Source organism: Talpa europaea, assembly GCF_964194135.1.
Source record: "Talpa europaea genome assembly, chromosome: 12".
In the NCBI taxonomy this organism is placed as follows: Eukaryota; Metazoa; Chordata; class Mammalia; order Eulipotyphla; family Talpidae; genus Talpa; species Talpa europaea.
In genome coordinates this window covers 70,820,982-70,891,643 of record NC_140079.1, presented here as the reverse complement: position 1 = coordinate 70,891,643, position 70,662 = coordinate 70,820,982, and the positions used below count along the sequence as shown (strand labels likewise).

Below are 70,662 nucleotides of genomic sequence, written 5' to 3'. Positions count from 1 at the left end.
TCCACACCCCTCCCTCAGTTTCCCTGAAATCCTTCTCAAGGAAAAGTGTTGGGGCTTGGGGGTAGAGAAGATTGAGATGCATTTCCTGCTTGGACAGACCACTGTGGATGGCCATTTCTTCTTAGCCCCCTCTATCTGTGCCCCACACTCCCTGACCTGTGCCCTCCCAGACCTGGGCCTGACAACTCCAACCCATTGATCCACCTCCATGAGCTTGGTGGGTGCCACCTCATGGAAGCCTGTCCTTGTGATGTACTGGGGAGCAGAAATGAAGGGACCCTATATCCACCCCCACAAGCTCCCAGACTGGGAGAAGACAGCAGTGGCCACATGGCTCGGCCTTTGTACACACCTACCATGTCCACCACTCCCCTCTTCCCTTGTAGGCCACTAGTAGCAATGGCTAATTTTGGGGAGGGACCATTGTTTATAGCCCTGCTGTAAACCCACACCTGTGTCCATCCCTTCAACCTCCCAGGCCACCTAGAGGTAGAGTCTGCTATGAGCCCCACAGTGCAGACCAAGACCCCAACACAGAGAAGCCACTTGGTTCAAGGTTTCACAGAAACAAGAAGCCTGACTAGAGCTGAAGCTCTGACTCCTGCCTGTTGCTATCACAAACCTGTGCCACCCTCCACCGCCCAGCCTGGACCTGCGTCTGCCCTCTGGCTCCCAAAGCTCTTGCCACACCGATTGTAATGACTGGGTCACATCCATCTGCTCAGCTAAGTGGGGCTTTGCCTTTCATGTCTGTGTCCCCAGCGCCTGGCACACAAGTAGATGCTCAATAAACATATGAGGCATGAGTGGTAGAATGGACAGGGGACTCATCAAAGGTCCTTTCCTTGGGCCTCTCCCAGAAACTAAGTGGCTTCTAAATTCCACAGGGCTCCCCTTCAGCCCTTCTCTCCTCTCTAGAGAGCCCATTCACACTTCAGTCAGGCCTACCATGAAGCCGGCCCCAGACTCCCTGCCTCTTTCTCTCCCAACCTGCCCTGTATGCCACCCACCCTCAAGGAGTCATGCCTGCTCAAAATGGGCAAGCAGAGATTCTTGAAGGTTCCCTCCAGCAGTCAGCAAAGTTGTGAGGTCCCTGGTATCCAGAGTAAGTCTAATACTTCCGCAGTATTGAAGGCGTCCATAGCCTGACAGCCCCTGCCCGCCACAACTTCCCTTTCCATTCTGCTCAAGGGCCAGTCTCTGGCCCTCTCCTTTTTCTATCTAAATCATGTCCATCTTCAAGGTGAAGCCCAAGTTCCACCACTTAAGGAAGCACCCCAGCCCACATCCGCTGGAACCCCCTTCCCCAGGCCTTCCTGCAGCAGGGACAGCCTTCGTGCCCGTGACCCACAGCAGCCCTGCCTTTAGGAGCCTGTACTTCACAGTTGTGTCTTATTCTACAGCTTGGTCAGAATGCGGGGTGGGCAGGAATCCCACCCCAGACCCTGCTCATTTCCAGCATCTCTGCTTCTCCGGGGCCTGGTCCAAGGAAGTGTCCCCTCTGACTGGTGAGATGCTCTGCAGGACTAGACACTTCAAGTCACATCTGGACGCTCTGAATCTTCCTGTCTTCTCACACCTTCCCTCACCCAAGGAACCAAGTAACACTAAGAAGAGACAGAATGAGAAGAGAAGACTAGGACACATACCACATGCCAAAGGTCAAGCCCAGTCCCAGCCCAGCAGCCCTGAGACCTCTGCAAGGCCCTAGCCCGCTCCGTCTCCAGGTTCCCTGGTCCCAGACAGGGGGACAGTAAGATCTTCCTGGAGAAGAATTTAGGGCTTCCACCCACCTCAGCAAAACACACGACCATATCTGGAATATACACACTTGCTGGGGTCACGGAGATGGATACAAGACCTCGCCGATGATGATCTGTGCATGAGAAACTTCCAACACAGAGACTCAGAGGATGAGGGAGAAGGAGCAGGCCCAGGGGAGGAGGGGAGGCCCCACTCTGCCTGAGGCCTGGAAGGCTCCAAGAGGAAGCTTCAGTTGCAAGGCGGGCCAGGTCAGGTGGGGAGGGGCCAATGAATGGTTCAGCATGGCTGGCAGAGGGACAAGCATATGGAAGTGGGAAGTGGTAGATCTGAGGGGGAGTCTGGCTTGATGTGTGTAAAGATCCCAGGATGGGGATGGTGGAGCAGCGGGGAACAGCAGGCTGGAGTTGCTCCCGAGAGCCTGTGTGCTCTATCCTCAGGGCTGCAGGAGCCACCGGGGGATTTTAGCCAAGAAGTAACTTCAGAGTGCAGTTTGGAGGATGCTCTGGCTACAGAGGAAGGGCAGGGAGTGGGCAGGGTAAGTGAGGAGGATGTGGTCTCCCGCAGAGACCTATGGTCACACCGGCCAACCATCAGCACGAGAAAGAAGCTGACTTACAAGAATCAGCTCCTGAAAGCCAGCCAGGCCCGCGACCAACTTCCACTTTGCTCTGGATGTTTTCACTTTTGGGGCATCTTGTTCTGAGTCAAGATTCCGCCTTCCAAATGTGGGGCTTTCCGGAAGCCCCAGTTCCTTCTAAGCATCCCCTTGCCCTGGGATGTCTAGATTGGGAAGAGAGTGTGCCTGCCTCTCGAGAAGGATGGCTGTGTGGCCGCTGTGGAGTCTGCTTCTCTGGGAGGGTAAGTGAGGAGAGTGGGTGGTCTATGCCCAGAGAGCCAAGAGTCTCTCCCCAGCCTTCCCCACCAGATATCAGAGCAGGGATCCCTACCCCAGGTGAGAACCCAGGAGCTAGGGAGGGAAGTGAGGCAAGTCCTTGGGCATCTTTAAAGATAGGCAGATGCAGAAAGATACAGGTCCTGGGGGAGGGGCAGCCCCAGGAGCACCCATGTCCTAAGGACAGAAGCTGTGTTGGGGCCCCAGCAGTTAAAACTGAGTCCGGTGGCATCAGTGATTTGGAAAGAAGTGATTGTGAGAATGGCCGGGACCTGGCAGTGTTGACAGGTAGAAATTCTAAATACAACCTGAAGAGAGAGAGGTGGAGTGGGGTAGCCTGGGCTCCTACAATAGGAAATGTCTTTCCAACCTTTTGTGGGATCATTGAGGTCCCCCCTGCAGGCCTGTGTAAGGGAAGGGATCCTGAGTGGGGGTGATAGACAAAAGCAGGTTAAATGTAATACATACGGACTTGGGGTTGCCACTGTGATGCTGGAAAGGCTGGCAGTCAGGTACCTCAGCTCTGGGAGATCCCTCCATCCTTCCTGACTCCTGGCTTTCCTTCCTTGGTTACCAAGGGATCCTAAGACCAAGATCCTAAGATCTACTTTCCAGTGTCCCCCGATCAGGCCCGCGGTCCTAGCCTTGAGGGTCCCTGCAGATTTCAACATTTATAGATGTGGAGGAAATCCCTCAAAAAAGGCTTCAATCTGTTTGATTCACAAGTCTTTCAACTCATTGGACATGGGAGGCTCAAATAACTTGTTAAAAAGGTTCTTCATGGTAGAGCTGGGTGCACCCCTCATTTAACCAACAAGAGGAGGGACCTGATGATGGCTACACAGCTTATCTGGGCCAGAGCCATGACCAGGCAGGACCTGGGGGTCCTGACTGACATGCAGGGCAGATCTGTCTGTGTCACCCCTATTCTGCTTGAACCCTGAAGTCAGCACAGTCAGGCCTGAGATGACTGAGGTCAGAGAGGGCAATGAGGTGGACAAGGTGGCGTGCCAGCGGGCGGCTGAGTGACCCTCCAGAACAACCCCAGCACCTGCATACATTAAACATCGGCCCTTGCCTCAAGTCCACCCCGTGCCAGGAGGAGGTCAGGGCTCAGCAAATCCATCTTTCATGCAGGGGTGTGTGCCTGCTTCTGCCGCCTGCTGCTACATAGGTGTGGGCCCGGGGAGAGGAGATGGAAGAGCATTTAGAGGGCAAGCGAGCTACTGACTCATAAATAAGGGAACTGAAGGGGGATGAAGCAATGGTGGTGGGGAGCCCAGGCCACTGGGGAGCACAGAGTGGAAACTGTGGTGGCAGGTGGAGAAGTCAGGGGCATTGTGGCTTCAAGGGTGAGCAGATATGATCTGGAGAAGGAGTTGGGATCTGGAAGGGAGTGTCACCTACACCCGTCAGCTCAATTTGTTCCCAGCAAAGCTCAGCCTGGTTCTGCTTCTCCTGTTCCGGACCGCAGGGAATGGACCCAGTGGGTCTCACTGACCTGGCAGCCTTCCTCGTGTCTTTGTCTCCTTCACTGCCAGATCCCATCCACACCCAGCTCCACCGTGACCCTTCTCCCCACGCAGGGCGCCCCTCCACAATATGTGTTTCTACCATTTGCCTTTAGACAAAAACAGCAGCTCCAAGCTGTTCAGGGCATTCTCTACTCCTTGCAGGAGCTTCCAGCACCTCCTCACGTACCTGCTTCAAACATAGCCCAGGTCCCCATGGCTGGAATGCTAAACCCCAGGTTCCAGCTTTGCTTTCAGTGGTCTGAAGGCTGTGAATCTGCACCGCTGGGCAGGGCAGTGTCTCATGCCACAGAGAACTGCCTTCAGTTTCCTGTGCACAGCTTCTTCACCCTCCGGGCCTTGCACCTGCTCCCTTTACCTGCTATACACCCCATCCCTCTGCCTACACTACTTCCCCACACGGCTACCCCCCACCCCTGCCACTTGGTGGCCTTCTTCCTTTCCTCCTTCCATCTCAGCTTAACCAATTCTCTGGGAACCCCAGACTTGGGGAGCTTACTCTACCTGTGTTCTCCCAGACCTCCTTCCCATGGTAATACCTCATATATTTTTATTGTTTGCTTAAAGTCTGGCTGCTTCTCTGAGCTCCATGGACCCAGGAACAAGATTCTCCTTACTGTTGTGTTTATTCCCAGACCCTGACTCTGTGCATCCTCAACTCACATGCCTCTGCCCGGCACCTGCTGGCAGAAACTAACTCTGTTCTTTCAGCACTGCTTGCAGGGGCAGTGGCTGGGGCCCGCGTGCACGCCCGGGTGGGGGGTTCAGCGCTGCTAGTGGCAGAGCCACCCCCAGGTTTCCAAGTCCGAGAGGTCATCTGGAGATCGCTCTGGCCTTCAGAAGAGCTGCTGGCTACATTTTTCCGGGGTTCGCCAGAGATGCTGTACCACTCCCGCTTCCAGGGCAGAGCCCGGCTGCACAGCAACCTCAGCCTAGAGCTCTGGCCGCTACAGTCTGGAGACAGCGGCAACTTCTCTGTGCTGCTGGTGGACACGGGAGGCCAGGCCCTGACCCAGATGCTGCAGCTCCAGGTGTATGGTGAGTGTCCCCTGAGCCCACTCCCACAGAGTTGGAAGGGTCTCCTGCCAGAAAGAGCTCGGAAGACGAGGTTCCAGAAACCTCTGGCCTCTGATCTCAGTTCTGATTCAGGCAACAGTTGCACCCACAGCCACATCTAAGAGAACACCTCAGGCTCCCCAGGGGAGCGCCTGCCAGGGCTGGCCACCCTGCCTTCCTTATCTGAATCCCAACTCAACCTTTTCTTGACTCAGCGACCTCGAACACCTGCTTAGTTTCCCTGAGATTTCCCTTTCTCATTTGTAAATGGGCATCAAAATGTTGCCATATTGTTGCCCATGAAGGTGAAATTCAGAGGCTACAGGTGCTTCATCATTTCAAGCCATCAGCTACTTTATGCACCACTAAAAAGAAAGATAAATATTGCCAATAAAACTATGACACGGTGTTTCATTTTAAAAGTTAAATTATTATTGAAGAATAAAAATTTTATTTTATTTCTTTTTTTTTTTTAACTTTTTTTTTTTAAACCTCTTTTTTTTTTTTTTTTATAGAGGCATGTTTTATTTATTTGTTTGTTTGTTTGGTTTTTTTTGTTTATACATGCACTGGGTACAGTCAGAAGCGCGGGAGGGTGAGAGAATTCACCAGAGCCAGAGCGGGGAGCAGAGCAGGCAGAAAGACCGAAGCACACTGCTGAGGGGAGCAGCGGGCGGCAGGAGAGGTCTGCGCGCCATGTGGGACCCTCCTCAGGTGGCCGGGGAGCAGCCGGGGATCGAACCGGCGCCGCAGAGGTCGCCGGCAGCTTCGCAACCCAGCACTCAACCGCTGCGCCACCGGGGAGGCCCTTATTTCTTTTTAATTTTCTTTTATTGGTTGGGCTTTCTTTTTAAGAATCAATTTATATTTTTGTATTGAGGCCACACTGGTTTGCAATACTGCGTGTGTTTTAGGAGCACGGATCCACATTTTGTTTTATCTTTCTTTCTGGATGTCATTTAGAGATTTTTAATTTCATGTTATTCATTGATTCTCTCAGTTATTCATTACTGCAAAACAAGCCATCGCATAACCTACAGATTAAGTGTGGTGTTGGTGGAATAATGGTGAGCAGAGCCACTTTCCATAAACCTAGAGGTTAAAAACTATTTTTCATTTCTCACAATTCTATGGGCTGGCAGGGCTCAGCCTGGAGGATCTTCTGCTCCATGTAAGGCTCACTCACGCATCTGCTCTAAGCACCTCAACAGATGGCTGGTTCACAGGGGTCTACTCAGGCCTTTCTCTGCAGTAACTCTACCCCCCACCATCACCACCACCTCCACACACACCACCATCACTACCTCCACCATGTCACCTCCACCTCCAATACTACCTCCACCACCATCCCTGCCGCTACTCACCCCACCTCACCTGCCCATATTACCTCCACCATATTTCTGCTGGTCAAGGAAGGGTGACTTTTGGCTCTTGTTTATCTACCTAAAGGCTTGGAAAAGATCTGAGCAACCCCCAAACCACTATTTTATTAAAATCTCAAAATTTGGTTAGAGTATAGGAGAGAAAAAGCTTCACTATTAAGAATGGTTGGGTGATAGCCGAGAAGAAGGAAACAGTGATGGACAGAAAGACAGTAAGCAAATTGGGGAGGATGAAAAACCCCAGAGACAGCTAACTGTTGTGTCTGGGTGAGAGGCTCAGAGTGTAATTAGAGGGTGCAGAGGAGAGGTGTGCAGCCCAGAACAGGGCCACCGCTTGGTGAGCAGAGAGCTGATTCTATATCATGACCTCCACTTTCACCTCTCACCCCTTAGCCAGCGCCCTTATGTCATGTGAAACCTGCACAGCCGCACAGGCAGCCCTGGATCCTGGGTCTCAGCCGCGGCACATGTGAAATGAGGACATTGATGTGGTAATGCATGCAGCACCCACACCACTAAGCTCTAAAATGCCTGTTCTCAGCATCTGAATTACAGATTTTAAGGAAATTGCTGTTTTATTGCTTCCAAATACATAGCGTGATTAGAACTAATTGCACAAAGCTGCCAAGCAGCGGCCTTAGGAGCTCTGCTTTGACAATAGATAAGAATGATTTGAATTAGCAGATCCGTCACTAGCAATGTCAATGGGTGTTTCTACTGTGCAGATCGTGTTTGGAAGCAGCATGTCCTTTTAAGTGGTGTAAATATCCCCCCTGTAATCTTTGTTTATACTATTAGTGTGCCCAGCAAATCTTTCCTTTTTTCATATCACAAATCCCACCAGATTGAGCTGGCATTAATGAGGTTTTACTCTGCTTGACTTTGAAATGCTGTCAGAGACTGAGGCCTCCTGTTGTCACTAGAATGCTCTCCCGCTGGCCCCCACTGCCACAGAGACAAGCTTTCCTCATCAACCTGGATAGCAAAGGGGAGCCACAGCCTAGGACAACAGGACTCTAGTTCACTGAACAGCCCTAGTATCTCTGCACCTGGGGAGCTAGAGACCAGAGACAGCAAGCCCCTGCTCCTCTCTAGCAATCTGCACTCTTGCAATTATTGTCTTAATTCTTCATAACCACTTGTCAGTATCTGTCTTACTCACCAAGCTATCAGCTCCAAAAACCCAGGAATCGTTTTTCTTGCCAGTCTCCATAAATGTTCACTGTCCTTTTGAATGAAGTTTCATGAGGGAATTATTGTGACAAGGAACAGACAGAGTGCTAGAGGGCTGAGAGCCATTCCTGAAACATCAGGAAAAACTGTACCTTCAGAGCAGTGTGTCTCAGCGGGGCCTTGAAGGGTGGATAGGAGTGTTCTAGGAGGAAGAGAAGAAAGGCATGTGGTTTGTGAAGGCATGAACCAAATGGAAAAGCACGACATATTTGGCAGACTCGTACATTAGTCAGGGCAGGCAGGAAGACCAGCAGGAGGCACAGCTGGAGAGGTTGATCTCAGCTATTTCATGAGGGGTTTTGAACATCAAGCTAAGTATTTAGGCTCTGTCTCATGGGCAGTGGGAAGTCAGACATGGCTTTGGAACAAGAGTCACCCAGTCAGAGGTGGCGTGAAACCTCTGAGGATCCTGGGACAGCACCAAGCCCCTTCCCCCCATGCCTCCCTGTAAACTGCTTCACTGTTCTTGCCCAGATGCTGTACCCAGGCCCGTGGTGCAAGTGTTCATTGCTGTACCAGGGGATACACAGCCTCCCAAGACATGCCAAGTGTTCCTGTTCTGTTGGGCCCCTAACATCACTGACATCACCTACAGCTGGCGAAGGGAGGGGGCCATTGATTTTGGTGTCGAAACTCCTGGCCTCTTGGAAGATGGACAGGTGCTCAGGGCTTCTCTGGGACCAGGAGACCAGAGCGTGGCCTATTCCTGCATCATTTCCAACCCCGTCAGCTGGGACTCAGCCACAATCACCCCTTGGGAGAGGTGCCATCGCAAGACAGGTATGCCAAGGGCCAGGGTCAGGGCTGAAGGATTGCAAAGCATCTGGCCCACCTTGACTCTGGCCCCTTCATGTCCAACTCCAGGGGGAGCCTCCTACAAAGATGTGCTACTGGTGGTGGTGCCCATCTCACTGTTCATGGTCTTGGCCGCTATCTTCTCTGTGTGGCACTGCAGGCCCTGCTCAGGTAGGCTCCTGCAGGTGCTTCAGGCGGGGGAGGAGCTTACCTATTAGGAAGGAGCCCAGAGGGTGGGCCTCCCTTTCTTTGGGCTTCAGATAGTTTGCCTGCCAGCTTCTGCCAACCCTTTCCATGACCCTCCAGCTTACATGCTGGTCCCCAGTCAGACTGGGCCGCCTTCAGACCTTGCACCTTCTATTCTCTGTCTGGAACACACACCAGACACACCCTTCTCCTTCACCATTCGTCTAGCTCCTACGTGATAGTTAAGGTAAGCCAGCTCCAGGAAGCCTTCCTGGCCTCCACCAGCCCAAACTTAGATGGTTTCCTCTCCAGAGCTTACCCCAATCACAGATGACCAGCACTTTCTCTCCCACTGAATCTCAGCCTGTTAAAGGCAAAGCCTGGTCACTACCAGCCACATTGCAGAGGTTCCTGGGACAGCTGGAATGAATAAAGGTTATAGAGTGAAAGTCTAGGGGAATCCACTCCCTCTTATCCCCATGCCTAGGAAAAGGCTCCTTTAGAGAGCCCCTCCAGCAGGGCTGATTGTGCCTCCCTCTGAGGAGAAGAAGGAAGGGAACACTGGGGATCCGCCAGTTCCAAGTTCTCTACCTGGCTCAGCCCTGCTCTGCCCCCGGCCATTTAGCCCTGAAAGAACTCCAATTGCTGGGGGACACACCCATCCCAGCTCTCCGGGCATCATGGACCATTAGTGGTCAGAGACCTCAGGCCAGGGCAAATGTGCCAAGAGTCCCAACACTGTAGGGTAACCATCTTTCTAATCTCCTTGCCAGGGAAAAGGAAGGAAGTATGTGCTGACAGAGCAGCTTCAGAGACAGAGGCACCCCTGGTGTAGAGTTTGCCTGAGGGAGGGACCCCACTGCCAGGTATGTGATTGGGTACAGCTGTGCCTGGAAACACCATGGTCTTTGTGCCTCCTGAGATGCCCACCTGGCCTCCTGTCACACTGCGGGCCATGACACAGAGGACACTGGCCCAGCCTTGTACATGCTCCCTCTTCTTTCTGCATGCCCTAACTCTGCTGTGGGCAAGATGGACCCAACAGGACATGCCCCCAAGGACACTGGAAGTTCTCCAGGATCCAGGAACTGAGTGTCCAAGTCAGTCACTGAACACACTGTTCAGTGTCAACTGAATTTGTCCCCTCAAAGTTCATATGCAGGAGTCCAACCCTATGTCCCAGATTATGACTGTAATTTGTATGGACCTGTCCCACCACCCGGAAGAGCTGTGTAACACTTGAAAAGTGCCAATGTGAATGATGGTTTCCTGAGTGGCTAAAGCAGAAATCCTCTTAGCATGGCAGATGAGACTCTTCCTATTGGGCAGGAGCTGCCTCAGATCAGGAATGACGAGTGTGTGGCATATCCATCAGGACTCTTGCCTTCTGGGACATGCGGGATGTGGCTAACCAACGATTTCAACATACTTTCCCACTGAGTCCACATGTGGCTCAGAGATTGGAGCTAGAGCTAGGGTGAAGCCTATTTGTATTCCTGCCTGAGACAACTCATTAAATCCTTCCAACATTAAGAATGAATCATAAATTAAAGCAATGGATGAATAAATAAAGGAACAAAGAGATCCATGTAGGATGGGGGAGGGTGTCAGAAACTAGGTCTCACATCCATAAGGAAGAACTGTTCAAGCTCCTTCCTCCACCACTTTTCTCAGGAAGTTGCTCAGGGATTATGTCAGAACTGAAAAAGGAGAAATTGATGGAAGCTAGTATTTCTATGGCCAGAAAAAGACGTGAGCACGTGCACACACACACACACATAGAGAGAGAGAGAGAGAGAGAGAGAGAGAGAGAGTGTGTGAGAGAGAGAGAGAGAGAGAGAGAGAGAGAGAAAGAATTCAATGCCTAGCCATTTAAAAAAATCATGTTCTGGGGTCTCCCTGGTGGTGCAAAGGGTTAAAATGCAACCTATGAAGCTATCCGCAGGCACTGCAGCATGAGTTCGATCCCCAGCCAGGGAGGTGACCCACATGGCACAGTAGACCTCTCCTGACTCACCCGCTGCTCCCCTCAGCAGTTTATTTTGGTCAATCTGCCTGTTCTGTTCCCCACTGTCTCTGGTGATTCTTCTCACCACCCGCACCTCTGGCCTGTGCCCCAGTTCTGGTATGCATAAATAAATAAATCTTTAAAAATAAATAAATAAATAAATAAATCATGTTCTATAGAATATTTAAGGATAGTGGAAAACATTGTATCAGTTAAGATTCTTTGGATTCAAGCAACAGAAACAAATTTGGTTTTAATTAAGGCAAAAAAAAAGGAATTTATTAGAAAATCATACACAGCTCAGCAAACCAAAGAAAACATTGACCACCAAATAGGCCCGAGAAAGGGCAAAACCAGGCAGCCTTGGGTGAATTCACCAGGGCACCCTGGAATCCATCTGCCCTTCTTTCTCTTTGCATGTTGTTCACCAGATATTCAAATTCCAGACAAGCACGGCTGAACTGGCCTAGCTCTGGACTCCTTTGCAAGGATGGGAAGAAATTGCAGGACATCTTGTTGGAAGCGGTATTTGGTTTGACAAAATCAAGTATAAAACCAAGTTGGACCAGGACTCTGTAAACAGGAAATACCTCCTGTGCTCACTGGCCAGCATTTCCAAGCACTGGTGCACGGCACCCCTGGGAAGCAGACGTCACCAGACGTGGCATGCAGCCCACAGAGAGCTTTTGACCTAGCAGGGAAGCTACAGGTCAATAGACTCCTGGCCTATGACACCTCTGTCCCCACGGGCCGCAGTCCCTGGGGAGTGACGAGAGGGATGGTCTGGCTGTACAGGAGTAAGCTTTGGTTGACAGGACTGAAGCAGTGTGGCATGAGCTTCCTGAGCACGGCTCCCCAGAAGGCTGGGGGTTCATTTCTCTGTGTTCCAAAATTCCAGGATATCCCAGGTCAGTGTGTTGCCTTTGGGTTGCCCTCTGGGCACAGGAAAGGGGTAGATGGCTCTCAGGTAGGGCTGGTGCCACTCCACTGGGGAAGGGATCTTGATGGGGTGCCTGGAAAGATGATAATACTCTCAATCCTGTACCCTCAGGGACCTTCACACACAGCCTGGCTGGAGAGAAGACAAGGAGTCCTGCTGCCCCCCCCCCCAGTCCTCTCCTATCTGTCACACAGAGAACACGAGGGTCACAGATGGCCGAGGACTCGCCATAGGACTGTCCTCCCCTCCAGGAAGAGGGCCAAAGAGAGCAGATATAGGGCTCAGGCCAGTTCACCTGGTGTCCTGGGGCCTGAACAGTCAGAGGAAACTGCAGTTCTCTCACCCTCCACGCCCCTGACAGGACACTCTACACTAAAGGCCAGGCTGAGACGAGATCCTCAGTCAGTCCATGAAGAGCACATACGTTTGGAGGCTGTGTCCAGAAAGGACAGGCACCAGGCCACCATCTTAGGCCATGGTGCAGCCTGTGCTAGCTCTCCTCCTTGGCCACGGTACCAAGGAGCTCACTCTCCCACGTCTAAAATCCTCTTCTCCTAGAAACTCAGGATCCTAGAATTCCTGCCCAAATGGGAAACCTGGCACTTGTACAAGCCTCTCTCCTGGGTTTATCCTCCTACAGATGGCCCAACCTGCCTATAATGCACCCGCAGTTCTGAGGGGTCTTGGGGGCACTGGGCATCAGTTTGGTGCTGAGACATGGAGCCAACATGGGTATATGTACACTATGTGAGGGAGTGTCAGAGAGAAGAGATGGGGTCTGGCCTCAGTCCTGGGGCAAAGACCCTGCCCTTCCTGTGCTGCCAATTTCTGGTAGGAAACCCCAAAAAGCTCAAGATATGTGAACCTGAATCTCTCCTTGAAGTTTGTTTTGAAAGCATGTCATCAAAGCAGGAGGACAGGGCCTACTACATATAACCATTTGTTGGCTTGATTTATCATTTCCAATGTTAAGGGCAGGTCTGGGTATGGGGTACCCCCTAAATATTTTTTCTCATGACCGCCCCCTTCCTGAACCTGACACTTCCCCAAGACTGAGAGTAAGCCCCCAGTCCTCACTGCAGCCAGAAACAGCCAATAACAACCCCCCATTCCCTAGGGAACTGAACTGTGTCCCCAGTGGTCCTGCCTCCTGACACAGCTCATGAGCAGCCACTGCCTGAGAGGCTGAGAACACCTCTGTGAGCAAGCAGCCTTCCTGGAAGCCAGGAAGCTTGCAGTCCAGTCAGAAGAGACAGATATTAAACAAAACACACAAATGTTTAATTAAAATTGTGCTAAACTCTACAGAGGAATAGAACAGAAAACTGTGAGCAAGAATAATGAGGGAGCAAAATACAGCTGGCACAGGGCAGCCTTTGTACGAGGCCTGAGGGAAGGCAGGCAGAATGAACAAGATGGGGGTAGTGTGCAGAAGCCCTTCTGGAAGGATCCAGGTGCATGTGAATCTGAAGGAAGCCCCTGGGCAAAGGGTAATGAGCAGGGGCTTCTGGGTGAAGAGGGTGGCAGAGGTCAGATCGTGCTGCTCTGGTAGGACACAGTAAGATTTAAAATTTAATTCTAAATGTAAAAAGAGGTCACCAAAGAGTTATAAGAAGGAAATGACATGATCAGATGCATTTTAAGTTCTTGCTGGTGTCTGTGTGGAGAACGCCTGATTCCAGCTAGAGAAGTGGGTGGATTCAAGAAAGATGTAGGTGCTAGAAGGAGGGGTCAAGTAAAGGCTTTGGGATGGGGGGGGCAATTGTGGGAAAGAGGGTTTTGACCAACTTAGAAAGATGGAGTTCCCCAAACTGGAAATACAGAAAGAGGAGCAGGCCAGTCTTAGGATGACGTGGAGTTAATTCACCCTTAATTACCAAAGAATGGACTTTCAAAGGAACCAAACATCTGGAGACAGAACCCTGAATTGCATTAGGTTGAGTCATATGAAAATGACCATTTTTATGCTTAAAAAGCTAGTTAAATATAGGTAATTTCATATATTGCAACATTTACTAACCTAAGTGGAAATCAGTTTGGGAAGGAGAGCCGTGCCACCTCTGTCCCTCATTCTTCCACCCAGGACAGCTAATGCACACTGAGCTGGGTGGGTTTTTACATTCCAGAAGCAGAAGTGTCAACACAAACCTGAACCCAGAGAGCTACAGACGTCTTGCGAGGTGGGGACGAGACTGGGGTGGGGTTGAGACTGTCCACGGCAAATCAGCCCAAACTGCTCAGGGCGCATAAGTCCCGGCCGTCAGCTGCCCTGCCACCTGGTCTGAGCTCTGCCTCCCAGCTCCCAAAAACCCTGAAACATATAGAGTCTGTGGGAAATAATGGTGGGGAGCCATCTTGGGACCATGAGGTGCTGTCCTTGACATCAATACCTATTGAACACCTACTACGTCCCAGCTTTTATTTTGGAGCTGAGTGAATAAACAAAGAATAAAACATAGATGCCTGCTCTTGTGTTTTGTGGAGCTGACAGTGCAGTGTGTGTGTGTGTGTAGGGTGGGGGTGGGGGGAACGGATAATTGTGACAAATCAATGACACAGTCTTTTAGTGCTCTGGAGGGGACAATGAGGGCTGCAGGGGGCCCTGCAGTCTTAAAGGCCTTAGAGAGGCAGGAGCTGAGCAACCTTCGAAGAGGTCAAGATTCTGTCCCTGGGAGGCCCACAGGAGAGATCAATCAGCAAGGGCCTCAGACCCAAGGTGCTCAGGAATCAGGGGCCAGAGTGCTTGCTGGAGGGAGGCAGGGAGAAGGAGGCAGGCTGGTCCTCCCCACTCCCAGGCTCTGAGTACAAGGGCAGTCACTTCAGGGTTATATGACTCCGGCTTCTTGTTAACAAAGGCAGTTGGCAAAGGAGGAGGCAGGGAAACGGGGTGGGGACACTGTTGCTGTAGCCCAGGCAGGAGGGCAGGACAAGGGAGGAGGGGAGATGTGGGTCTTCTCTGAAGCAGAGCCCACAGGGGAGAGCAGATAGAAGATGCAGGAGGTGGAGTGTCCATATCCTGGGATAGGAAGATGGTGGGCCAGGCCCGGGAGCGTCCTGAGTCATCTGTTGATACCTAGCAGATCAGCAACTGTAAATATGGGGGAGGCCTGCCAGGTACCTTTTATGGGCATATTTCTCTCTATATTAGATGGAGGGACGGGGAGACAGAAGGGGGACTACCAGCATTCCCCATGTTCTCAGACAGTTCTCTTCATTCCTGGAAAGCCTGGTGGGTCTTAAACAAGGAGTCCAATTTCCCCTCAGGAGCAATGTTATAACAGCGGGTGAGGCACCGATCAGTAACCCGCAGCTCCATTTTTAACAGCGGTGATCTCAAACCTGGTATCTCAAGTCTTTATCAACTGTACATGTTGCACAGGGAAGAGCTTCCTTGGGTCCTGTTAGTCCAGACAGGACACTGAGACCTGCCCAGTGGACCTGCCCTCTGCCCTGAATGGGAGGTGCCCAACGGCTTCTGGTCTCTGGGCAACTCTGTGACCCCGCCCAGCTTGTGTCAGATGCTTCCTGTCATTGTTAGTATCACTATTACTAATGATCTCCTGTCAATATTAACACATGTGAATTCCAAGACTCGAGGCAAGGCCAGGCTCTCAATGAAGTCTCTACCTTGCTGTTTCCAAGGCTCCTGGCCTCCTCCCCCAGCTGATGGGCCTCCTCCAAATTCAATCCCCAGACTTCACCCGTCTAAATCCACTCCTCCCAATGGACCCCACCTCTGTAGGGTTGGACCTACACCTCCGGGTCTCTGCTCTTGTAGGAGACAAAATTACATATTACAACTGGGGGCTTGGGATCAACCCTTTGCTGACCCCCACTGTGCACCAGATTCCACAACAAACATTTGACACAAAACACCCCTAGTTCCATTTCACTTTGCAAAAGGAGAAACTGAAAATTTGGGAACTATTAAAGCAACTAAACCCAGCCTGTCTAGCTCCAAATCTGAGGCCTTTTGAACCCTCTTACACTTCTGGTGGGAATGTAAACTGGTCCAGCCCCTATGGAAAGCTGTGAGGAAGGTCCTCAGAACACTAAAAATAGATCTACCATATGACCCAGCTATTCCACTCCTAGGAATCCACCCAAAGGACACAAAAACATTAATTCAAAAGGAAACCTAAACCCCTATGTTTATTGCAGCACTATACAATAGCCAAGATATGAAAACAACCCAAATGCCCCAAAGTAGACGAATGGATCAAGAAGTTGTGGTATATTTATGCAATGGAATATTACTCAGCGATCAAAAAAGATAACCTTACGCCATTTGAGGCATCATGGCTGGAGCTGGATGCTAGCCAAATAAGTCAAAAGGAAAAAGATAAATATCGGATGGTCTCACTTATTTGTGGAATATAGAGAAACCAAACAAAAGGTCAAGAAGAAGTCAAAACCAGCAAGCTGACCATAGATCTGAGGCATACAGCAAACGAGGGGTAAGGAGGTAGGTCAAAACAGGAGAGGGAAGAGCACAAGGGAATACGGTGATTGTTCACGAGTGATGTGGTGGCAGGAGAACTAAGGGGACTACAACCATGTAAGAAAAAAATTGATTAATTAAAAATAATAATGATAATTGTTTAAGTATTTAAAAATAAATTAAAAATAAATTATTTTTGTATTGCTGCTGTGAGAAAAAAGAGAGAGAACTGTATTTTTTTTTTTAATGAGGCCGTTTCCTTTGCATATGAACACGACCAACTCACTGGTATCTATTATAAGTCATCTTTGTCCTTCTGTAACAGGGTGGTCCCCAGGAAAGGGGGAGGTTCCCTGCCCCACCCAAGGGAGGGTGGAGCTGAGCAGGTAGAGAAGAAGCTGCAGAAGAGACTGAGGAAGGAAGCAGGATGGAGCCAGGAGACCTGAAGGAGGCGCATGGAGCCTAGAGACACGTGAAGAAACTGCGCTTGTCTTTTGGTCGTGGACTGGGTGACACAGATGTGGGTGAGACCCGTGGGGAGGTGACAATGGCAGCTTTATCTTGATGCTGATTTTGCTTTTTTCCTTCCGGGCTTGTCTGGTAGTTTCTGACCCTTTTCTGTGGGTCCCCACTGGAAGATGCTTTAGACTTGTGGCAGGCTTTGGGGCCTTGCTCTGGGCCAATCCCATATGGAGTTTTACCCACGAGGGGACGGGTAACTCTGGGTGCTTGATTTAGAAACTAGACTCTTTGCCTTTCCTGTATTGTTTCCTAATTGTATTAAAGTTCCTTCCCATTAAAGTCTCCTATGTTTTGTGTTGATGCGGCGGATGGCAGAACCCATTTAGAATAGGCGGGTTTGCGGGGTTTAGGCTGCCCCTCTCCCTGTCCTGTAACACTTCCTCCCCTTTTTTCTCCCTAGAATGCCCACACAAGGGTCCACCATGACTTAAATTCAGTCTCTAGAAAGATGAGCTCAGCAGCTGCACCCATCCTGCTCTGCTCTTTTCCTGCCTCTGTCATACTTTGGTCTCCTAACAGCATCCAGGGAGGCTGCAGTGACTGCCACAGAGATACATGCCAGTGGGCAGGTGACCACCACCCCTCCCCCAGGCCTTCCAGAGTCCCTAAACTTTGTCCCTCATCTGTGGAGGCACTTTCCCTTCCACTCTGACCACTGGACTAAATAGAGTGGTTTTGCTCCATTCTAGGAATCTAGGCCTCAGCTACTCCCAGAGCTGGGTGGACATAGAGCAGAAGCTCTAGGAAACTTAAGGATGGCGAAGAAGACCCATCTAGTGCCTGCCTCAGAGAGGCTGCTGCCTCAACCCCAGAAGCCCAACAGTTTTACAACTCTGGAAGGGCAATCATGGGTCATCCCCAACATTGCATTGTTTCCAGTGAGGCAGGGAAAAAAGTCAATCCCTACCACAGTCACCAACTCTTTGACCTCTGACCTGGGCCAGAGGAACTAAAGCACCAAGCAGCATGCTTGCCAATAGAAGTTAATCTAACAGAAACACATGGAAGGAGATTCTCCTGGATTCTGAACCACCACGATCTTAAGAATTTGTGGCTTATCAGAAGACTCAAGGCTGACTTCCAAAACCCAGAGAGACAATCAGAGAAATGGAATCAGGAAGGACTTAGACATCTCTTGCATAGGTTTCCCAGGCTGCGTGTCTTGGAGAACAAACACACAGAAATTCTGCAGATGCCAAGTGAGATCTTCATGATTACCTGGGACATATAAATTATCTAAGAAATTGTTCAGTGACCAGAGGAAGTTGAATTCCATTCCAGCAAGGGGGTGCCCCCCACCTCCCACAGGAGGCAGAACTAGAAGTGGAATGAAGACAGCTGACCATGTGATGTTTGTGTCTCTGTGGAAAACAGGAAATCAGGAAAACAGGAATCAGGACTGTCCTGAGATACCCCGTGGAGGAGCCTGTTCGCCTGCAGCCTTGTGCCCGCTGACATACTCTGCTCAAATTTTGCTCACCAGTGATTAAAAGCAGCCGTTACTAAACATTACATACGAATTTACAGTTAAGTAAATGATATTAAACAAATAAGTACCCAGACTCATCACTTTCTAATTGTTCTACCGCTGCTCACTGCTACCCATAGCCAAAGCCCATGCCTCCCAGTCCACCCGGGTCATCACGTGGTAGCTTGAATTCAGCCACCCACCTTGGGGGTATTTATGTCACAGAAATGGCCAAGTTTACAAATCAGGGCTTCCCTGCCCCCTACCCCTGACCCTACTGGCCAAGCGACTGCTAAACCTTAACCACCACTGCTGCTGTCAGACACTGACAAGCTTTCCTGTGGGAGAAATGGAAAATGACCAAGGTGTTCCTGCCTCAAAATCTCTGGAGCAGAAATTTCCCTCCCTTCTCACCTTGGGTGTGAGTACAGTGACAGTGACTTAGGATTTAGCAACTTCTCTGGCTTCCCTGCTGAGTCACCCCAAAAGGAAGTAGCTTCCACAGCCACTCTAAAATCTCTAGCAGCTTTTTAATAAGTTTCTCTTGCCTCACCTGGTTGTTCTCACCCTCCATGGAGGCTGCCTCCAGCGGGCTCCCTGGTCCTGGAAGGGGAAGATAATGTCATCGACACACCCTCTGTAGCTGGCTGCCTCTGACCCTCTCCACCTCACAGGAGGCGCCTCAGACTGGCAGAGGCTTCCCGAGAACCCTATCCCCACCCTGTCTGAGGGCAAAAGTGAGCCGAGCCCAGCACTTCCACTGATGCTCATCACCTGTGCAAAGGAAGAAAGGAATGCTCCTCCACTTCTCTGCTCCCTCACCACTCAATCCCTTCACCCCTTCATTGCCACCATCTCCCTAAAAGCCCCATCTCCCCACCCCAACTCCAGGTATTTACCCTGTCTGCCACCATCTCCCTAAAAGCCCCATCTCCCCATCCCAACTCCAGGTATTTACCCTGTCCCCCCCCCCCATCACTGCCTCTCCAAACACTATCAAGGCAGAGCCAGCAATACTGACATGCTTTGCAAATACCCAGACAGGCAGAAGGGCCCCTCGTTAGCATAATCAGGTTTCCTAAGTTAAGAAACTGGTAACTCAGACACTTTGAGGTGCACCCAAACCCCACACCTCATGAAGCCCTAGGGTAGAAACAAGAGAATGAAAGCCCTGCTTCCCCTCGGAGAAAAGGAAGTACTTGGGCTGTCAAGAGCCTGTGGCAGGTCAGGGAGCCTGAAAGCTCAAGGATCCCTCCGCTCTTCACATGTCCCACAAGCCCAGACCAACATACGTGCAGTGTTTGCCCGTGACTGAACCCCCAGATCAGCACACGTGCCCTTGTGCCGGGCTGCCAGCCTGTGTGGGTACAGCCACCTGGTGCACAGAGGCAGCCGAATTAGAATGAATGCTTAAGCTCCTAAGAATATAGTAAGAACAGAACTTGAACCAAGGGATAAAAGCTGTTGGGGGAGAAAACTGGCTTCAATAGAACCCAGGCAGAGACCAAGTGCCTTAGTCAGTAGTGAGATGCCCCTGGAGGCATTCGGGAAGAGACTAAAATATCCTGGAATACCCCAGGTATGATATGAAAGGATTTCAAGTACCTGAGACATATCTTAATTTTCTAATTTCCTAGTCAAACATGCCTGAATAAAAATCTGAATTATTACCTTTGTGACCTTGATAGAGAACCTAACCTCTCTTCAGTTTTCATCTGTATTAGAGAGTAGTGCAGGACCCCACAGGACTAAAGTAAGGATTAATTAAGACAGAATATTGGCCCTTAGTGGGTGCCCAATCAATTTCAATCTCCTTTCCCTTAAAAGGGGGACTGGGTTAGGGGACCTTCAAGGTCTCATTATATTAAAGATGATTGTGAACCCCATCACATAGAGGAGAGACAAGGATGTCCAGACAGGGGAGAGGGAGGGAAGTGGAGGGCTGGTGGGGAGACAGGGGGGTGCTGACAATGGTCCAGAGGGGCCAGTCTGATAGGCCATCCCTCCGGCCCCTAGTTCCTCCGTTTCGACTTTCTGAAATGAAAGAGAAAAGGCGATTCTGAACTCAAATCCAGGCCAAGGGGTCTGTACAGTGAACGGGTCCATTAGACAACCTCGTCTAGATCTCTGCTCCCGCCTCCGGAGCTGAAAGGGCGGAAGAGGTGGAACAAAACCCAAGGAGCGCACGCCCGCAGCCCCCACCGACCCACACCCAACCCTCAGCGCAACCACAGCCACCATAGATTCGTCTTACAGTTTCTTTATTGTGCTAAACGCTGCCGCCTCGGAGCTCGAATCTCACACACAAAACAATTCAGTCCAGACCCCGCCCGCCCGGCCCGGGACCCCAGGCCTCGCTGGAGCCTCGCGCTCTCGGACATTCTCCTCCCATCCCTCTCCACGAGCCTCGCGCCCGGGCGCGGAGAGGGCGCTGCCGGCCTTGCTTTGCCCTCGCGCCCCCTTCCACTCCAGGGAGGGTCTCCGCTCGCCCACTCGGCTCCCGAGGGCGCTGCCTCCAGCCCCCGCCGGCGCGCGCGTCCCAACCAGAGCGAGAGTCCCAGGCGGCGCGCAAGTCCCGGCCGGCGCGCGCGTGTGCCCAGCCGGAGCGCGCGTCCCGCGCCGGGGCTCCGAGGGCGCTCACACCAGGAGCCCGTCCTTGTGGGGCAGCGGCGCCTGGGCGCAGTCGGGCTCGGCACTCTGGACCTTGACGTAGACCGGGGCGGGGCCCGCTTCGCAGGCGGCGTTGCGGGGCGCCAGCGCCACGTCCTCGGGGCCCGCACAGGGCGTGGGCGCATACTGGCGGCGCAGGGAGCGGCGGACGTTCTGCGTCGGGTACCCCAGGAGCTGGGTGACGCGGCTGCCGCGCCCGCTGGCCTTACACCCGGGCGCCAGGGCGTCCTCTCTGTGGAAACAACAGGCGCGGGTGAGCGGGCTCCCGCGGCGCGCGTGGCACGGCCTGGGCAGAGCGAGTTCTGAAAGCCTGTCCCCGCGTCCCCACCGGCCCTGCCTCTCTGGCTGCACCTACGCTCCTGCAACTACCCCTCCTGCGCCCTGTACCCCGCAACTCTGCGGGCCGCCAGCCCCGTTCTCAGACAGCACAGCCCGCGCGGCTGCTGCCAGCGCCACAGCCCCGGCCCCCGCCGGCGGTTACGCAGAACCACAGCCTTCCCAGGAGGGAAGCTCGGAGAGGCGGGCGGAGCCGCTTCCCTGCCCGCTTTCCTTAGCTACCCCTGACCCTGCTCTCACTTCTCTCTCTCCCTCCTCACCTCCTGCGCCTCACTCTCACCCCTTGCGTCCCCAGGGCATTGCAGTCAATAGCACTACTATTTATTCTATTTTTATTTCTAGTTTTTTTTTCTAATATAAGTATAGAAGTTACTAGTTCTACCCTTATTATTAACTCTTCTTAAATAACATGTCCAAAGTTCTGACCGGCGCGGACAAGAAACGGGGGGGGGGGGTTAGGGGGGGTGGGGGACAGGGCCCTGCCCTCCAGGAGCGTACAGTCTACACCGACAGAGGCTGGACCCGAGGGAGTGGAGGGCGGGAGCAGAGGTGGGAGGGGAGAAAGCCATGCGACGAGTGGCAGGTCGGCATGCTGCGGTCCCGCTCTCCGTGGCGCTGGCGGGCAGGGTTGGGGTGGCGGGCGGGGGTGAGGAGGGCAGGGCGCCGGCCCCCGCCGCTCCGCATGCAGCATGCATCAGGTTTTACCTGATCTCGCTAGCCAGGTCGCCGCAGGGCCCGCCGCCGACCCCGCCGCCGTTGCCGTTGCCGTAACCGAAGGCCCCGCGGTTGCCGGCAGCCCCGAGGCTGCTACCCGCCCAGCAGCAGCAGATGATCCCCCAGACGCCCACCATCAGGCAGGCCAGCATGAGCAGGGAGCCCAGCACCGCGCCAATGATCATGCCGATGCGCTTCGAGTCTGCAGAGAGAGGAGAAGGGTCAGCCCTCTGCACCCCAGGGTGGCCTGGCTAACGGGGTGCCAGGGCAGGGCATCTGTGGCAGAAGGCCCTGGGTGCAGGTCTCCCAGCCCTGGGACATCCATAAGGAGTCGGTGGGCAGAGGCAAATGAGCCTCTATGTTTGTTTGTTGCACCCAGGGAAACCTGAGGCAGCCTGCACCAGAGCCAGCCTGGGCTCCTCCCACCCCGCCCTCCCAACCTTCCCCCACCCCCAGGACCAGTGCACCTACCTGAGACCTTCACTTCCACCACGCACACACTGTAGCCCACGTGGTTGGCCACGGTGCACTGATACAGCCCATCATCGTCTTTGGAGATGCTTTTCAACACCAGGTCGCCGTTGTTCGTACCTGAAACACAGCAGTGCCATCAAGGAGGCGGAAGGGCCTGCTGTCTGAGAGCCCCAGCCCAGCCCAGCCACTGTGGGGTGAGGTGGAAAGAAGACAAATGTGTAAGCACACAGGTCCACCTCAGTGTCCAGGTGAGTCACCTCCTGCTGGAGCCAAGAGGGGGAAAGAATCCCAGGCCCAGGCCCAGTGGGTCTACTCTGTGACCCCAGGGAAACATGCTCCCTCCCTGATGGGAATGCCCTCAATCATACAGTGAGGACGGGTTTAGGCTAGAGCCACTCTGGGTCTCCAGCTCTGCTATTCTTTGTGAGTATTGCTGCAGTTTTACACACCTCTTGCCATTTAATCCTCGCATGCCCCTGCAAGGCAAACCTCATTTTCCCCTCTCAATATGAAGAAACAAAAGAACAGAGAGGTTATGCCACAGACCCAGGTCTTGCAGCCAGAAGGGTTCAGCAGGAACTCAAGCCCAGATCTGGCTGCCGAGACTGCACTTTCCAGACTCACCACACTGTTTTGACTGACTTCCCCCCTCTGCCTCTCTTCTTTCCTCAATAGCAGCTTCTGGAACAGGCCCAGGAAAGCATCTCCCCAGGGTTTCTAGGTTTGACTCAGTGCCTCCGGGGGCCCCAGGGAGCCCCAGCAAGTCCCCAAGTCCGACAGGTCCCCTGTCGCTTAATGCAGCTCCCTCACCTGGGTTCATGGAGCTTTGGAAGCTCTCCTGGTACGAGAGGTCGGAGTGGAAGCTATGCTGGGAGTGGTAGGAGCCTGCTCGGTAGGGGTGGGTGTGCCCGCTGATCTTGGCCCATTTGTAGGAAAGAGGTTGGGTGCCCCCGTTGGCAAAGCACTTCAGGACCACATCATTTCCTTTTGCCATGTGGCCCTCGGTCCAGCACATGGGCACCTCAGGCCGAGCTGTGGGGAAGCAGCAATGGTGAGCCAGGCCGATCAAGAGGAAAAGCCATCCCAGGGCCCCCCTCGCTCTGAGAGCTGGGGAAGGGGAGCCCGGAGGAGTGCAGCTATACCTTGTACAGTGACGATGACCTTCCGAGAGGCCATGGTGGTCTTCTTCACCCGACACTCATAAGTGGCTGTGTCAGATACCTGCAGGTTCATGAGGTTGATGGAGGCATCGTACTGGCTAGGGTCTGAGGCTGCAAAGCGGACCCTCTGCTGCAGATGGGGGAGGTTGCCATGATTGATCCTCTTGTCCTGGTAGCTTATGAACTGTGCAGAAGAGAAGGAAGCAGGTGGTGAGGGGACAGAGCCAAGGAAAGTCAGGCAGATGGGCTGCCAAATTACTGAACTTCTGTAAGACTTTATTTTCCCATCTGAAAAAATGGGAGCAATGTTGCCTAATTCACTGGTCTCTCACAGAATTCGAGAGCAGATGAGATGGAAAGAGCATCCTTATCCTTTGGAAAGGATAAGGCTGTACAGGGAACTCTCGAGGGCAGGGACCCTGCCTAAACTCTTATCCCTTGGTCCATTCCCTGAGAGGCCTTGGGAAAGTTCACTGTGAAGTGTGGAGTAAGGAGCCCAGAACTCACCACATTCTCCCTATGTGAGGGGTCTGAGTTGAGCTGCATCCACTCAATGTCCAGTCCATTGGGACCATAGTCCTCAGGGTCCAGGATGTAGGGACAGCCCAGCCTCACATTGTCACCTTCCGCCAGGTACAGAATCTCCTGGCCATCCCCGTTGATCCGCACAGCGGACAGCAGCGCTGGAGAAGGGCACAACAGTTCGGGGGCGAGCAGAACCAGGGCTTGGGGGTCAACTCCAGTCCCCTCATTCTATATCAGCAGTCAGTGGGGGGCCCACAAGGAGGAGAGGCTGCTTGGAGTGTGTGAGTGTGCATGGGTTGGTATGTGCACATCCATGTACATGTATGTATTTATATATATATTTTATGTGTAGGAGGCCCCTGAATGCATTGTATATATGCACAGCTATTAGATGTGGTGTGTGCATGAAGGATATGTGTGTATGTGGATATGGATACATGCCCCTGATTATGTGTATAAGTATAAATGTGGGCATGTTGGGGTATGTTTCTAGGATATGAATGAGTGTGGAACATGAGTCAATGTGTATATATGTGAGTGTCTGAATGTATGTTTCTGGATGTGTGGGGTATATTGAGTGAGTGTATAGATGTGTGTGAGTATGTATGCAAGGGGTGTAACTGTGTGGGTGCTTCTGGGGTGTGTGAGAGTGTCTCTGGTGTGTTAGTGCAAGTGAATGTGTATGTATGGGGGTGTGTGAGTGCATGTGTTTCTGGGTGTGTATGGTAAATGCGTGTGTGTGTGTGTGTGTGTGTGTGAAATGTGTTCCTGATCGTGTAAGTGCTGAGTGATGTTGTACAGCTGTGTAATGGGGTGGCTGTGTTGGTGTGACAACAGGTAGCACTGTGGACTTGTGTCCTGCCTCTGTGTGAGTGAATCACTATCACTCAGGTACAGCCACCCCACATGGTCGCCATGGGGACCCCTCCTGCTGCTGCCCTGGCCCCACTGAGTCAGCTCTGGGTGAGGAGCTAGGATCTGAGCTCCTCTCCCTCCCCTGTTGCCCCAGGCAAGTGCTGGCTCCAACCGGTTGGACCTAGAGAGGAATAAGAGGGGGTGTGCCCAGCACCCCAACCTTGGCAGGCAGGACAGGTAGGCTCCACCTCCCAGCCTCCTGCACCCCCCTTCTCAATCCTCTTGCTCAGCCTATCTCTTTCTTTGGCTGCATCTCTATTAAAGAGTCACACCCTTTGGGGTCCTAGCCCCCTTCTCAGAAACTCAATCCTGACCTCTTCATACTTACAGTGTCATGCTCACAACTGCACACTGTCACGGTCAAATAAATCAGCACACAGACATACTAGTAGCAGCCTTCAAAATGCAGGTGGGCACCTGCACAGCCCCACATCCACAGACACACACCTGCACACAAAGCAGCACACACTCGTCCAAAGACAGGCCACTACAGCTCCAACCTCCTCTGATTCCTTCAACACCAAGCAGACAACAGTCTGGTTCTAGAGAGCCAGTGGACACCTGCAGCACCCTTTAAGCTTGTCAGCCTGGCCCCAGCCCTGCTAGCTCCAGGCAGCCTCTAACGGATGAGAAGCCTCCTCAAGCCCCAGGCCAGGAGAACACAGCTCATTCCTGAGATAAGGATCCTGATGCCAACTGCCAAATCCTGGGGCCACACAGGCAGGCAGCGCTGAGCCAGAATGAGAGCAGCACTCCACCCTGGAGAAGGCCGCGAGGCCGCCCACAGTGCCAAGTCTCCACACCCAGCCAGCCGGGCAGGCAGGTGAGTGCAGGGAAGAGGCTCAGGAGGAGGGCTGGCTGGCACGGGGTGCCCTGTCCTGCACTGGGGTCAGCGTCTGCTGCTGGCCAGGTCAGAGCACCTCACCCAGACTCTCCTGAACTCCCTGAAAACTTTCCCAACCTTTTCCCATAGGTTTCGGTCTCAGAACACCTCCCACTCCTCAGGACGCTGTTCCTGGTGGTGACTGCGGCACAGATAAATCCTTCCAGGGAATATGGGAGAAGAGAAACAGGAAGAGGGAAGACAGCTGGCGGGAGGACAGCCTTGGGGAAGGGAGGACAGCCTTGGGGAGGAGGAGGACATCATAATGATTCTCTAAAGAGATGGACAGTGGCGATTAATTGTCTCCACAAAAGCTCCCTCTTTGGGTCACCGCAATACAAGTGTCTACTCTCAGCTTATAAATAACTTTGTGATTTGTCCAGTTACTGCCGAGGCCACTGCCCCTCCCTCTGGGATGAGGGAGGTAAGAGGGGAGAAAAGACCCCCATAAACGGGTACGTACATAGACAACACAACACCTGTCAACCTCTTGGAGGTGTCCCACCCCCGAAGCACAGTTGGGGCTTCCTAAGGAGCTCTGCTGTGGACTGTCTCCAGAGGGAGGGTGCTGCAGGCATCTGCTAGAAATTCAACCATTCTCTCTCTCTCTCTCTCTCTCTCTCTCTCTCTCTCTCTCTCTCTCTCTCTTTCTCTCTCTCTCATACACACACACACACACACGCACACGCACATGCACACACACACACGCTAAAAAAAGACCACCTCCCTTCATGAGCCCTCCCCGACCCAGGATCCAAACCCCAGGAAGGTCTCAGACCCATTTCCAGTGATGCCCACACAGCATGCCTTGCTAGAACTTGCCCCACATGGGCAGGGAGCCACGCTCTTGCCACGCTCTTGGTTTTGAACTCTTGCCTCCAGGAGCACCTGACCAGGGTGGGGACCCTGCGAGTCGCCGCCCACCAGCACTGGCCCTGCTGCTCAAACTACACCAACCCTGGGAGGCTCTGCCCTCTCTATGTAAGTGCCCCCCAGCCCTGGGCTCTGGTCTGAGGGGGTGGGGGAGGCCCTCAGCCGGGATAGCCCCAGCCTGATGAAAAGAGAGCCTTCCCAGCTCCGCCTCGGCCCCCACCCAGCTATGTTGCTCACCTGGGCTCTGTCTGCCCCACCCCCAGTGCCCAAGCCTCACTGCCATTCATGGCCCTGCATGCCTGCGCCCATAGTCCACTCCTTGCTGACACCAAGAAGGTCCAGCAAAGACCTCCTCCCTGCAGACTCTTCCCCAAACCCCAGGCATGGGGTCTCCTGGGGAGAGGCCCTCTGGCAATATCCCAACCTGGGCACAGCAGGGTGAGGTGGCAGTACCAGCCAGAGCACCCAACAGTCTCCAGGCCCCCGTGAGCCTCACTGCCCCTTGGCCTGCCTGCCATCGTGGCATCCCTGCCGCTGCCGCTGCGTACCTGGGCTCAGGCACACGAGCAGAAGTTGGAAGGCTCCTCCTCGAATTCCCATGGCTCTAGGCTCCGTGTTTCCTCCGCCTGGGCTGGGTATCCCTGGGGCTGGCGGCTGGGGGGGCCGGTGGTGGTGGGGGTATGGGGACTGTGGAGGGGGAGCTGAGGCCCAGACTGCCCGGGGTGGCAGGAAGGTGCAATGAGCTCCGCTGGTGAGCAGCCGGAGTTATTTCTATGGGAGGGAGGGGGCCTGGTCCCCGCCTTGGGGAGGAGTCCCTGGAGCCCTAATTAGCGGGGTGACAGAGTGGCCTACCCAGGCATTACCCAGCCCGCACCCAAGCTCTTCCCTATCCTGAGAGTGGCGCAGGGTGGCCAGCGGGACTAGTAATTAGGCACCTGTTAAACTTCTACTTCCTCCTGGCCCCATCCTCGGGGTGACAGCAGCTGCCCCATTTTACCGCGTCCACAGAGCTCCCGCACCACTCATTTGCTGCCTGCTCCCTGGAGGAAACGGGGAAGAGGAAGGAGAGACCAGGCTTGGGGAGGGGTGCCCAGGCCTTGCCAGATTATCACTGATGCCCTTCTCCCACACCAGTTCCTCCCCCTCCCCCCATCAGTGCAGGCTCCAGCATCCCAAATCCCCACCCCCAAGTATCCCGAACCCTGAAGGGGGATCCCAACAAGCACAGGCACCTCCTAGGATGAGGCCTGTGGAAAAGGGCCCAAAGATAGTAATCCTGAGGTGCGGAAAGACCCAAGCAGATGAAAGGCTCTAGGAATGCCCATGCCTTCCCCCTGAGCCTCCCCTTCAAAGGCAGCCAGGTCTCCTGAGATGGAGGGGAGGGGGGAGAGGTACACGTGGGAACAGGGTCTTCCCCTGTTGTACCCTCTAGAGTTATGCCCCCCACTCTGCCTCCCTCTATACCAGATGCAAGGTCATCCCTGAGCACAAGATCCCTGGGAGCAGGGGTTCATGGGGCATCCCCTCACCTCCCACACAGAAGGAAAACCAGTTCTGAGGCCTGAACAAAAGGGGCCAGGTGTGTGGAGGGAGCCAGGTGAGCCATGAGAGGGGGGAGCAGGGGAGTGGAGGAGTGGTTGTAAGAGAACAGTGCAGGAGACCAGGAAGGAAGTGCCTGCAGTTCTCTGGAGGGCAAGCCCCCCTGTGTGTCTTTCTTTAGAGATCACTAGGTGTCTTGCCTCTAAGTCCAGGAGGTGAGAGCAAGGGCCATCATCACCCAGAATACCCCTGGGGTGACTCAGCCCCTGCAGCTCTGGGCAGGTTGCAGTCAGGCTAGAGAGGGTCTTGGAGAGCAGAAGGAGAAAGTGCAAGACCAGCCTTTGCTGGTTGGCCTGGGAAGGGTGGGGGTGAGGTCCTAAAACAGGCCTGTGCCTCCCCAGACTCCATGGCTGCTCCCACAAGTGGGGGGCAGGGAAGGTTTGGGTCATGAGTGCCCCTGTTCAGCAGCTCCAACCCCTCATAGGAGCCAAGGCTCCTCCCCCTCCCTGACACAGGGCACAGGCAGGGCAGGTGGGGAAGAGGCTTGGGAAGACTAAGCAGGTTCGGGGATGCTGCCAGGGCCCACCCCTCTGGGAAAAATAAGAACAATAAGGAAGACAAGGAGTCCACGCATCTCTGCATTCCAGCCCCTCACTTGCATGTCCAGCAATAACAGGCGCCATGATGTACACAGGGAATATCCACATTTCCTTATTTATTTTGAGGTTTATGGCAGGTCCCGCACACTCTGGACAGCAGGGATCATTATCTTCTCTTTACAGCTAAGGAAACAGAGGCCTGAAGAGGCATGAGAATCCAGCCAGGTGATGATGCTGGGGCCTGGCCAAGTGAGGGCACCCAGAATCCTGACTCAATCCAGGGTCTCCCAACAAGGGCCCATAAGCCCATAAGCTCACCGCCCCTGAGGTATCATGAGGGTGGGGAGGGGGGGTGGTGAGTGACAGGTTGAGGGGAAAATAGGAGATCAGGAAGAGGGAGAAAGACAAGGGGTAAGGGATGAGGTTGTGGTTACATTAAACTGAGGTGTGGGGGTGGAGTTTAATTGGGTTCTGGATTTTAGCTAATATTAGAGTCAGGGTGAAGCCCAGAGCTGGGATTACATTGGGGTTGGTTAGTTGGAACTATGACTGATGTTGAGGTGAGATTTGAGGTTCGGATTGGAGTGAAATTGAGATTAGGTTTAGAATAACAGCTACAACTTAGGGTTTATGCCTGGGCTTGGTTTGATGATAAGGAATAGGGTCTTCATGTCATTCAGAGCTAGGCTAGGGAATGCAGTTAGAGCAACATTACAGGCTGGATTGAGACTGGGTTAGAATTTGAGGTTATAGCTGGATTAGAATTGAGTCTGAGTTCGAGTTACTTAGGGTAGGAGCACAGGTTAAAGTTGTGTGGCCAGGAGATTCATGGAGATCAAAATGAGGTTTGCTTTCTGCTATAGAAGACCTCAGCCTCCATCCACTAAATTCAAGTTTGGCGAGAATTTTCCCCCTTTGCTCTGGGAGAATACAGATAGCATGTGTTGACTGAAGTCCCAAGAGTCAAGAGAGAGTTTCAAATACGAATGTGCTCACCCAAGGGATCTGAAACAACTTTACCCATAAACAATGTAATCTCCAGAATCCTGCTCTACAGCGTGAGCTCACCCCCCAGTCAAGGGCATTTGGGAAGGGGATGCTGAAGGTTGTTTGCAATGAGGAGCTCTGATGCCAATTAAACTAGGAAATGGAGTCCATCAGAGGAGTTTCTCCTGGGGGATGTCTTGGTTTTGGAGTCTAAGAAATGGGAGTTGGAAAGACCCAGGGCATAGATGCTTCTAGAAGAGCCATTTTTAAGGGCTCCACCCTGGAGCCCCTCAAAGTCTCAAAAGCACGCTCACCACTCTCCTTTCACCCATTGAGGGCTAGTTGCCACATTCTTACAGTTTAGGGCCACAAAGGCAGCACCAGCCTTCTTGCCCTGTGCCCTGAGCCCTGGAAGGGGGCTTGGAAGGGGAGAGGGGAGAAGGGAGCTGTGAGAACAACCTTGTCTTCATAGCACAGGTCCAGCCTGCAGCTTCTTTCCTTTCTGGGCTTCATCCTCTGCAGAAGCAGAAGGCCCTCTCCTGGGGGCCTTCCCCCAACTCTTCCATCTCCTTTCTCCCCACCCAGTCTCCACCCCAAACATTTCCCCACCCACTTCCTTTTCAGGTCCCATAAAGGTTTGGATAAATCCTGAAGTCCATTGGGGTTCCCTCTGTGCCCCCAGGGAGAGAGAGATTGGGACAGTGATTAGTATAGAGACACAGGTGGCATACAAATGGCTCATCCCATAGCCAGAGAGAGAGGAGAGGGACCAGGCATGATCTGGGACCCAGCATGCAAACTCCCAAAGGGCTCTTGCTTTGCCCTGAGAAGTCCACACCTCCTTCAGGTGACTGACCCTGCTCTGTCACACCCCCAGGTGGGTTATATTTGCGTCTAGTCTGAAAAATCGAAGATAGAGGTTTAGAAAGTGAACAGAGACAGAGGAGGGGAGAGGCAGGACAAGGGCCCAGAGACTGTTTCTGAAATGGGGGTGCAGACCCACCTCCAAAGTGCCCTTCTTAGGGCCTCTGTGGTGGCACAAAGTGTTGAGCACAGCACTGTGAAGCTGTCCGTAGCCTCTGCAGCACAAGTTCAATCCCTGGCCAGCCACAGAGCTACCCACATGGCGTAGCAGGCCTCTCCTGAATCGCCCGCTGCTCCTCTCAGTGTATTTCAGTAGATCTGCCTGTTCTGTTCCCCACTCTGTCTCTGGTGAATTCTCTTACCCCCTGCACATCTGGCCTGTACCCCAATTGTTGTATGCATAAATAATCTTTAAAAAAAAAAGGGGGGGGGGCCCTTCCCAGCAGCTCTAACCACACTGTCCTGTAGGTCCTGCTTTCAACTGCTAAAACAACCCCAGCCTGACTCCTCAGGCCACCAGGAACACACTCAAGCTCCTATCTCCCCTCAGGGCTCACGAGTTTTCACACATGCACACATGGTCAGCAGGCTGCTGAGCCCCCTCCTCCATCCCCATGTGCACCCAGGCTCACCCTGCAACCCCAGAGCCTGGGCAGTGGCTCATGGAGGGCCACAATGGGGCTGGGGGGACAAGGCCATACTGTCTGTCAGAGAAGACGAACAGGGCCCCCCACATACATGGTCACAGACAGGCCAGGGGCCTGCTGTAGCCCTGCTGTTCCGCCAGCTCTCGGCTCAGAGCCATGCTGGGTGAGGCCATGGGGGAATGAGGAGAATGGGGGCTTTGTAGGGGTGTGATGGGAGAATGCGAGAGTCAATTGTAAAGAGAAGGATAAGACCCCTTGCTGAGGCAGATTCAAAGCTGGGTGGTGCTAGGAGCTGAAGCAGTGGACAGGGTCAGGGTCAGTGGGTAAGGACCTTAGGCCCAACCTTCCCAACCTCAGGATTCCTGCCAGTCCAGCTTATAAGAAGGGGACCCCAGGAGACAGACTGGATAGGCCCATATCTCTCTATCCTGGGCCAGACTTCTGAGACCAAACAGCACCAACATGTCCCTGTTCCTGAGAGGGCTGTCACCCCGCTGTTTCATCAGCAAAGCCTCAGGGTAAAGGGTCCCAAGTAAGCGTTCAGGATCCAAGGCAAAGTGGAGCGAGGAATAAGCCGGTGTCTCTTTCTGGTGTCTCTTCTCTGGAAGTAAATACTCATTTTTCTGATGATAATAGGTCACACAGTAGGCTTCTGGGGTGTTGGCAACACTCTAATCCTTGCCTGGGTGTTGTTTACAATGGCGCTTCTTTAGTCAATTGTTTATTTTTTGTGAGACTGGGCCTACCTGAATGCCAATTTCATAAGAAATATTCAAAAATGTCATTTCTCTCATTTAAGAAATAATAAAAGATAAAGTACATTTTTCTTAAAAAAAAAAAAAAAAAGAATGAGCTAGTGAATTCCTGATGACACACCTGGAGACAAAGGGCATCCCGGCACCCCGACACCCCAGCACCTCGGGAGAGCAGCCAAACCCTGGAACTGCCACCCACTCCAGAGACAGCTGGGCTTGTGCTGACCCTGGGGAATCTAGTAAGGAAACTTGGGGTCTATCCTTGCAGAGCACCCAGTTTGGGGGTGGGGAGCAGGAACAACCAGGGACAGGGAGCCACCCCAAGGTCCGAGGAACTGGGGGATAGGTGGCAAGGTGTCTAAACAGAGGTCTTAACTAGGTGCCTGGGTTGGGGTGGAGATGGGTGGTGGGAGGAGCATGTCAGTCCTGGGGAGCAGACCAGGGTACCCAGCCTCTGGGACTGTCCTCCCAGCCCACCAGCGACTCAGCAGGATCAGAGCCAGCCCCCTCGATGGCACTTGGATCAGCAATCCCTTGCATGTTTGTGCGAGCACGCATGTGTACATAGAGAGCTGTGATGAATTAATCCATCACCCTGTGGCCTCTGACCTTTGAAATTACAGAAATAAAATTTCCTTTGATTTTCTACCTGGATTCCGCCCTGCTCTGGCAGTTTCTCCTGATCTGACATATCCTCCAGGAAACCATGGTGCCTCTGCCCTGCAGCAGCCCCAGGCCTGCCTAGCCGGGAGCTGGCAGAGCCAGCCCTGAGCCGGGTGTGTGTCTGCTTCCCCAAGAAGCGCCTGACCAGCTTCCCGCTCCCCATGTTTGTTTCCTTGTTGCTGGGGCACTGGGGGAGGGAAGAAGCCAGTCTAGGGGTGAGGCCAGAGGGGGTGGGGCTCCAAGGGACAAAGTAGAGGGTTCCCCATTTTCCTTGCTGCCTTTCCTAACAACTCACTCCCTGCCCTTCTTAAGAGCCCTGTCTTCCAGAACTTCGGTCACTCCCCATGCAGGGTCTGTACACAACAGCTAGAATAGAGTGTGGAAAAGCTGGTCTTGTTTTGTGTGGCCCCAAAGAGCAGAACTGGGGCTGGAGGAGGCACAGTAGACATGCACTGACTCAGCTCAGAACTTGAGCGTAACCGGCTAGTCTGAGATGGGCCAAGTTGCCTTTGAGGCGATGAACCTGTCCAGTCATTTTATGCGCATTTACAAAGGAGATTCAAGCACCAGAGTACCCTGGAGTCCCCATTCCCCAGGCACTCACGTCCACAGGGGCAGCCCTTCCCCAAGACCCCTCCCCAATTGCTCATGTGCTCTGGACAGGTTCTCCTGGTCCCCTCTCCCACCCTCCTCCACTCCTCTTCTGGGAATCTTCAGAAAAAGCCACCTAAAACCTCAACTTGCCTCAGGGTTGTCAGAGGTGCTGGTGTGGCTGCCCCTTCCCAGGAGCACAGGGAGCTTTCAGGAGTAAAGGCAGGGGTGTAGGAATTCTTCAAAGCAGTCAAATCCAGCATAACCAGGCCTTTTCTGGGACCCTAGATTTCCATGATGTTGGAATGTCACCCTGGTGTGGTTTGTCAAGAGAGTTCTCCAAGTGGAGTGTGGGAGGGCGAGGGGAGGGGGGCAGTCACCCTGGGGATGAGATAGGAACGAAACCTCTGACCTGGGGTGAACCACTGCCCCCACAGTCCCCAGGCTCCCCACTGCAGGAGAGAGTAAGGAATCCATGGCCTCTCCATTCTCCTTAAGAATCTACTGGTGACCCAGACTTCTTGCCTGAACTCCAGCATCCCCTCCAAGATCACCTCAACAGTTGCCACCCTCCTTACCCTAAAAGCTCCATCTGGCTTTGAACTCTCTGAACCCCTTTTATCCAAGCCTAATCAAAGTGCTTTTACTGAGACCAATTAATGCCCTCTGTGACCCAAGTCACCGGTGGGGATGTGATGCTCTCAGGGGTGCTGCAGGACATCCCAGCGCCCCACTGAGTCAGGGACAGCTCTGCCACCAGAGTTGCCACTGAGTCATGCCACCTTCAGCTGCTTCTGCAGCAGGTGCAAAGGACCTGAGGCAACTCCAAGCCACAGTGGAACCTGACAGCAACAGATACATGCCACTGGTAGGCACGGAGCTGCCAGGAGCAGGGGCACATGCCAGAGATAGCTGCCCACAAACCCCATTCAAATTCCACAGAGAAGCCCAAGCAGGGGACCCTCCAGGCCATCCCAGTCCAGTCTGGCATTGCCAAGACCAGTGGCTCCCTGAAGCAGACACCACACCAAGTCAGCATCTTGAGCATGATTTCATGGGGGGAAGGAGGTAGAACTTACATCTTTACAATCAAGACAAGGCATTCCTTAAGAATTTGCAGGTCTCCCTACACTGCTTTGCCCTCTGCAACTTTCCAGACCCCCACAGCTGATCCTGGCTTGAGGGGTGGGGGGGGCAGGCACACAGCTTATTTTCATCCCTAACTCCAGGAGGGGAGATGGAGTCCTCCCCATGAGGAGCTCCACCTGCCTGCCCTCTAGATAGGACCTAGGCTGCTCTACCTGGGAGGGTGAGCTAGTTGTTCCTGGGGGTCGGGTGACTGTTGTTGGGGGGGATGGGCAGGCATGGAGTCACAAGATAATTCTAGGTTTCTTCTCTATTCCAGGCTCTTCCCCTGCCCTGCAAGCTAGGCTCACACAGTCCCTTGGGGTTCTGCCACGACCAGCACACCACCTGACCCCTCCAACCCTATTTCATGCCAGGAAACTTCCCTGTAATTACCCCACTGCCATTCAGAATGCAGGGAGAGATTTATAAAAGATGCCATAGGTAGCCACTTGGCCTCAGGTGCCAGCTGCCTGCCTGGTTGTCAGGAGTGCTCCACTTGCAGGAACAAGGTCTCAACTAAGAGTCAAGAATCTAGACACCTCTGGAGGCCAGCACGCTTCTCAGGAATCCCAAAAGAAGAAGTCTTCTTTTGGCCCACACATGGGCCAGTTCTGAGAACTGGTGGGGCCGACCTGAGGCGAGAACTCAGATCCTCTCCTAAACTGTCCCCACCTGCTCAGTCTACATCTCCATCTCCACCTTTGCTCATGTAACCTATGGCGCCCACCCGCCATACTCAGGCCACACCAAGGCAGTGTCACCTCCAGACTTGAGGGTCTAGCAGGCCCTCGCCTGCTTCTTCAGCAGCAACAATTGTAGTGAAACTCTGGCCTTGGGCACAGAAGTTAGCAATGGGCTCTTCTTGGCCTGCTCTCTAGGGAATCTCTTCTTCCCGGTCCCAAGATGAATGACTCAGGTAAACCCCAGGCACCAAGGCCCTTTCTGGATTTCTTGGGGAGAGGGCCTCCTGGAACAGGTAAGGGTTCCTTGGCCCCTGCAATATTAACTTTGCAGTCAGCAATGCTCAGACACTCAGCAAGTGTTCCAGCTACGGAATGGGCCAAGGTCCTCAGTGGCATGACCCTCTCTTCCTAGGCCAGGGGCCACAACTTTGCAAGAAACCTAGAGAGGAAGGTACCAGCCTTCCGAGAAGAAGGGGTGAACTCAGGGTGCAGAAAAGTAAGAAACTTCTTCCTGCACAGCTGGTGGGGGCACAAGAAGGTGCTGGGGGTCATCCTGAGGAAGGGGAAGCATGAAAGCAGCTTGCCCACTCTCCCTGGGCCCTATGAAAAGAGGACTCTTGCCTGGGGCCCTTGTAACCTGGCGTTGTAAACACCCAGGACGCGCCCAGCAGCTGTCCTCTGCCTCCTCAGACAAGGGAGACAAGAAGGCTCTGGATTTGAGAAATGGAATTGGGGGAGGGGAGCATGATGATGGAGCTGAAGGGAAGTCCTTTCTCCCCAAGACAAACAATAACAGGAAAATTGCTCCATCCCTAGAAGCTAGCACTTCAGCCCCAAATAAGAACCTGATTGGTATGGTCCTTCCAAAAAAGTTGAGATGTTCTAAAAATGCACAAAATGGGGGCACACCTGGAGAAGAAAAGGAGCAGACTGGCACCAAGAAGACACTCTGGGTGGTGCTCCAGGTCTGCTGTGCCCACTAAGTGTCTAGAAAGTACCAGCACTTGGTGGACGCTCAGTGAGTATGTAAGTGAAAAGCTTGGGGTGGGGGAGAGGGGAGTGAGACAAACTAACCCAGATAAAGATGGGTCTGGGGAGCTCCCTTATGGGAGTGAGATGGACTAAGCCAAGCCTGGCTTCCTGGTTGAAGGGCAGCTGGCTTTGAGTGAGGGGCTGGGCAGCAGGAGAGGACTTGGCCTTGGATGCCCTGATAGGGACAAGCAGGTGTCTGTGCCTCAGCCCTGCCTGGAGTTGAAAGGCTCTGGAAGGAGAGACTGAGACAGGGAGCCCAAGGTTCAAACACACACCCCCTACAGATGTGGGCTGAGTCAGAGGCCGCTCCCCAGCACCCAGTCCCGCCCTGAGTGCATCTCCAGCTCCTGGCTCCATGCCCTCAAATGCCTCTGAAGTGGGCATGGATAAGGGCAGAGACAAGATAGTTCTGAAAGTGGACGCACTGGTGGCAGGCCAAGGAGACACAAAAGACTAGGAGGCCCCAGGACACAGGGACCATCTGGCTCAGAAGCATAATCGCAAGAGCCCCCCTCCATTCCAGCCTCTGAGTTCCCCGCCCCATAGCCAAGTGTCCAGGAGCCTCATCTACTCCAAGTCAGCCCCAGTCACAGCCACCTCCCTGCAGAGAAAACTAGGCTGTTCCTAAGAGAAGTAGAATAGATTTAATCTATACAAAATGTCTGGGTTAGCAGCAGTTAGGGTCCCTGAAGGCACGGGAGACAGGGAGGCACCCCTCAGCTCACTGACGTGACCGGCAGGATATTGGCTTTGCGTTCAACTTCAATGCAGTACTTCTCAGGAAGGCCAGTGGCTCTGCAGGGGACACAGGGCAGGATAGGGAAGGTGTGGGCCAGGGAAGCTATATTCCAACCCTGCTCCCACAGTCTCTCCCCCAAACAAACTCTGCCATGGAGTTCCCAGAGAATCAGGAACACCCAAGTCCAGAACTTTTTGTGATGTGGGAGAAGACCCTCCCCCAGCCCCAGTGCTTGCCAAGATCCTGGCCCCAGCCTACCCCATGCCACCCTCTGCCTCCCATAGGGAGGAAGGGCCCAAGCACACCTGAGTTCCTCAAGCTTCTGCTTCTTGATGTCATCGATGCGTTCCCGCCGCTTCTGGGCCTCTTCTTTGAGACGCCGGCCCTCCTCAAAGGTGGCCATGCGGTCCTGCACCTGCTTCTGCTGGTTCTCTCGCACCTGGCACCGGAGCTCATTGGCATGCTGCAAGCGCCCCGTGGCCCTCCTCTCCTCCTCCAGCCGCTCCCTCTCAATCTGCTCCCTCTGAGCCCTGCAGGAGGGACACAGCTGTCAAAGGGGCCAGGCTACCCTGACCCAGTGGGGAGGTGGGGGAAGCCCCTGGGTGGGCCCCTTCGATGGAGAAAGCCTCTCCAGGCTGCCAAGACCACAGCCCAGCCCGAAGGCTGCCTTTCCCTCTCCCCCACCCGCCCCCCCCACCCCCCCAGCCAGGCTGGCTTCTCAGGCATGGGACCAGACATCATGGGCAGGCTTAGAAGGGCCTGACCTGGGTTGAATGTTCCATGGTAGCTGTTTTGAAATTCTCAATTTTGAGCAAAGAGCCCCACATTCTCATTTTTCACTGGGCCCTGCAAATTATGTGGCTGGCCCCATGCCCAGGGCTCACCCACTGGAAACTTGTTCCTTCTCTCCCTCCATTCAGGAGCGTTGCTTCTACCCTTACAACAACGCATAACTGCGCTTCGGCTTGCTGTAAGATTTCTTTCTTTCTTTCTCTCTTTGCTCCCTTGCTTCCTTCCTTCTCCTGCCAACAATGATGACAATACCAACAACCCCAACCAAGGCGGGTGCTCAGAGTGGGAGGAGACAGGAGAATCTGTGTGATGCCAGCTCTCCTCAGTTACTGGGAGAAAAAAAGGGGCCCAACCTCTAGCTCTGAGTTTTCTTACTGATCAAAGTAAGAGAGTTCCTCATAGCAGTCTCTTCCACAGGAATACTTCATGGACCCTGACATCAGAAAAAGTAGCTAATCTAGACCAGACGGGCTCAGAAGAACTCAGATGAAATGTAATCACATCTCAGAGGAAATGCAGGCATCACAGTCTGATATTTTATCTCTTTCTCAGTGTAATGGAAAACAAAAATGAAATGTAAAATCATCTTGGGCAGAGCTGTCTCCCCAGCAGAGACCCCTCCCAAGCACAGGTTCACCCACACATTTTCCTGTAGCCGTCTTCCAGGACCCACTGCTTGGGGGTATCTGCTCAACTCCAAGCCATACCCTCAAAAAGTCTACCCTCCGCAGCCTCCCCATCCATCCCATCTATCAAGAGAGGACCCCAGACCTGCTGCCCCATGTACCGCATCCCCAGTGCCCCGTCACACCCGCAAGAGCTTCCACATACAGAACAGCTGTCTAAGGTTTCATTGTGTGAAGGCGGTGGAGGGCTGATGGGGACTAGTGTGTGTCACCCGGGAGCCCCTGGGGCGGCAGGCAGATGAGAAAGGGAGAGGAAGAGCCTGGTCACTTCACAGGTGGACCATGGAGTCTGCCTGCTTTAGATTCACCTGGCAGCTTCCAAAACCTGCTGATGCCTGGGCCGCAACCCAGGGCAGTATAATCGGAACCTGCAGAGGTGGAGCCTAGCATCAGGCTTTTCTAAGAACCACCAGGCAGGGGAGGGTGCTTAGCCCACAGACTAACTGTTAAAGGCCCCTCTCTAGAAGAAGGAAGTCCATATATAGGCCACACAGGAGGCCAGGGTGCCTGGCTATGGCTGAGACGCTCTGAGCACTTGAGGGCACCCTCGCATGGGGACCACGTGGCCTGGAGACACTAGGTCTAGATGCCAACCTAGAACCACAGGCAAAGTTGGACTTCTCCAAAGGCTATTCTAGCCTTAATAACCAGCTGGTGTGTGTGCTTCAGGCAAAGAGCAGACAAATGGGTCAATGGCAAAAGTAGGACTTTAATTTATTTCCATTAACATTTATGAGTACCAGCCAGAGGTAGCACAGGCATCCAAAGGCACAGGGGCTGGGGACAGCAGAGAGCTGTGAGGAAGTTTGGAGCCCAGGGACAGAATCTTTGGAAACACTAAGAAAGCTCGTCTCCTTCAAGGGCATCCAGAAACCATGGCCCGACCCGTAAGGGCAGGAAAGCTGTAAGCCAGGGGTAGGCTGAGGCCAAGGCCAATAAAGAACCAGGAATTTGGCTCTGGTGAGGATAGAGATTCCCACAGGTCTTCTTGGCCTGGCCAGGGGTCGGTGGCTGGTGGCTAGTGGCCGGGTGGCACACACCTCAACAGGGCAGTGGCGAGAAGGGCTGAGAGTATGCAGACTAAGAAAGCTAGTCCAGTCTTATTTGTGCATAAGAATCTTGGAACCACCCCCAGCCCAATTCAAACTCAATTTTTACTTGGTTTGTTTCCTTTTGAAAATTCTGATCTTAAGAATCTGGACCAGAGTCCAAAGGGAGTCACCCAGCTAAACCAGAATAGGCAGAGGCAGAAGAGCCCAGGGGCCAGGCCTGGGGGGTGCAGATGTGATGGGGAGAGAAACAGCAGCCATGGGTGGAGGCAGGAATGTGGACACTGGGCTGCAATGTGGGTTGGCATTATCATTGAGCCAACAAACAAAAATCAAAGGGTGAAGAGCTGGCAAGGCAGAAAAAATGGATAAATATAGGTGAGGTCTGTCCCCATGCTTCCACACGCAGAGACTAGGACAGTCTTCCCTTCACCACTGACTTCTCCCATTGCCTCCAGCACAGAGCCTGGAATTTATGTGCTAATGCATATTGTCTGAAAAATGACACAGATGTCACTTAGAGCCTTGTTCCAATGACCCACAGCCCTGGATGTCCGAGTTCACTCTCCTAAGCCTCCCCTGCTGTAGTTTCATCCAAACTCACAGGGGATGTGAATGTAGGAGAAGATAGAGGGACCATTTTATACCTGTACTTACACCTTCCATCCCCAAGTCCTTATACACTCTCAGGTGCTTTTTCCAATTCTCTGATCACCACACTCTGGCACTGAAATAATTCAATCATCCACCTATCAGGCAAGACGGAAGTGCATCTGTTTGCTGACCATCTGCTAACCTGCAGAAAGCTCCTCTCTTCCCAGTAGGGACCATCCTGCTACTGCACAAGCAGGGACACCCCAGTGGGGCCAGCCCACCACCACACAAGTCAGGGAAGCCCAGTGCAGCCTCCTACCGGAGAATCCTCTCAAATTCGTCGCGGTCGCGCTGCACCTGGACAGCCAGAGTGTGCTTCTTGAAGGCCACCTGCTCCAGCCGACTCTTGCGCAGCTTAGCCTCTGTTTCTATCTTTTTCTGTGCATTTTCCTTTTCCTTCCGGCGCCACTCTCGGTCTGCCACCTCCTGATTGCGCTTGGCCCGTAAGGCATCCTGGGAAGGGAAGGGCGGGGAGGGACCCATAAAAGGCAGAACTTGGGGGTCCCACTGAGTTCCCCAGGGAGACATCACTGCAAGCTGACTCGGGCTGCCCAAGCAGCTCCAAGCATTCCTCCAGCTCTTAAGTTCTTCTAGGAAGGAACAGGTACAATTTCCAATGAACCCTCAGGTCAGAAGACACTGAGGGTGGCCCCTCTGGTCACCTCACTCACCCCAGCTCTTTCCCTACACCTCACTGGAGGTCCAGGCAGCTCTGAAATTGCTAATTTTTAAAACTGCTAATGATGGAGTGACCTTCCTCTGGTGACACACTTCAATATTAGGTGAGGTTGAAAGTTCTTTTATGAAGCAAACTCAAAACTCTCACCCCTTCAGCACAGAGTGTGCTGCTCATGCTTGCAACCATCTGCACTGGGCGGCCACCCCATCACTCTCAGACTGTTGACACTTGGACAGTTGAAGGAACAGTTCAGGGAGAGGGAGCAAAGGGAAGCAGGTGACACAGCTACCTGCTCTGCCTGGAAATCCTGGGCCTTCTCCTGCATGGCCCTCAGGCGTGTGATCTCCATCTCCTTCTCCCTCCGGATTCTTTCCTGCTCAGCCTCAAACTCTGCTTCTCGAGCCTGCCGGGAAGAAAGGCCATGTAAGATACTCTGTCCCCCAGGCTAGCAGAGCAATGCAGGCATTGCCACTATATGACCATTTTCGCTGCACTGCTGCCCGGCTCCGCGCAAGAGGGGTGAAAGTCCAGCCATGTGTAAGCATGAAAACAATCCACATTCATAAAGTGCCTCAGTGTTTACCAAGTGCTTTCTCACATATTATCCCAGTGGGTCCTTGCAACATCTTAAGGGATAGACATTGTAGAGGGGGAACCCTGTTCACGGGGATCTGGGTGCTGCCCAACTGCACAGCTAATAAACTTCCTTCCAGCACCTCTACATCATAGACAATTTCCACACGGCCAGGCTACTGGGTCGGGTTTCCAGAAGTAACAAGTAGGCTCCCTGCCTGACTTCTAAAGTGCAGCCAATGGAGCTTATCTTGTGAGTCACTGGGCAAATGACCAACATGTTCTGGACCGTCCCACAGTGACTGGCAGACACCTCAGGAATGAACCAGCAAAATGAGTTCCCTTCTGTGCTTCTCCAAAAGAACAGACATGCCCCTAAAAGTTTCCCAAACCCAGTTGCCCAACTACTGTTCTTGGACTAATTGCTCATGTTGAATAGGATCTTCCCTAAAGAATGTTTGTCCTGCCTGCCCAGACTTCCTATGCAGCTCAACGCGTCCCCTATTCATGAGTCATACAGTGCTGTGTGTCAAGTTGATGTCTCTGTTCCACCTTGCCCTGGAGGGGCAACTCCGGGACCAGGGAACTCCACACCTTCTACAAACAATCTCTGTCTTCAGCTCTAAAGGGTTAACCTTGGCTGCAAGAACAGAGACCACTGTGAGGTCAGGAAGGAACCTTGGGTGCTCGCAGCACTATGTGTAAGCCCTGGGGCCTGACCCCTTTGCCAGAGGCCAGGCTCCCCCAGCTCCTGCCAACTCCCTACCGTGTATGAAGACATATACCTCTCCTGTTCAGAAATCTGCAGCGATTCCTTATCATTCCGCCCTCCCAACACTGCTTGAGGCCCGAGCATCCCCTACACCTGCTCTGGGCTCTATGCTATTCCCACTGCATTTCCTATCATAACCACCAGACTGGGCTGCAGCCAGCAGACCTGTTCACCAGCCCCTATGTGTGGCCAGCTCATCACCGCCACCTTTGCCCTCTTAGGGAAATAGCTTCTGAGTTCCAGAAGATGCTCGTAGGTTGTTCTGGGCAGGTTTTAGACCCTCAAAGAAGCAGTCGGAACATTTTTAATCAATCAGTGGCAGGTCCACAAGGTGGTCCTAACTTGTGCAAGGCACTTAGCACAGAACTGTGCACAGACCAGATGCTCGTAAATCATCAGTGTGCCCAAAGCCCTGCTCGTTCCAGCCCCACCTCTTCACTCCTGCCTGCACATCCCTGCACATTCCAATAGTGAGCCAAAGCCAATAAATAAGCTCATTGAGCTGCAGTTTGTGTTTGGCATATACAGGAATATCAAATATGCCTTTTCAAGTTATACCCACACCCTCCCCCGTCGTCATTAAGAGTCATGACTACAGAGAAGGGTGATGCACTTGCTGGCACCACAGAATCCAGCAATGGGGTGACACGTGAGGGCTTAATAACCTTCCTGCCACCTGTGTCCTTCCTTCTCTTTTGACATAAATCCAGATCACTCCATCTAAACCAGGCTTTGTAGCTTCCTTTCACCTCAATTCCACATAGACCCCATCACTCAGTTTTGCCCCAGGCATCTTCATTGTCTGCCGGCCTCTGTCCACTATGCAATGGTGTGATTCACTTGTTCTTGCAGCCGCTGCAGAGCGCTGCACAAGGCTCTACTTTCCAGGCGAGCACTCAGTATGGGATACCGAGGATAGGAATTTTCACAAGAAATTTATGGGGCAGCTGACTCATGACAACTGGGCACATAATTATCCAGGTCATGAGGAATCCACAAAAACGTCACTTTCGCCAATAGTTTTAATTTTCTGCCCTGCCTGTACCTGACCCTCATCCCAACTTCTAGTCAAAGGTGTAACGAGGATAATAACACACTAATTCGGGTGTCCTTTGCAGGCTGTTCTCTGTTACTGAACAAGTGGTCTAGCCATGTTGAAGAGGAAAAGAGGTCAAACCCCTGAACTCGGGACAGGACTCAGGGAAGAAGGCACGCTGCCCTCCGTGGGGTGCTCTCCATCTTCTCCCCAACACAGGCATGCCCTTGCTGCCAGGAGCCCCAGGGTCAGCATCCAGGCCCTACCATCTTCTTCTTGGTGAACTCCATCACCATCTGGTCAGCCAGCCTCTCCTGGGCCAGCAGCTCCGCCTTCTGCCTCTGGTTTTCATCATTGATGCGCTTAATCTCTGCTTGCATCTTCAGTTTTTGCTGCTGCCTTTGTTCCAAGTCCTGTGAGCCAAAGGAGGATCAGAGGAGACAAGATCAGGAGACACTGGCCTAGCAGCGAGACAGAGGGGGGGACAAACCACTGTCCGCAGTCACCTGCCTTCTGTCCTTGGCTTCAAGGACAAAGGGCCTCCTTGCAGCCTCTCCTGACCCCATGCAGCCCTGACACTATTGATTTACTAAAATTCACTGAATCCCCACATGGCATGCTAAGCCCTATGCCTATGACTTTGTTCATGGTGCATCCCTCCTGCCTCTGATTTCCTTCTATTTCAGCCCAAACACTTGATCTCTGTTTAATATGGTTAAAATAATTATTATCATCCTAATGGAATACTTTCTACTCATTGGCACTCTCTCTATAAAGCCTGTTTCAAAACTAAATAAACCTGAAATCCTTAAAAGTTAGGCCTTGCTCTCTTTCTTATGCAGATGAACAAATAAAGGGCCAGGTTTGAGCAACTTGCCCAGGGGTCATACAGCGGATGAACTCTGGAGCTTGGGCTCTCTCAATTAGAGTCCAATCTTCAGGAAATTATACTTGATTGCCCCAACTTTCGGTTGTCTCTTCATTTCTGAACTCCCTCTGCAGGTCAGATGGGGCCACGCCGCCTGGGATTTGATTGCACACAGCCTGGTGGATCCCCATTCATTTCTCAGCTTTAGCTTTGGGGATCAGTGGAATTTGAATAAAACCTGGGGTGCCATAGCAGGCTCAACACTGGTGGAAAGGAGGGAGAGAAGGAAAATGAAAGAGAGAGTGGCTGAGGGGAGAGCCAGCATGGCAGTGGTGAGAGTGAGGGACCTCGCTGGGGGCTGATCTGGTTGGAAGACTTCCTGGAGGAAGTGGCAGTAAGCCCTGCTGGAGGAGGATTGGCAGGGCTGTGTGAGATGAGTCCATGGAAGCTGGGCTGAGGAGGATGCATGTGTAGGTGTGTGGCGGGGTGGTGTTAATCTCTGCTTGCATCTTCAGTTTTTGCTGCTGCCTTTGTCCAGCTAGAGGACAGTAACCACCAGTCACACTTCTCTCCAATGGCACATACCCCAATGCAAAGAAAATAGCAACCACTCAATAAATTGTCACAAATGAGGCAGGCAGGGGGCCATCATATGAGAAAGAGAAGAAATTGTGGACGCAGAGAAATGCAAGGGACATGGAGGTCAGCATGACCTGTGACCCTGGGGACATGCTCCTTTATAAGAAAGGGGTCGTGATGAGACCTTTGAGCCCCAGTGCATGCTCGGGTTCCCATGAGGAGGGGCGTAGGGTCTGTGCAGCTGGTCTCTCTGCCCCTAAATCAAATTCACACTCCTTACTTCAAATACTTTACCCATCAGCTTCCCTTCCCACCTGTTCTCACCTCTCTCTTTACCTCCAAAGACTAACACCCCCCACACATACACCCCTACACATGCATCCTCCTCAGCCCAGCTTCCATGGACTCATCCCACACAGCCCTGCCAATCCTCCTCCAGCAGGGCTCACTGCCACTTCCTCCAGGAAGCCTTCCAAGCCAGATCAGCCTCCAGCCAGGTCCCTCACTCTCACCACTGCCATGTTGGCTCTCCCCTCAGCCCTCTCTCTTTCATACTCCTTCTCTCCCTCCTTTCCACCAGTGTTGAGCTTGCCATGGCACCCCAGGTTTTATTCAAATTCCACTGACCCCCAAAGCTAAAAGGAGCCACCGGCTGCTGATCTACAGCAGGTATACAATCAAATATTGATCAACTTACTGCTTCACCTATTTATTTACTTTTTGGTTTGTTGTTTTGTAGGTTGCTTTCATTTTCAAGAAGCTAAAGAATTTTCCCTGTTTATCTTTACAGCCATTTCAAAGTAACCCCAGGCAAATTCAACACACTTCACTCCTCTGCATCCTGCCAGCTTGGCAGGCAAAGCTGCTCTTCCACAACCCTGAGATGATAAAGCAGCTCTAAGCCAGGGAGGCACAGGTTTCTACCTAAAATTGCCTAATACCACTTCCTAGAGACTCAGGCAGTGCCTACTAGGAGGACATCGAAAGCACAGCCTCCCCGCGATGGTGCTGACTCACTGACACTGGGAACAGTCCCAGTCGGATCGCCCACTCCCACCCTAGAGCCCAGCCCTCACTCTCACCCTTCCTGCACGTGTGCTCCTCATTCTCACCCTCCCTGCTTGCTCCCGAGCCAGGATCGTGGCCGAGTCTCAGTCTCTGGGTCCTGACGATTCCCTCCTCACACAGTCTTCCCGGAGTACGCCCTCTTCTTCCCTAATGACCCTGTCCATCTCCCCTTCTCCTGTCCTCACACAGACATGTACTCTGCAGGTGCCTGAGAAGCCCTCACAATTATAAAGCCTCCCTGAGCTCTTTTGGGGCCCCTGGAACTCCCCACTACCAAGTGCACCAAGTGACAACTCAATCATCCATAAACACAGAAAGAAGAAAAATAAGAGAGTGTGCCCACGAGCTCAATGGCACCGTGAGGAACCACCAGACCATTAGGCTGCAGTGAACCTGCAAGGTGACTGGCCTGGCGGCCTTGACATCTCAGCATCACACACTGTAAGACTAAGTGAAAGGATGAGGGAACAAACAGACTCCAAAGACTTAAACCAGTGCTGGTGTGAACCTTGGCTGGATCCCAGTTTAGAAAAAAGAAAACAATTGGAACAATTGGGCAAATTTGAACTTGGATTAAAAAAGATATGATAGTATAGAATTATTGGATTAGATGTTTAGATGGGGATGGGGGGCTGTATGAGGGCGGGGTATGATCCCCGTTTGTGGACATCTGAAAGAATTGTTTTTGCCTTTCAGAGTTGCAGGCTGAAGCATTTAGCAATCAAGGGTGTCAAGATATCTGTGACTAACTTTCCAATAGCTTAACAATAACAAGATGTGTATAGACATTTAAAGAGACAAGGAACCAAAGCAAATTAACAATCATTAAACTAAACAATGATTAAATCATCGCTGGGTGTGGTGCAGTTCTTTCAGCTGTTCTCTGTGTGTAAAAATGTTCAAAAGTAAAAAAAAAAAAATCGGAGTTGGGGGGATACTACAATAATTGGCCCCAGTGCTGGCCAGGTCCTTCCCAGTGCCCGGCCTTTTCAGGTGCTGCAGTTCCCATAATACAAGGGGGCTGTTTTCACTCTGCATAGCCTGGGCTGGGGTGTTATCATTTCTTTCACAATGCATGTGCACACTGGCTTTATTCAGGCTAAAAGGAGAAGGGCTGGCTCCTCAGCGCCACGAATGACACTGGGAGGCTCTGTACATAGCAGCGGTGACAGCAGGGCGTCTGGAGCTCAGACACCCCACAGCTCATCTGCAAAGTACACCATATCCCTGGATAATTGAGAGGTGACTATAAAACATGTCTGTGTTTATTTGTGCCCAGCATGCAGTCATGCGTTCCCCTTATATGTCTACTCACACAAATACGTCAGTCTCGGACCCCAAGTCCCCAGGAGGTGGGGACAGCATCTATCCAAATCACTGTCACCCCCAGCATGGCGCCAGGACCAAATAAATGTTTTATATGGCAATAAAAAGCTGATGGTGGTGATGTTGGGAAATGGGCATGTGCCTGACAGAACTTCGATTCACACCCGAATCCCCAAACCATAGAGTGCCTCGCCACTGTTGCTGGCAGGGCACAGCGCTCGCCCACCAGTTACCCTGAGGTCCTCCTCATGCAGCCGGTCCATGTACTCCAGCAACTGCTCCTTCTCCTGCTCGCGCTGCTCAGACAGCAAGGACCGTTCCTCCCGATTCTTTTCCATCTGCTCCACGATGTGCCGTCTTCCTCTGGGAGGCGACAGGTCACGGGGTCTTAGAAGTCAAGGCCCATGTCTCCCTGCTCTGCCCTGTGCCCAAATAACCCCCACACCGGAGGCATCTTGGGAATAGCTCAGCAACCATTTCCTGCTCATGCTATATTGCAGGGCTTAGACCAAAGCGTCCCCTGGGTCCTGGGGTAGGTGCTCTCTCTTCTGAGGTCCTAGTTCTGGGGCTTGCCCTTCTTCGTGTGTCTGCCCCAGAGTGCACTGACCGTCATGCTCCGCTTCCCCCTCTCAGTGTGTAAAGACTCTGAAGTCCCCCATCTCCCAAGTCTTCCCGATGGCACCAGCGGGGCATCCCCCATGCTGCTCCACAGAGTCAGAGAGCCCCGACATCCCCTTCCCTGGGGCTATGCTCTCACCCCACAGACCTGGCCCCCCGCCCACCCCCCATGTCTAGTTTGGTAGCTGTCGTCCTAGTTTCCTAGCTCATATTGTAAGTCTGTCAGCTGTGATGGACAGGCTGAGTCTGGGACAGGCTCTCTGCTCAGTAGTGGCCCAGCCCAACATTGAGAAGCAGAGAAAATAGATTCTACAGTGTTGCCAGGGGCGGCTTAGGTGTTATTGGGATGTCAATGAGTTTGGAGACATCCGGACCCCAGGGTACCTGAGCATGGGCTGGAAGCGAAGGTACAGATTAGCTTAAGAACCTAGGGGAGGAGGCAAGATGAATCTCCAAATGGAGTGGCTTCATGACTCCAGATGAAATAAGCAACAGTAATGAGTAAAAGAGGGAAGCAGGTCTGCACTCAATAAAAGGACCAGCTCAAATCATTAGAGCTGCCTAATGAGACAGAGATTTTTCCTTTATTGAAGCTGTTTATGCAGAAGATGAAGAGCCGCTTAGCCATTAAATAAACGTTGCTGGGGAGCCTACTATGATCTGCCTGGTACACGGGGTGAGAGCAGAGCCCCAAGGAAGGAGAGGTCAGGCTCTCTAACTCTGTGGAGCTCATGAAGAATCAAGGGAAACACTCCTTGGGTCCCTACTGGAAAAAAAGATGAATGGCACAGGAGAACAGAATACAGATGAGGGAGGGCTGCCATTCAGGGTGATATTTATAGAGGTAATTCATGCACCATGTGGTTGGTGTTCTAAATCGGGGACACTATGACTTACCTGTTCTGGGACTTGTCCTTTTCTGCAAAATGAAGGGGAATAAATTTGTTCATTCTAACACGGATTAAGTACCTACTATAGGCCAAACACTCCACAAGGCCCGGGAGCGACAGAAATGAATCATAAGGGACCCCAGCCTCCCAAGCACACAGGAAGCAGAGGGATGGATAGGGAGACACAGAGACTAGGTCACTCAGCCTGCCTGGTGAAGTGAGGGAGGGGACAGCAGAGCCACTAGCCAAGAGAAAGTATTTAGGGGGCTGGGGGAGGAAGGAAAGAGATGGAACAACAAAGTTATCAACTTGTGAGTCCTGGCACATTTGGGGATGGGAACCTGGACTCAGCAGGGTGGGAAATGAGGCCAAACTGGGCCAGACAATGAAACACCAGAGCAATCTTGGAAAAAAGCATGAAAAAGTCTGTGGTTCTTTTAATCACTTTGTAAACATTTTGAGATAATAATAGATGGTGATAATGACCTTTTCTCATGTCTTCCCCCTTTGTGAGTCTTGCATGGACCCAAAGATGCTTAAAATGACTTTGAGTGGGAGATACCAAACCACTGCTTTACCGGATCCTCTCCTCCCTCCTCCTCCTGTCTAACTCCTCCTGCCGCTGGATGGACTTCTGCCTCTCCACTTCCATCATCTGGTCCAGCCGCTTCTCCTCTGCATCCAGTTCTTTTTGGATCAGCTGCTTCTCTAGGATTTGGGCATCCCGGATGGCATGGCACTTGGCATTAAGGATGAGCTGGGAGTGGAAGTGAAATGGAATGTGGTACTAGGTCTGGCCCCGAGGGTAAGGGATGCCCTGTGGGGTGTGCCAGTTGGAGGCAGAACTGGGATCAGGCTATTGAGTGTGCTGGAAATGTGCAAGCAACTCACAAGCCCAGAAAATCACACGCATTCTCATATTCTTATATACACCCCTCCCCTTAATAGAGTTCAGCTCTAATAACACTAATTGCGCTCCAGATAAGCCCTAGTCTGTGCTGCAGGGAGAGGCCAGGACAGCATCTTCCTGGGCATTGCGTCTAAGTGTTTGGGGATCTGATGAAAGCTATGGACCCTCTCCTCTATAAGATTCACTTGCCCGTGTGTGTGTGTGCGTGTGTGTACACTAAATTTCCAGAAAACTTCCCCTAAGGAGCCGTAAATCTCAAATTAAGACCCTCTGTTCCACTCCCAGGGAAACAACACTTGCAGAGGCCACAGCCTCTAGATTTTAAGCAGGAAGAGCCCAGTGTGACACAAAAGGGTCTGAGAAACCATGGGGCTACAAAAGAGAACTAGGAAGCAAAGCCTTTGGAAAATAAAAGCAGGTTATGTAAAGAGGATTTACCAGGGAGGCCAACACAGAGAGGACTGGTTGGGAGTCAGTATTTTCCATTTGATTGGGAAGTGAATCACATGCAAATGAGCAACACAATGAAATCAAATGAGCCTCTGGTCCTTGAGCTTTTGCTACAGGAGGCCCTTTGGGCACTTCAAAGAGCCCCATCACCTAGGCCTATGTGGCCTAGGAGCCAGCAGGGTGAAAATCAAAGTAACATCTTCACATTTATTTATTAATCCACAGTTTGCAAAACCTCTCTCCCATGTTTATTTCTTTAATCCTGCTACTTAATAATTCTGCTCAATCTTTTTAACACCCTCATCTTACCAATAAAGAAAGAGGCTCAGAGGCGAATGATTTGCCCAAGGCCATACAACTGCCAGGGCAAAGCCAGTCCTTCCTTCCATCACAGGGCTGCCATGAAGGTGACACTCCTCCCTACCCATGCCAAGGCCAGTCCCCCAACCTGTCACCCTCCAGCCCAGCTGCCACCCTCCAGTCCCACATCCAACACATGCATGGAGGGCAGCAGAGGTGTCCCTGAAGGAGGGAGATGTGGCCCACCTTGCTCATGTCTTTAAGCTCCTCCTCCTGCTCCATGCGCAGCTTGCTGGCTCTCTGCAGCAGGCTCTGGGCCCTCTCCTTGGCCTCCTCCTCCAAGTCACTGAGCTTCTTGTTGTTCCTCCAAATCATTTCTTTCTGTTTCATTATCTTCTTGCGGGTGGTCACCGCATCCTGCAGGAGACCAGTCTGGGTGGTTGGGGGACCATCCTGTGCTCTACACCCTGGGTGCCCACACCAGGCCACCCCAGGGGGCCCAGAGTGACATCTACTTTGCCCCACCACCCTGTCAGGACCTCAGATTCTCAGCCCAGCTCACCTCACCCCTCCTCTCGCCCCAGTCACTCCTGGTCTTCACTCTACAACATGCCTTCATTACCACTCATGCCTCCTCCCTAACTGGAGACCCCCATGTGTGCAGACCAGTCCCGGGAGATTAGCTACCACGATGGCTTCCTTCTCTTTCTTGAAGTTCTGCTCTCTGGCCTCCAGTTCTTCTGCAGTCAAGACTTGGGATGCGCATTTGATTCGCTCAAATTCCTCAGGACTCATGATAAGGGATTCCCCAGAGGGGTCCTTCGTGGGAATGCTGGCACCGGAATAAAGGAAATGCAAATTGGGGGAGAAAGCAGGGGAGGGTTCCCTGCACCCTCCCCCGGAGTCACTATAAACATTGGGGCTGAGGGGGGACTCAGCCGATGGCAGGCGAGACCACAGCTGCACACAGGGACACAGGAAGAGGGTCACAGGCTAGGCTGGAGTGGCAGCATGGCTACAAGGAGACATTTTAGGAACTTTTTGGAAACGGCGAGGTTCAGGTCACCTTTGGGCAGCCGTGCCTGACACCCCATGTACAATCTGCCACTCCCCCCAGCCCACCCTCCTTCCACCCACCACACTCCTCCCCGTGCCTGTGTTAGGGCCCTAGAACCACCCCCCACCCCCCGTACTGCACCTGTTACAGGGCAGGGCAGGGAGAGGGGACCACCCTGTTACACACCCACTGCCCAGTCAGGGCCCCTGGCAGGTCCACACCCTCTGGCGGCCACACCCCTCCTGGACTCGGACCATCTCAAGCACAGGCAGCCTGACCTCCAACAGCGCTCGACAGTGAGAATTCAAACAAGCTGATGAATTGAACTTTAAAAATAGATTATTCCTTATGGATGACATAAAAAGGGCAAGAGGACGCCGGACAAGGATGAAATGGATGCTGCCGAGGAACCTAAACATCCCTGTCCATCCAGCCTGGACAGAAGCTTTGAACCCTAAATATTAATTAAAATCTCTGATCAACAGCAGGGGATACGAGCCTATAGACCTCTCCTGTCCAGCCGCCCAAAGCATTCAACAAACCAATAGCTAATTATAATGATTACAAACAAATGACAGACATTAATGATGGAGGCGGGGGCAGGGGGGGTGGGAAGAAAGCTGCTTCTGGGTGGGGCGCTTTAACAGGCACTGGCGGGACTCAGTGCTGGGCAGGAAGTGAAATCCCATCTAATAAAAGGGGGGGGAGTGAGTGGATATTTGGGGCTCAGTCAAGATCTGTGGGGCTCCGATGGTGTGATCCAAATAGCCAGGGTCTGGTGATCTGAACCCAACACAGACCCCACAGCCTCACTGTGGGGTTAGGCACCCACCACTCCAAGGACACACCCAGGTGCCAGGGTCTGCAGGACTGCTGGCCATGGTGCTCAAGGGGCTGAAGCCACACCCAGATCCTAGAACTGTGTCCCTCCTGCCTCCCAGCTGGAGGCACGGTCAACATTTTCTGGGAATTCAGGTTTTGAGCAAGTGAAGCCAGAGTCGGGAGAACGGTTTCCAGGAATGAAGGCCTGCCCAGAGTGGGCAGCGTGCATGTTCAGGGCTCAGCGGGACCTAGAGTCCCCAGGAAGGTGCAAACCCGGGACAGCCCTGGAGGAAGCACCTTGAACTAGTCTCAAAGGAACTCCCCAGAGCCCTGAGGAACTGCCTCTCCTGGCTCAGGGCCCATGAGAAGCCAGGGGCTAATTAGGCATCAGGCTCAGCTCCCCTTCACTGTACATTTTCTCTGCAGCCAAAGGCAATAACTCATCTGGACCATTCCCCTTCCCAAGGGCATTACTGGGGACTCAGAGAGAACCCAGAGGCACCTCCCCTTACCAGCCTTTCAGCAGCCAGAGAAAGGCAATAGCAGTGACAGACTCAAGGGGGGACGGGAAGGAGCTGGGAAAGACAGAAGCAGAGCTACAAAACAAGAAGGGGTGAGCAGGACGCACTGGAGGTGACAATGAACCAGGAGGTTCCCAGCAGCTGCAGGGGGCTCAGCAGAGGTGTGACTGGGGTGGGAGGGCAACTCGCCCTGGGTCCTCACATGAGTTCCCGGACCAGGTCTCGGGTGATGAGCTGGATGGTCTCCGGCTTGTGCTCCAAACCCAGGGTGCTGAGCGTGTTCTGAATAGCCCGCTTGTCTCGGAGCAGCACCACAGGGCTGTCACTCTGGGCCAGGGGCTGTGGGGACAGGAAGGTCAATCCTAACATCAGGTGCAAGGTCCCCGCTCCTGAGCTCCTATCTGGCAGTGGAAGGAGGCCGGGGGCCAGGCTGTAGAACCACCAAAACCAGGTACCTGGAAACAATGAGGTTCTCTGCACATGAACTTGGCTGTGGGCTCTGTCACCATTGGCCCTTCTGAAAACCTGTCCCTATAGCGCGTACAGATATCCCAGGAGGGTGGTGGGTGAGGGGTGCCAATGTGAATGTGCTCCTAACCTAAAACCACCAGGAATAAATATTCGAGGCCTCTAGGTCCCTGGATTATCTGATCTGTCCTCCTCCTTTCTCCATAATTAGGAAAGAAGAAATAATCCTCTCTCGGACCACATTGTGGTTTTGAAGTGACATAATGGTTAAGGACTCATCCGATCTGTGCTGCTCACAATTTTGAATCCTAATAATAAATTTACTTTTATCCCCCCACCCCCCAAAATGAAGCCATATTGAGGGAGTTAGAGGTGGCTGGATGGCTTGGTGAGGCCTGCCCTTAAATCTAATATGGCAAGGAGTCAGAGAGTTAGAATTCAGCAAGAATTAGACAGATGAAATATGCAATTTAGACCAAAAAAAAATGTTCTGACTGCAGGGCTTAGATAATAAGATAATGAAACCACTTATTTCATAAACATTTGAACACAAGAGCATTTCATTTGCCATTAAAGCAGTGACTGTGCTACCAAGTGGGGGCAGGGGCCGGCCTGGGTGGCTGCCCCCACTTAGTACAGCCTGTCCCTGGCGCTGCGCCACCTGCCGTCCAGCCTGGCCGCCGCCGAAGCCCCTAGTCCTGCCACAGGTAGCGCCTGCCCCCTGCTGCTGGACAGACGCCCTGCACTCTCCCCCAGCAGGAGACCGAAGGAAGCGGCAGGAAATGGCTTTTTTCTGACTGTCTGCTTTTCACTAGGCAGCAGGACGGCTTCTGTGGCACAGGGCCACTTCCACATCTACCTTTGCTTTGACTGGAAAATGCCCTAGGGACCCCAAACAAAGAGTCTGTAAGTGAAAGTGCATTACTGATTCCTTTGCTTGTAAATAAGATGCTGAGGGGCTGAGCTCGTTAGATGGAGGAAGAGGCCTGTCTTAAATCCTGGGGAAGTCAGTTTCCAGTCAGTGAGGAGAGCATGGTGCAGAGCAGATGTCAAGTCTCCTCTCCAACACCCCTGTTGCCAAGGCTCACCCCAGGGCTCACACCTTGATGGGCATCTTTCTGCTCTGTTCACACCCATGTTCACACCACACAGGTATCTCTCTGCTCTCTCTTTTCTCTCTTAATCCCTCACTGGCCCTCTCTTCATGTTGCCTTCTTTCTCTTCTTGCCTCCTGACTTCATGTGAGCCAACTCTCCCAAGTAACACTGGCTCTCCTGCTGGCAACCAGAGGAGCTGTCAGCCTCTGGGCTGGTTGACTCTTGTAGATAAAGACCTGCTCATTTCCCAGAGCCAAGCAATTGCTTTAGCTAAGCAGCTGGGAAAGGAAGAGGATTTGTTCCTCTTGAATGCAGGGGAAATATGGTTTTCTGTGCAGCCCTGGTCCAGTGCCCTCAAATGCTCCATGGCCAGCTCTCACTGAGCCACTGTGAGCTCTCTGCAGCTGTGCCTTCCCTTTGATGTTACAACAGTTTCAAAGGCTTCATAGCCATGAGGATTTCAGGGTGGAGGAAGCCAGGCACTCCGTTCATGTGGACTCACTAGGTAGTAGAGTGTGATAGCTCAGGTCTCAGAAGCCCTGTGACTGGGTCTGAGTTAGCTGGGAGGAGGTGGCATGCCCGGTGCTGGCTTGGCCCAGAGCTGCACCATCAGTGGCAGCTCCCTGTAGGGCTTGGGAAAGGTTACCTTAAGGCCTCCAAAGAGGCTCTCATCCACCTCAGAGCTCAAGGCTTTGGTCCGGTAGCGAGTCCTATTCCTCGACCTGTTGGAAATGGAGGAGGAGGAGCTGAGGACGCCAGTTGTGCTTAATGGCTGCAGGAAGAGACAGAAAGTTTGGTCAATCAGTACTACATGCCCGCTGTACCTGGGCAAGGTTAACACTTCCAGCCTACACTGGGGAGAGGTGGATGAGCAGTGGAGACCCACAGAGGGAGAGCAGTGGGTACCCCTTACATATGGGCAAAGAGCCACAGGTAAATGACACCCCACAGAAGCAGGGATGACGATTGGTGGCCAGGTCCACCCAACAACCCAGTCTAAATGTCCACTGTGTGGCTCTCTGGCTCCCCCAGTCTTTTACAAGGCAGTTGCCAGTTTTCAACCACCTAGTAGTTTCCTATGTTTGGAGAGTTCCCCATCTAATGAGTTGTGGGAGACAACAAAAGTTAAAAACACCAGATATTTGCCTTCCAAGTCTGGACAAAGAACTTAGGCTCGGGCAATCAGATCACCGAGCCTGACAATGGACAGGGAGCTAACCACTTGAGAAGAAGACAGAGAACGCCCTGACAGGGCAGTGCCTGGGGCAATGCTGACAAGGGCACCGGCAGCAGCCCACGTCCAGAGTTTCAGAGTCAGGGCTGCAACAGTGCACAAGTGTCCTTGCCAGGCCAGTTCTGTTGTGATTTTGGCCTTGGTTCAGGCTGCAGGGCCTTCTTCTGTTCCAAGCCGAATTTCCCAGCGTTGGCGTAAAGTCCATGAGCTCTCCAAATTCCTCGGAATACATTCCCTTCTGCTTAAGTTAGAGTTCTGGCGTTGTCACCTATAATTCAGAACCTGATAATACAATTTCCTTCCCCAAAGGTCAGTCCAGCTCAGATCAGCCCCAAGAGAAGTCAGTCCCCGGGATGCAGCTTTTGTGAGGACTGTGGGGTGACTTCAGCTTTGCCTAAAGCTGGCTTGACGCTCACTCAGCGGAGCCTCCTCTCCCACAGGCCCCCAGCTGGGACACCTTGAGGAGAGGGACTATTCCCTATAGGTGTCTCAGCCTGGGAATCGGCAGCCATCTGGACACAGGGTGGACGGAGGAATAGCCATGCCTTCCAGGTCACTGAGCACAGGACAGCGTGTTTTGAAAGCTCTCTGACCTGCCAGAACCAACCAGATACTTCAGCACCTGTACCACCTGTATCGGTTTTCACACCAGATTAGGCAATTATCCTACAGAGACTCTGTTCTTACAAACCCATGTGTGCCTTCTCCCTGCCAGGCATGGCTGCAGATTTCAGCCTCGGTCAGCCCACACAACAGAGCAGAAAACCCTGGATTTATGAAAGGTAAATATAGCAGCTCTTGGGATGGCTAATAACAGACTCTGAAGGGCTGTTTTACAGGGAGTGGTGAGCAACGGCTCCTCTTTCCACCAAAATCGGCGACTAGAAACTGCACTAAGGTGGCCTTGAGGCAAAGCCTCAGGAATAACTGGAAAAGGGCAGATGGCACTGGATCACGAGGGACAATATGAGTTCTGCGTGTGAGTAAGGAGGAGGTGGGGTGCCTGCACATAGTAGGCGCTCAACATGCATTTGATGAAAAATGAGTGAATGAAACCAAGTTAGCTGCCCCTCAAGGGTTGAGACCAGATGGAGAGGGGCCTGTCCAGAGCCCTCCTGTCTTCCCAGGTGTGTGCAAGCCCTCCATGTATGAAAGGGCCACAGCACAGACTGTTATTGTTCTGCATTTGTTTTCCTGTTTCTTTTCCAGGCTCCTGAGCTCCCTGTGGCAGCACTTGGTGTCAGCCAGAATCCTGGTTCCCCAGGCCTGAGACAATGTTGCCTCTTTCCCACACCCTTGGGATCAAGGTCAAGGGGAAGTCACAAAGACATTGGGCTGCCAAGCCTGGAAGTCAGAAAGAACAGAGGAAGGAAAGCAGAGGCCCCAGAACATGATCACTGGGCAGGCAGAGGGAAGCACTGGGTTTAGGGCCGGGGCCGGGAAGCCTCGTGGGGAAACCGTAACTCTGAAGCCACAGACTTACACCAGCTTTGCCAAGAGTAACAAGAAGGATTTGGGAGATGACCGTACACAAATCCTAGAAAAAAGCAAGAACAGGCAGCAATGGAAAGTTAGAGCCCCCGGGTCAGAGGCAGTAGCCAGGAGCTCTCTTGGGGGTGAAGGCCTGCTTTCTTTCATGAAAAAATAAATATCCACAAGGAGCTGAGCTGCATCCAGAGAAAAGTATGTTCAGAGCTCTGGCAGATGGGACAGATGAAAACCAGTTGTAATAGTTGAGGAAGCAAGGGGTTGGGGAGCTGAGACAAGATAGACAAAGTCATCAGACCTTTCCAGCTTGATGATCTAGCTGATGCCTTCTCTTCAAAAACCACCCACCCGCTCCCAGGAGGCCCCTGTGGCCCTGCAGAGATGCCAAAGCAGAGCAGTTAGATGGTCAAACCAATACTAATTTTGACTTAGTTGTTGATATAGGGTAGTCCCCACAACATAAGTTTTTAAGAAAGCAGAATATCAGAAATACATGTGTGCCTGTAAAAATGTTTGTAGGTAGAGAATCATCTAGAATGTGTTACTTGAAAGAATGTTCACAAGAATGTTCAACAATAAATTCAGGTCAACATTATCATCTTAAGATGGGTCTTTGTTGTGAATCATTTTTTGCAAGATTAGATAACTTTTAATCACCAGGGGCTGAAAACTATTTTTATTTGAAAGTCAAACATAGCGGAGGTCTGGTACCGGTTTCCTGGACAGAGTGCAGTCCTAAGAAAGAAAAGCATGTGCAGCGCCAAACCCAGGGGTTTAGCTCAAATCCAGCAAGGCAGAACTGGATGGGGCAGAAAGAGGGCAGAGCAGCATGTCCCTGGCATTGAGTACCTACCAGCTGGACAAAGGTGTGCCCTTTCCTGCCACCCCTCCTCCGAGGGACTTCGTTCCTCCCTGCAGATTGCTCACCAAATCTAGCCCATCTAGGTTCAGCCTGATTCTGCTTTCTTTCTGTCAGCTTAGTTACTCCAGCAGGTGGGGATGGCCACACCAGGTGCTTTTCCTTTGACGGAATGATTTCTTAGGGACCTCTCCCCTCCAATGGGACTAGGCTGGGTGCAGTGGGATGCCAATGAAGGTGACATAGGTCCCTCTTTCTGCAGGAAATGTTGTTACTCATTGTATTGTGAGCTTTCCCCATACCACACCTCCCCCACTCCTCTGAACATAGGATGCTAGTAAGTAGTACCATATGTATGCACACATGCACACAGGTACATCTACATACATATGCACACATGCATGCACATACTCACATTACACTGGGATGCAGAGCTACATATATACACACATACATACACAGAAGCATACATACACAGAAGAACATATACAGAAACACACACACACATGCCTGGCCTGCCAGAGGAGCAGAGGTCACTAACTAGGTCCCCTGCCTCTCCTAGGTGTCCACATGGCCAGTCCTGTCCAGAGGACTTCAGGAGGGGTCAGTCAGCAGTCAAGCCCATGTACTGAGTGGCCCCTAAATGGGACCCTACAAAAGCCCACTTGTCCAGTCCAACTACAACTCACGATTTAGTTTGGGCTTGGAAATATGAAATGTTTAAAGCAGGAGAAAAAAGTAATTAATATTTACTATACGCCTTTAGATGCCAGGCTGATGCTGGGCCCTCGCAAACAGGCTTACATCATTGAGCTGATGAAGCATGAGGAGCTAGAATAACACGCATAATGAAACACATGTGAAGGAGAGCCCTGCGGCAGCACTGCAGGGACTCCCCAGAAGCTAGAAACTACTCTTTGTTGGCAACTTGCTTATTTTGTAATTAACAAAGCCCTCTTGAAACCCCTGGAGTGCCAGTGTGACTGCTGGACATGAAGCGTGTCCAAAGTACACCCAAGTAACTACCTTTGCCACCTGGTGACAAAGGTAGTCTAATCTGCCAAGAAGCCACCTGGTGCCCCCAGAAAAATGTTAAGGTTATTTCCAATAAACTATCCTCTCCCTTGTTTTCAGGAACCAACCCATTCCTCATTGGAGCACAGAGACCCATCACAGCTCCTTCCAGCTAGGATGACCCTTCTCAGCCCTATGGCCTCACAATCCTCCCCATCCCAGGGAAGTTCAGGCCAGCCAGTCCCAACCATCTGTGGGGCCCAGTGTATCTGCTACCCTCCTCATTCATTCATTTGCAAATGTTTTTGAGTACTACTGAGTGACGGAGGCCCCAATAACAGAAGGTGTCAGTTAAGTGAATTTCCTATTGTCGTTTTACCAGTTAGCAGCAGAACAGCCACTTTAACCTGCTCTCTGACCTCCTGGCCAGGCCTTTCCATATCTCACTCCCCAAACCAGCTTGATGGGGGAAAAGAGCAAGACTAACCCCTTCTCCCCCTCTCTGGATCAGCACCTTTCCACATTTTCAGTCCCTGCCGGGTATACCCCTGATTCCTCCTTAGGACTCTCCTCAAGGACCCTCCTCAGACTTCCCTTCCCTTGTTCCTTTCAGCGGTGTCCCCCCAGCTCCTGGATCTTCCTTACCCGGACCCTCACCCATCTTCTGCCCTTACCCAGCTCCCCGCGTGCCCGACTCAGAACCCCAACACCATTCAGGACACTGAAGGTGCCCATCGAGGTTCCCTTCCACTACCCGGATCTCACCATCTTAGACGCAAGCCTCTGCTGCCCCCGCCACTCCAACACTTCGGCTCTAGGTGTTGACGCGTCGCCACAGCAACCAGGAGGAGCCCGCGATTCTGCTTCGGCCCCGCCCCGGCCCCGCCCCTAAATTCTGGCCCCGCCCCTACCCCGCCCGCGCTCTGGTCTTGCTGGGTGCTAAGACCCGGTTCCACCCACCTGGTTCGCTCCCTCTTCACTTTGCTTTTGGGTCAGTACCTGATCCCGCAAGGACCTGGCAGGGGTGCAGGTATCTAACTGACGCAGACCCTCTGAGAATTAGACCCAGGGTCTCGGTTTTCCAAGACACCCCTTGGTTGCCATGGTTACAGTTGCCCAGTGCCTGTGAGGTGCCCCCAAACCCTGAGTCTAATCTGCCAAGAAGCCAGCAGAATCGGAGGTAACAAGCTCACAGCAGGAAAGTCGGGTTAGATCTAGGAAAGCCCCTCCAGCTGCTGGGGAGTGTCTCGTTTCTGGAGTAAATCGGCTTAGAACTGCCTGGGAGGGGGCGCTTCCAAAACGCAAGGCAGGTCCTATTAGACTACCAGAATTTAAATCTACCACAGTGGCTTTAGGGACATGCCTCTTCGTGCTTCCCAGTTTGTAAATAATATTCTGAGTGTATTTTATGATTTTCCCAATTTGCTCTGGCCCCTGTACCTCCCACCTGCAGGAACAAAATTGAACTAACCCCATAGTTTGCCTGCCCGAACCACACTGACTCTACCCCACCAAGTTATTTTTTCCCTCCAATGTTGATGAGTTACTCTTAGACCAAAAGGAAATGGAGATGATTCTGTGAGCTGCTTGACACCTCCAACCTCTCCAAGCCCTCACAGCCCCCTTCTTGAGTTCCCTCCAACTTGATTTCGGGGTTCCAAGCCACTTGCTGTGTTCTGACATACAGGCTGAAGGAGGGCTGGGACACTGGTAGGTCTGAGGCACAGGGCTGTCCACAGGCGGATGGAGGATAAAGGGAAGAGTCACCTCTGCTTTTGAAGGACTTACTCCAGCAGGCTCCACACTGCTACCCTAGATTTCCCAATCAGATCAAGTTTAGGATGCTCAGAAGGACAAACCTGAGAGTGGGAGAACCCCAAAAAGTGTCAGAGGTGCGCTCCGAGGGCAGGGAAAGAGGAATACCTTCCCTGCAGAGGCAGGCTGAGGGAACTGGGGGGATGCAGGGCAGGCCTTCCGCTCCAACCCTGGCTTCTTCAACCTGATCCTCTGCAGCCCAGAGAGCAGGAAGAGTAGATCAGGTGCTTCCGGTGTTTCCCATCCACTCCCCACAGAGCTTCCTTTGAATCTCCCTCAAAGCTGGGCGGTGATTCCCCTCACTGTACTCTGTCATCCCCTGCCTTCCTGCTTCCTTCAGAGAGACAGCCTGGGATGAGAGAAGAATACAAGCTTTTGAGTTTGAACGGATGTCTGGTCCTCAGAGAAACAGCTCCAAAAAGGAAACTGAGGCCCACAGATATCTGTTCAAACTCAAAAGCTTATATTCTTCTCTCATCCCAGGCTGCCTCTCTGAAGGAAGCAGGAAGGCAGAGAATGACAGCGTACAGTGAGAGGAATCACCTCCCAGAGGTTCTTTGAATCTCCCTCAAAGCTATCAATATTCAAGCTTCAGACCTCTCCCTCCAGATTCATAGCAGGACTTTTGGCAGCAACGCTGACCAAATTTGCCAAAGTACATTGAATCAGGGATAGATTTATTCTGGATAGAGTAAAGTATGTTTGTGTAGTTCTCGATCACTCACAGGCAAATTTGTAAGTGACCATACCGGGTCTTTCCCTGCTGTCTAGAAAGCCAAACTCTGAACCACGAGAACATCTTTGCACAAAGGTGTTTATTATACAAGGTGACCACCAAGGAAATCTGGCAGCGTTAATACACTAAGAGGAGCTAGTCTTCCGGATGGTGCTGTGATTGTATTGGAGGGAAGGAATGTGAGGAGGTGCAGCATTGAGAGCAGGGCTTTGCTTTTCCAGGTCTGAGGAGGTGCTGGAAGTGCAGGCTGATGAGTTACAGTGTTTTTCCTCAGCAGAGACTGTTCCTTTGGGGTTAACAACCCAGCAGAAGCTTACCCTAAAGTTAGCATCCTCAAAGGGGCACAGTATCGATTCTCAAGGTTCCCCAGGGTGCAGCTGGAGAATTAACAACAAAGGTGAGGGGTGAGAGATGAGAGAGTGCACAGGGTGCTGCCTATTCCATTCTTAGTTCAACTTTTCTAATAAAAAGCTTAAGCAACAGGTTGGGGGGAGCCAGGGGTAGTAACTCAGCTACAAAGTTACCCTTCCAGCCTACTGGCTGCCTGGGACACTCACCTGCCACCATGCCAGCTCACCTGGTGTCGGGCCCGGAGAGTGCGACCATATATATTCTCCCTGTGAATGGGTAACTGTGGGCTACTGCCCAACTCCAACAAAATTGGCAAAATGGAGGAAAACAAGGTTGGAAATAGATAAAGCCAGTAGGTAGCTGGCCTGTGAAAAAAGGAATTCTCCACTTTGAAAAGGGATAATGAGGATTCCATTTTTATCCAGGCCCGGATTCTCTATGGCCAGGAAGACACAGTAAAGCGGCACATTCGATGGCAAACACAGTGTACATCTCAGGGGAAAAACTGCCTCCAGAAACCTAAACAGGACCACCTCTCTTTTTCCAAGTGATACATTTTCTTTTTGCATTTCTCTCATAGACAGTATTCAACACACATGCCTGCTTGAGTTTTTCTATGTAGAGTCTTTTCATTTTCAAATTCTTACAGCCTGGTGTGTTCATTTTCTACTGCTGCTGTAACAAATTACCACACACCCAGGAGCTTACAACCACACATGTTCATTGTCTTGCAATTCTGACATTCAACATGATCTCGCTGGGCTAAACCGAGGTTGTGGACCAAAAAGAAGAAAATTCTACCTTTTACTGGGTTGGACATTGTCAGGGCTGTGCAGCAAAACAATAGCTCCATATCTGTGAAGAACGCTGGGACAAGAAACAAAGGAAATGTCAGAAAAGTCCACAGACCAAACCCTGTCATGTTTGCAAGATGCAGGAAACGGAGCACAGATGATGGCCTGACTATGCCCTCATGTCTATACTGGGTGCTTTAAAATAAAAGAGTTAAATAACCTTTGGTCTTTGCATCTTCCCAACCACAAACAGCTCCAGCTGAGTTACAATCACTTGTAAAATCAGGGGATTGCTTTAAAGTACAATGTCTCTCCTTTCCCAATGAACTGAGCTTGTAAGAAACAAACCTCTTTTGGTTAGCTGAAAATGTTAGAAAATAACCATCTTCTTCCCTTAGTAAAGAAAAAATAATTCTGTATTCTTTCTGTGCATGTCACTTAACCTATATAAATGGAAGTCAGAAACTCCCAGCGCCGGAACCAGTCACTCAGAGATATCTCATATTGATCTTCCAAGCCCAAGTCCTTAGTCGGGCTCTGAATAACCTCTTTAATAAATGTCTCCTTTATTAAACGTTAAATTTGCTTCACCACAGCTGTCAGCAGGGTGGATCCTTTTCCAGTTTCTAAAATTTGCCCAGATTCCTTGACTAGTGGCTCCTTCCTCCATCTTTACAGCCACAATACTGCTTCTCTCGTGGCATGCCATAGTAGCCAGAGTTCCCTCCAACCTGGAGAGTTTTCTGATTTTAAGGACACACATGAATTAGGTTGGACAAAGCTAATCCAAGATCATCTCCCCATCTCAGGGCCTTTGGTTTAATCAAAGTTCAATTTGTCATGTAAGTTGATATTCATAGACCCCAGAATTAAGACACCAAAATTTGGAGGAGGGCAGGTCCACTACTTCCTACGTCACCTTGTAGGGTAACGGCGATATTTTCCGGATCTGTAATATATTTTCAAAGATTTGAATGAAAATCACAAACAAGAACAAAAAAATTATTCAAAAAGTTGATACAACTTGAATGTACTAAACTACATTTTGGAAATTCTCTTTGACAATTTAAATAATAGAGTGAGATTTAACAGGTTTGGACATTTATTAATAGTATATTTTCTTCTTTTGTCAATTTTAAATGTATGTATTAAAGAATAGAAAGTCTACTTTTAACTTAATGGGCTTACTCTGCACAACAAAGGAGACTATGAGCAAAACGAAAAGGCCAAATGGGAGAAAATATTTGCAAGTGATATATCTGATAAGGGTTAATATCCAAACTATCTCTTAAAACTCAATAGCAAAAAAAAAAAAAAATTCAATTTAAAAATGGGCAGGCAGCTCTTTTTGCCTACTTGTGTCTGTGCAAGTGTCTTCTCTGAAATTTCCTTTGTTCTAATAAACCTAACCTTTATAAAATGTAAAACAATAATAATAATAAATGGGCACAAGCTCTGAATAGACATTTTTCCAAAGATGGACAACTGGCCAACAGGTGCATGAGAAGGTAACTGATGCCACTCATGATCAGAGAAATGCAAATCCAAACCACAATGAGAAGCTGCCAAAACGGCTACAATCAGAAAGATAAGAATAACAAATGCAGTCAAGGATGTGGATAAAAGGGAACCTTTGTACACAGCTGATAGGAATGTAAAGTGGTGCAGGCACCATGGAAAACAGAAAAGAAGTTCCTTAAAAATTAAAAATGGAACTACCATATGATCCAGCAATCCCACTTCTGGTATTTATCCAAAGGAAATGAAAAACACTAATTTGAAGAGATATCTGCGGGGTCTCCCTGGTGGCTCAAGGAGTTAAGTCTCAGCACTATGAAGCTATCTGCAGCCACTGCAGCACGAGTTTGATCCCCACCCAGGGAGCTACCCACATGGAAAGCAGACCTCTCCTGTCTCTCCCACTGCTCCCCTCAGCAGTGTATTTCAGTCAATCCACCTGTTCTGTTCTCCACTGTCTGTGGTGAATCCTTTCAACCCCCTGCATCTCTGGTCTGTACCCCAGTTCTTGTATGCATAAATAAATAAATCTTAAAAAAAAAAGATATCTGCATGCCCAAGTTCCAGTGCAACACTATTTACGTTAGCCAAGATACGGGAATAATCTAGGTATCTATCACTGAATGAGTGGGTAAGAAAATGTGGAGATACACACACACACACACACACTGGAATATTATTTAGCCACAAAAATGAAACAAATCTTGCCATGTGCAACCACCTCGGTAGACCTTGTGGGCATATAGGAGAAAAAATAAATCAGAACCCTGGGACAAGATACAAAGGGAAAGTCAGAATGGTCCACAGACCAAGCCCTGTAGTGACTGTAAGTTGCAGGAAAGAGCATGAGTTAATGGCTTGACCACACCCTCGCATCTACAGGGAATGCCTTTAGAATAAGAGATTCATGTCATCTTTGGTCTTTGCATCTTCCCAGTCACAGACAGTTCCAGCTGAATTCACTCTGTAAGACCAGAAGATTGCTTTGAAGTTATAAACAGTGTTTTCCTTTATCAATGAACTAAGTTTGTTAGAATACCATATGATCTCACTTATATACAGAATCTAAACAAAATTCATAGATACAGGAAGAGACAGGTGGTTGCCAGAAGTTGGGGAGTGGAGGGAGAGTGTGAAGTGGCTGAAGTTGGACAAAAGGCACAAACTTCTAGTAATAAGTCTTGGGGATTCAGTGTGATTATAATTAATAATAGTGTATTGCCCATTTGGCAACTATAGTTAATATGGTGACTATAACTAGCAATCCTGCATTGCATATTTGAAAGTTGCTGAGAGGGTAAATCTTAAAAGTTCTCATCACAGGAAAAAAAATATTCTATGAGTGGTGACTGATGTTAACTAGATTTATTGTGGTGATCATTTCACAATACATGCAAATATTGATTGTGTTGCACACCTGACTAATAATATCATGGTATGTGTCAGTTATATCTCAGGAAAAATATTAATGGATTTATGAAACAAAAGTGATAAAAAATAAACCATGAAATCATTAGAAATTATTTTGAAAGTGAGCAGCACATTGTAACAAAATTTTTCAGATTATATCAAAAAAGGTAATTCAATAAGAGAAATAGGAATAAAAATCTGCATTATTTTGAATAGAATTAACAGAAACTTGGATTGTTGATAAATCAGTTAACAAGGACATCATGTAATAAATATTAAATGCTGATGTTGATAGCAATTGCATAAAACTCATTAGTAAAACAAAATGAGGATCTATGACAATCTGGTTAATGAGTGGCAGCAATTTAAAGGACATTTAAGACTAACTACTGAACAATGTCCTGAAATCCCACAACTCATCCAAAAAAGAAATTTAGCAGATTTTCCCATATTTGACAACTATAAAAACTGATATGATATGATTTTACCAACAATGAAATGTGAAATGAAACATTCTAATCTACCAGCAGAAATAAAAATGTTGATCAATTATGCCTGAGGAAACGCTGATTTATCATTCTATTCTCTCTATGGAAAGTGCTATAAAGTCTCTGTCATTTAAAGAGATAAAGAATAAGCGTCCCCAAAGGTAAAGGTAAAAGCTATCTTAGAGATGTCTCAGTTAATTTATATAAATTGCATGCTGCTCTTCTACATGTTATGATGTTTACAGGGTTTGCCGGATTTTTAAAAATTTATAACTTGTGGTGGTTTATTATTCTAAAGGAATATTTGCCTCTATGATTAATTCTGTATTAATACTTTTTTATTATTTTCTTAAATGGGCCTTCAAACCTATATAAGCACACAAAGCTAAAGCCTAGTTCCCACAGATGACAGGGAGGCAACCTCTCCCCCAGCAAACCTAGCTCCTAAGAACAGCCACAGGTGGGGAAGGTCTGGTAATGCCCTTGCTCTCACCTCCAGCCTCACAACCTCTGCCCATGATTCCCCTCCCTGACCAACTTCCTCTCACCCTTCCTCTCCTTTCTGCTTGCTGTGCCTCTTTAAGGTCTCCCTTCTACCCCACGCCCGAGCTCCCATTTCACCCTCCTCTGTTCTGTCCATTGTCCAGCAAGCCCAGGGTGGGAACAAAAGGAAGGTTCCAGAGGCTAAAGATATCTGAGGAAGAGGACAGATTCAGTTTTTCTGCCCAACCCTTAACCCCGCCTCTAACCTGACCCTTCCCACGAAGCTGCTGCTCCCCAAAGGAACTTCTGAAGCACCCTGGATTGTCAGTGCACCCTGGCTTTCTGGGAAGGAGCCCAGGGCCAGTGAGGAGCTGGGCACCAGCAGGAAGAGCAGAGCCCAGTGACCTAGCTGGACTGGCCCTCACTGCACCTCCTCCCCCACTGGGCGAGGGATCACAGGTGCAGGTCCTGAGAGGCGCCCACAGGCTGAGGCCTGAAGGAAAGGAAGTCTGTTGGTGAATCACATTTAGAGGGGAGGAACCTGAAGCCTGGGCCCCAGGAGGTGTCGGCGTTGTGTGATAATGTAAAGTCCCACTTCTCTCTTGGGCCTGTCTCCTGTCCTGCAGGAGAGCAGTGAGGGGAGAGAGGATTCCAGCTCTCTCCTGCCCCACCCCTCCCTCATCTCTCTCCTCTCTCCCTCCTCCTGTCCTCGCCACTCTTTCCCTCCTCCCAGAAAAGCACAAGGATGAAAGATGCCAAGGCTAGGGACATGGGGGGCGTGGCAGGGAGGAGAGGGAGGAGGGAGTAGCTGGGTGCCCATTTAGAACCCATACAGAGCTAGATCCATGGTCCTTGCAGGGTCTGGGTTAGATGCAGCAGTTGCTTGTCAGTGAGGGTCTTCTCTGCCCCTATTTTCTCTGAACCCCTTTGCTGCACATCCTGGGGGCTCTCTATGACTGGACAGGCCCCTCCTTTCTCTGGACATGCCCCCCACCAAATTGCCCTGAGCAGCTTCTGTTTCCATTGGAGGGGTGACTAGCTCCCAGGATGCCCACTCAGTTCTCAGGGAAGCACTGTACCTTCTGGGCCAGGTGGGCAGCCAAGGATCCCTCTAGAACAGCATGTTAGACACTCTTCCGGGACTGTGTCCTGAGGCTACACAGTGAAGAAGGAAAGTAAGCGATGACTGGTTTTAGAGCCAGACTAGCAGGGTCTTAGAGATCTGGGCAACTTGCCCAACCACCCAGGCAGCTGTGCCTCCTCACCTGTGAGCCAGGTAACAGTCCCAAAGAGGCCAGCACAGAGGAGAAAGTCACCTTGCACACTGCCCCCTAGTGGTTTCCTTCCCTTTCCTTCTCCAAGGGGGTTAGGGGTGGGGGCAGAGGAGGAGTCTTTGTCTTCCTTGGCCTATAAACAGGACCAGGAATCCAACTGTGGACTCTCTAGTGCAAGGACCCGAGAGGCTGCCGCACTGCCCCTTCTTTCTGGAACACTTGACCTCCCAAAACTGCCTTCAATTCTTGCTTAAACATAAACACATACTTAAATGCATGAATTATTGCACTATTTGCTGCCTTCCCTCTTTCTTCAAAATTCACTTTCTTTCTCCTTACCACTAGTACAAACTGTGCACTAGTGCAGCAGAGTGACCAGGCCAAGCAGGGAGAGTGCTTGAGAAGCTGAAAGAAAGTGGAGACAGAGAGTCTGAGCATTAGGGAGGGAGCAGCATGGAGTGGAGCTGGGGAGGCTGTTGGTGAAAGCAGGACCCACATGGGTAATGAATGAGAGGCTGAAACTCCAGTGCAGAGACAGGGAGAGCCCCATGTGGTCACACGCACTCCCCACCCCTTACTCCTACTAGTTAGGTGGCCCCCAAGCCACAGAGAGAGACACTGAGGAGTCTGATCTCCTGCTTCTTAAAAGCCAGTCTCCAGCCTCTGCTGCCCAGGTTCCCAGGCATCATCGCCATTGCCCTGGTGCCCAACACGCCTCCACAAGCCTGGCACCAGCTTCCCCTACGTGACCAGCATGGGCCCAGGACTGGGTGGCGGATGCTGAGATAAGGCCAAGGAGGGGAAAACCGCCAAAGCCAGGAAGTTACACAGCCTGGTTCCCCTGGCAACTGCAGCCACAGTCCCAAACAGCACAGGGTGGGGGAGGGACAATTCCCGCCAGGGCCTCAGGCCAAAGCCCTCCCAGACCTCAAGTTTCTGGTTAGAGAAGCTTCTCTGCAAATCTCCTAGGACAGGGCTGCCTGAATGGTGAGAGGGTCTGTTTAAAAGGCAAATTCAGGACACCACCGCCACTACCTCCATCCTGATTTTCAGTCAATTGGGTTGAATCGGAATCTGCATTCCTGTTCAGCACCCCTAGGAGTTCCAATGCTGAGGACTCATACCAAGGAGAGAACAGATTAAGGTTCTTCTTGAGGAGCTTCTTGAGGCAGAGTTGGGGATGATACGGGATAGAGCTGGAGAATCCCACCATCCTGCGTCTGCTGGAGTCTACAGCCAGCCCTCCCCACAGATGCTTTACTTTGGGTATTTTCATACCCAATGAGTGACCACGAGTGCAGAGGCACAGATTTTACCACATGGAGGGCTCTTCAGAGCTATGACCTTCAGCTGAGTTCACTGCTGTTTGGAGAACCATGAGCCACCTGCAGAGTCAGTGTGCTTTCTGCTCTCAAGGACCCTGGGACCTTGGGCAGATCACTAATAGTCTCTTCTCTCCAAAGGTTCTAAAAATATAAACACCTTACAGAAAGGTGACATGACTCCCTGGAGTTCACAAACACAGGTGCCTTGGAAGAAGAACTCTGTCCTGTGCAAGGGTGCTAGCTGTCACTGCTAGTGGTAAAAGTTGGGCTATCAGGAAGCCTTGTGGAGAGAAAGCCCCAGTTGCAGGGGCGGTGTCTCCACTCTCTCCATTAGGCCCCTTCTGAAGCTGCCAGATCCTCCCTGGCTGGAGATGGGTGGCTGTTGCAGAGGGAACTGCCTGCATCTCAGCCCAGGCCTGACCTTTCCCTTCCCCAATGAGGATGGGCCTCCACCCACAGAAGAACAGCTGAGCATGCTGGCTGCAGGCAAACTAGGGTCAGCCACCTCAGGGGAGCCCCAGTGGCACCCAGTGAGGCTGGCTGCTTAGTTTAAACCCAAGTTCAGCCACTAGCTGGTCTGCAAGTTCCTTTGCTCTCTGAGCCTCAGCTTCCTGGTCTGTAAATGGAGGATATCATGTGGGAGTGCCAAGCCTCTCCTGGATTTCCCAGTCCTGTCTTTCTCCACTGTCACTTCTTCTCTCCCCACAGTCAAACAGAGAGTATTAAACAAAGTTGACCATCCTTACATCCCTATCACCCCCATTAACCCTGGCCACTCTCACTCCTGCCTGGACCCTGAGGTGACCCTTCAAAGTCAGCCTGCCCCAGTATCCGCCCCGACACTGCACAAGCTCCTCTGCAGCCTCCGGAGATTTTCCAAATAAAACACAGCTCTTATCTCTGTGTTCCCTGCTTAAAGGCCCTCCATGCCCTTCATGAAATGCCCAGAATTATTCATTTGACTTTGAAGCTCCTTTGAGGATCCAGCCCTACCTTCCTTTCTATTGTTTCTTGGCCCTCATCCTTCAGACCTCTACATACACACAAGTCCCCACATTCTCACCTCCACCCATGCACCTGCACACTCAGGCCCAGAACAGTCCCCACTCAGCACACCAGCCCCTCCACGCTCCCCCTCATTCTGAATCCCTAGGTTCAGACATCATCGTCTTCCTAGCACCTCTCCACACAGGCTGGATCAGGCCCCTCCTCTGTATCCTCGTGGCTGAGATTCCCCTTGTCACAGTACATGACAACAGACTATTTCCTAGCTTCTCCCAAAAGGACAAAGAATACATGTGTCCTGGCTACTACACTGCCCCAATACCACAAATGCCTCAGCCTGCGTAGGTGCTCAAGAAATACTTTTTGAAACAATAGAAGAACAAACACAATGTGCAGGTAAAGCTCTTAGCTCGGGGACTCACAGGAAATGGTGTTGACTATCATTGTCACCATCACCCTTCATCACCACTGCCCCCGCCATCATCACCTAAGTCCCATTTCTCTAATGGAAACACAATTCAAAGTCCAAGTCTCATTGACAGTGGGTTAAAATGGTATGACATCCCACTTCTGAGGAGGTATTGGCATGACCCTCCCCATATAACCATTCGCAGTGATGTTGTCCAGCTACTGACTGGCCTCTGTGCCCACCCCTAC

General features: G+C 51.6%; 3 protein-coding genes across 3 annotated transcripts; 1 reads left to right on the top strand and 2 right to left on the bottom strand.

The window, feature by feature from the left end:
• Nucleotides 1-2,582: 2,582 nt before the first annotated feature.
• SLAMF8 (SLAM family member 8) lies at nucleotides 2,583-10,083 on the top strand (the record flags this gene model as incomplete). The annotated part of the gene is made up of 5 exons (XM_084250109.1): nucleotides 2,583-2,622; nucleotides 4,900-5,226; nucleotides 8,334-8,639; nucleotides 8,724-8,825; nucleotides 9,992-10,083. The coding sequence occupies 5 exons, from the start codon at nucleotides 2,583-2,585 to the stop codon at nucleotides 10,081-10,083; spliced, it is 867 nt and encodes a 288-aa protein (XP_084106235.1).
• Nucleotides 10,084-20,856: 10,773 nt separating this feature from the next.
• Nucleotides 20,857-27,369, bottom strand: VSIG8 (V-set and immunoglobulin domain containing 8; the record flags this gene model as incomplete). The annotated part of the gene is made up of 7 exons (XM_084251146.1): nucleotides 20,857-21,121; nucleotides 21,931-22,141; nucleotides 22,411-22,530; nucleotides 23,224-23,445; nucleotides 23,556-23,757; nucleotides 24,081-24,256; nucleotides 27,318-27,369. 7 exons carry the CDS (start codon nucleotides 27,367-27,369, stop codon nucleotides 20,857-20,859), a joined length of 1,248 nt encoding a protein of 415 aa, XP_084107272.1.
• Nucleotides 27,370-36,973: 9,604 nt separating this feature from the next.
• Nucleotides 36,974-59,541, bottom strand: CFAP45 (cilia and flagella associated protein 45; the record flags this gene model as incomplete). The annotated part of the gene is made up of 12 exons (XM_084250108.1): nucleotides 36,974-37,052; nucleotides 37,302-37,526; nucleotides 40,437-40,630; nucleotides 41,146-41,259; nucleotides 43,504-43,650; nucleotides 47,312-47,441; nucleotides 49,165-49,343; nucleotides 50,493-50,663; nucleotides 50,934-51,078; nucleotides 52,849-52,985; nucleotides 54,858-55,207; nucleotides 59,481-59,541. 12 exons carry the CDS (start codon nucleotides 59,539-59,541, stop codon nucleotides 36,974-36,976), a joined length of 1,932 nt encoding a protein of 643 aa, XP_084106234.1.
• Nucleotides 59,542-70,662: the final 11,121 nt, after the last annotated feature.